The 72,089-nt window shown below is 38.8% G+C and overlaps 2 protein-coding genes and 1 long non-coding RNA gene across 7 annotated transcripts; 1 reads left to right on the forward strand and 2 right to left on the reverse strand.

Moving 5' to 3' along the window:
* Positions 1–10,472: 10,472 nt before the first annotated feature.
* LOC132603499 (uncharacterized) lies at positions 10,473–20,003 on the reverse strand. 2 transcript variants are annotated; one of them, XM_060316600.1, is made up of 6 exons: positions 19,272–20,003; positions 15,167–15,281; positions 13,571–14,374; positions 13,339–13,485; positions 11,694–12,674; positions 10,473–11,326 (listed from the first exon to the last, which is right to left on the reverse strand). In XM_060316600.1, the coding sequence occupies exons 3-5, from the start codon at positions 13,571–13,573 to the stop codon at positions 12,285–12,287; spliced, it is 540 nt and encodes a 179-aa protein (XP_060172583.1). In that variant the 5' UTR covers positions 13,574–14,374; positions 15,167–15,281; positions 19,272–20,003; the 3' UTR covers positions 10,473–11,326; positions 11,694–12,284. The 2 variants fall into 2 exon arrangements, with proteins under 2 accessions (XP_060172583.1, XP_060172582.1); XM_060316599.1 differs by lacking the exons at positions 13,339–13,485; positions 13,571–14,374; positions 15,167–15,281; positions 19,272–20,003 and having other exon boundaries at positions 11,694–12,264.
* Positions 15,382–36,343, forward strand: LOC132603500 (uncharacterized). Of its 4 annotated transcripts, XR_009568351.1 has the most exons (9): positions 15,382–15,900; positions 16,334–16,426; positions 16,663–16,693; positions 17,808–18,010; positions 18,164–18,308; positions 28,146–28,216; positions 34,988–35,045; positions 35,408–35,609; positions 35,774–36,343. It is a non-coding gene; the product is annotated as an uncharacterized LOC132603500 (long non-coding RNA). The 4 variants fall into 4 exon arrangements; XR_009568353.1 differs by lacking the exon at positions 35,408–35,609 and having other exon boundaries at positions 15,401–15,900; positions 35,774–36,334; XR_009568352.1 differs by lacking the exons at positions 28,146–28,216; positions 34,988–35,045; positions 35,408–35,609; positions 35,774–36,343 and adding an exon at positions 18,905–19,087 and having other exon boundaries at positions 15,389–15,900; positions 18,117–18,308.
* Positions 36,344–51,132: 14,789 nt separating this feature from the next.
* On the reverse strand, positions 51,133–51,932 carry LOC132601555 (uncharacterized). Its single transcript, XM_060314634.1, has 2 exons — positions 51,915–51,932; positions 51,133–51,630 (listed from the first exon to the last, which is right to left on the reverse strand). The coding sequence occupies exons 1-2, from the start codon at positions 51,930–51,932 to the stop codon at positions 51,133–51,135; spliced, it is 516 nt and encodes a 171-aa protein (XP_060170617.1).
* Between the last annotated feature and the right edge of the window lie 20,157 nt (positions 51,933–72,089).

Genomic DNA, 72,089 nt, shown 5'->3' on the forward strand with positions numbered 1-72,089 from the left:
TTATACGCGCACACATATATATAGATGTATGACCTTCATTGATAGGCATAAGCATTCATATTATGCGCCCACAGTGGCATTGTCAGTTATACAAATTTATGCAGATACATGCAGATACTAGTTCATAAAAGTACATGCAGATAGTCATTTCAGCTTATGAGTTTAGATCTTATTCATGATTCTTATATATATATGTTGTTCTCATGCCTTACATACTCAGTACATTAACCGTACTGACTCCCCGTTGCTCGGGGGGCTGCGTTCATGCCTGCAGGTACAGGTAGACAGGCAGGTGGTCCAGCTTAGTAGGACTTTTATCCAACAGTGATCAGTGCACTCCATTTGATCCGGAGTTGCAGTCTATTTTGGCATGCCATTCTTTTGAGATGTATATAAATGGGTATGATGGGCCCTGTCCCGTCCTTCTACAACTTTTATTCCAGTAGAGGTCTGTAGACAATTGTATGTATTAGTCAGATGATGTAGCCTTGTCAGCTTCTATTCTGTTGTGTACAGTATATGTAGCAGCCTAGCTGGCTTGCACTGTTCTTCAGCATGTTTATGTGTGTGTGTGTATATATATATATATATATATATATATATATATATATATATATATATATATATATATATATGTGCAGATTGTTTATAGTTCATGATGTCGCCTAATTGTGAGATCAGTTTAAGTCATTTTATGGGCCGTTGATGTTCAGTAAGATTCAGATATGAGTATAGAGATGTTTGGTCGCTAAAGGTCAGACACTCATCACGACTCATCGGTTTGGGTCATGACATTGACAGGGGGACACATGAGCATGGGTATCCAGTGCTTGATGCGTACCGTTCTATGCTTCGTTCTGCAAATCTAGGAAGTAAGACAGCATTGAAGGTTGATGAAAATGGGAAGTTCAAGTACTTTTTTATAGCCTATAAGGCTTGGATGCTTGGTTTTGCGCAAATGAAAAAAGACATATGTAATGACCCGTTTGGTCGTTATAGTCCTTTTGGCACTTTCGCCATTTCTGAGCGTTTATTCATTCATTTTGACCCGAGGTTGAATTTTGGGCAAACGAACCTTTCTGGAGTTTCGTCAACTCCGAGAGGTCTGAATAATTCTTTAGAACTTGTATGTATGATTGGTTCAATTTCCAATGCATTTTGGTGCATTTCGAGACTTTGGATGGGAAATGGGAAGTAAGCATCGGTGGTTCACTCGGTCAACAGGACCTCCGTTGGAAATTTCGAGACCAGGAGTACTTTCTTAGTGTATTTTTGTATGAGTTTAGATGGTCGAGGTACGAGCAGATGACCTCGGGAATAACTAGAAAATTCGATGGAAGACTTAGAAAAATTGGGCACTTCTGGTGTCTAGTGCCCGCAACGGCGGCACCAGAGCCGCCCCAGCGGTTCCGCTATGGCGGTGAAGTGATTGCTGGGGCGGTCACGAGTAATTGGGCCTGCAACGCTGTCCCCGACGCTGTAGCGGCAATACCGTAGCGGCAATACCCTCGCCGTGGCGGTCATTGGCAGTGTTATTTCATTTAATGTGTCTTAAATAAGACTTAGACCCTCATTATTTTATATCTCGGTATTGGAGCATGGAGAAACTGTTCTTGGAGATAATTTGAAGAAACTCTTGGAGGTAAACTTTGCCCAATCCTTTACTCTTCTCTTTTATCATTATCATCTTAGAATCATCCCTTCCCTTTTCCATCCCTTAGAAGTATAATTTGAAGAAGGGTTTTGGGACATTTCTCCCCAGGGTTATAATTGATAAAATTGATGATGCTAATACTAAAATGTGACCAATTTAAGCTTAGTAACCCCATATCTTCTACTTTTAATGTTGAATTTCAGATTTGGGGAATTAGGGTTCATACCCAATTTGGGGGTTTTGCTAGAAATCAGATTTGGGGATAGTTCTTGACCGAAATCAACAATAAATGATTGGGTTATGATTACCTAGAATTCAATTTGGTATTTTATCCATGAATTTCTCGTTTCGCCCTTGTGGGCCCGTTTTCCCAATTCTAGGGTTAAATTGGACCTAATTGATATCATAGTAATATTAGTATCATTATTCATGATTTCTAATTTAGAATTCAATTATGCTTAGACTACTTTGGTTCTGAGCTTTAGAGGAAGGGCAAGGCAATAGAGTGACTTGTTGGTGTTGTAGTTCGGCAGTCTAGGTAGGTTATGGTTTACCTATTGTGAGACTTAGTATAGTGAATCACATACTTAGATTATGATGTCGGAGACAACATGTGAACCTTCGGGTGTGAAGTTGGGATGGATATTGCCTTAGGTTGGGCCCTGATGTGTGCTGGGACTAGCCACCCCGTTATATGTGCTTGATTATTTAATGGTGTTAGCTTGATGCCATGTGTAGTTGGTAGATATCGAATGTCGCTTGTTGTCCTGATTGGGGATAGGATTGGCATACCCTTGTTGGTATTTGTACTATGATATATTATTGGCGTATCCGTTGTTGGTACTTGATTATATATGTTGGCATACCCACTGTTGGTATTATGATGTGATATATTGTTGGTGTACCCCATTGAGGTACTTGTGATATTGAGCTTACTTGTTGATGAATGACATATGCATTGGATGCATTCTCTTATATTATCATGGATGGCCGATATCCGGTGATGACCCGGTATCGTTAATTGAGCGAAATTGATATTTGATAAACTCTTTTACTTAAGTAATTCTGAAAAAGGCCGATGTCCGAAGATCCATTTCGGAATCGTTGTTTATATGAAACTGATATTGCTAAACTCATTTACTTGAGTGATTGTGAGGAGGGCGATGTCCGAAATTCAATTCAGGAATCGTTGATTTGTGAAACTGATATTTGACAACTCTTTTGAGTGATTGTGATGAGGCTGATGTCCGATGGTTATATTCAGGCATCTTTTTACATGGTCATTTCCGATGTTATCTCGGATTCGATTGTAGTGCATGGGCTCCGCGGGTCCTTGTAAAGACCCGTTTAGTCGTTATAGTGTTTTGACCCATTTAAACTTGTTGACCCTTTCCCCATGTCCCGTTAGTATGATCTATGACTTAATGAAGTCATTGGGTTGGTTTCCGCAAGGTTCGAGTGTAATTGAGTCATTGATGGAGAAACTAGTTAAGTTGACAAGTTAGAGTTGACCACGGTCAACACCGGGTTAGGATGACCCCGTGTATTTCCAACATGTTATTATGATGATTTTGAACTTGTCCACAAGTTTTGGTGAGGTTCCAAAGAGTTTCAGATGCGTTTGGATTTTGTCGCGCTCGCATTCGGTGTTTTCGCCGGAGGTCTGTGGATAGAAACGGCTCCATATTGGTCATCCGACCTTTTTTTTTTAGTGAAGTATGAACCATTAGATCCGTATCGAAATTACGAAGCTATAGGAAAAAGAATCGACGCATTTGGCCTCCGGATGAGGGAGTTATGCCCGTTTTCATTCGGGCTGTTCCAGCTGGCCGCTGGCAGCGACCAGAGGACCGCTATAGCGGCCTGGTGAGCGCCGCAGCGGCCCAACTGGGCAGTAGGTCCGTTTTTGATTGTTTTAGTGTTTCCCCTCATAAAACCAAAAACACTTCCTTAGAACGTGAGAGGCTATTTTCCTAGGGTTTGGGTGAAGTTCTTCCTTGAAGGTAAGTGCAAACCCTTATGTGATTGTTTATCATTCCTTCTTCAAATCCCATGACAAGCTTAAGCTCCATTAATGGTGGGTGCAAGATTAGAGCCCAAGGATTGATGAAACCTTCAATAGTTGAAGGGTTGGGAGATAACAATGGAAAATCATTCAAAAGCACTTTGGGGTAAGATTCTAACCTAGTATTCATTACTTATGTGTCGATTATCATCATCTCATTGTCATTCCTATGCATTAATTGTGAAGAACTAATGGGTTAAGAACCCTAGGGCTAAAAATAGAAAAGATGAATTTGAATATCTTGTGATGAATAGATTTTCATGAAATTAAGATTGAAGGTTAACTAGATGATGGGTAACATAATTGTGCACTTAATTTCCCGTTTTACCCTCATGAACCCGGATTCACATTCTAGGGGTATTTTAGACATTTTTCTAAAAGTATAGCAATATGAGTATCGTTGGACTAGTTTAGACTCGTAGAGTACTATTTTGACTATATTGTATCTGAATTTTCAATAAAATTACAGTTTCGCCCTTGTGGCTCGGGTTTGACTCTTTTGGGTCCATTTTTGGTTTTTGGGTAAAAGTATGGAAATATGGGTATCCTTAGATTCGTATTCTGACATAGAGTTCCTATTTGATAGACGTTAAATGTTTTGAGGTTCTCCAAAGAGGAAGACAAGGCTAAGGTTTGGCGATTCGAGCATGTTGCTCGACATTCCAGGTAGGTTACGGCTTACTTTGGTTAGACTTTGATTAGCGAAACGTATGTATTGTGTAGAATTGACGGGAGAAAACATGATTAGTTCTTCGGACATGGTGTATGGCTGGATATTAGCTAGGTTGGTATGACTTTTGATTTTGTGGGCTCGTCGCCATTACTTTATTTACTGATATATAAGGTGTAGTTGTATTCATACTGTAGCGATTCGGGATGGATTTCTATTAGGTTGAATGTTGTTGATGGTGGCTTATTTCCCTGTTATTGTGATTTGACTTAATGCCTAAATTGTCATGTTGTACTCAATTCTCTCTTATTGTGACACATATTATTGGAGGAAGGAAGGATAATGAGTTTAGGCTTGAATTGTGATATAAACTTATGACAATACGTAGATGAAAACTTGATGTCTGAATTACTGTTGATGATAATATATAGAAAAGTGGAGCTTCTTGGTGATAGAAGGCTTAGTGTGAGGCGTACTTGCTATATATTGAAGTAAAGAGGGGCATAGACTATTATGTTGGTTGAGATGATTGTATGAATCATTTCATGGCTAAGTTGATCCAAGTCTTGATATTACTTGTGGCTTTGTGATGTGTGCCTTCACTGTTGCTTTATTGGCTTGTATTGATTTACCATGTTTACACTCATGCATGATCCATAAACATGTGGATCCATGACCGAGGTTCTTTTCGGGGTAGAGGATTTATGGCTTGGGTCAGAGAAGTGTTCCGGAACGAGTGGTACATGGACACCATGGGTCCCCTGCAGGTCATGACTACTGAGCTATGACATCAGTAGCATGTGTGTACAGTGTGTATTTGGCCAGTGCATTGCATTACATTGCATTGCACATCATCATATTTTGCATTGCACATCATCACATTTTATTTTGCATTATTATATGCTCGTTTGTTTCTGATTTTGGTATGGATGTTAGATGCCTAATGTAATATAATGATGACCATTGACTAAGTAAAATTGTGGATTAGTAACCCTACCTAGGGAAGGAACTCGGGCTTGTGATTATCAGGTGAGATTAATGAAACTTTACAGACTTGTGGGTTAGAAGCTTCATCTTAGGTTGTGACTCTATTATGAGATATTTTGTGACTTGGATTTGAGTATTAAGTGCCTGTCTGTCTATCTTGTTGATTTTATACTTATATGCGTGAACTAATCTTAGTCGGCCTATGATGCTTACTGGTACATAGTGTTTGTACTGATACTACCTTGCTGCACCCTTTTTTAGTGCAGATTGTGTTCCAGAGATTTCATCCAGATTACATCTCTAGCTTGAAGCTAGTTTGCTCGATCAGATCCGAGGGTGAGCTTCTATCCATCCATGCCACCTGAAGATCTTTCTTTCCAAATGTCTACTTTCATTCTAGACATTATTTGTTATATTTGAGATATACTTCATTCTTTAGACATTGTTGGTTAGAGTCCTTGTACGTTGACTTTCAGATTTTGGGGGTGTAATAGTTAAGACTGCCGCACTTATATTATCTATTAATTATGAACTGTTTATTTATTTATTCATTCACATGATCATTGATTGTCTTAGTATAAATGATTAAAGAAATTAAAATTGGCTAATGATTAATGGGTTAACGGATAAGGGTTCGCCTACTAGTGATAATAAAGTAGGTGCCCGCACGATCGGTAATTAGGGTCGTGATAGTCCCCCAGAATGGTGCCGGTGAGACTCCCCCTATGACCAATTAGCCAGGGTCCCGTCTGTCTGTTTGGAAAAGATTCGGGACAGGTGGCACTCAGACTTCGCGAGTCACACTGGGTTGTGCTGCCGAGACGTCGATATTTCTGTCCGGAGTACATGTGTACATCTCATTTGCATAGCATGGCATGGCATCACATTCATACCATTATTGCATTGCATTGTATTATAACTTGAGTGAGATGTCGATGACTGTATTGTGGTGGATTGTGTTGTTGATTCTATGGTGTTGATTGTTCCAGGAATTGATATACTTAGACTTATTATATTGGGGTTAGATACTTACATAGGTGTTGATGGATACTCAGTTACGATTACATTGTTTCATGCTTGATTGTTCTACTTGTTTATCTGTGTTATTCTCTGAATTGTGTTAACTATGCTTAGTCGGCCTATGATGCCTATCAGTATTGTTGTTTGTACTGACCTGCACTTGCTTCCTTCTTTTATGAATGCAGAGTATCAGGCCGGATCTACTTCTCTGACTCGTGGCTGATCGACTCCTCAGATTCTACTTGATTTTTCCAGGGTGAGCATGGCGTCCGCTGACCTCGAAGACTCTTCTATTGTTTATGTCTTTCTTTCCTTTCGAGACTTGATTTGAGACACTTTATATATTACTATTCAGACCAGAGTTATTCAGATTTAGATGCTTTTGTATGACCAGACCAGATACTGGGGTGGTTTCATTTACTTCCGCACTTTTCTATATTATACGATCTTGTGAGACCTACGTCATTTACTTCTTCCTCTTTTTATTATATTTACTAATTGTGAATGTTGAGTTAAGGGTTAGCCTACCGAGGGGGGAATGGTAGGTGCCTGCATGACCTAGGCTAAAATGGGTCGTGACATCATATATGTCGATGGGACATTCTTGAGGAGCAAGTACGAAGGAGTGTTGTTGTCAGCAGTCGCACAAGATGCGGAGAAACATATTTTGCCAATGGCATTTTGTGTAGTGGACAAGGAGTGTGATGCTTCGTACAAATATTCTTTTGAACAAATGAGAAGCTATATAGAGGATACCCCTGAGTTGTGCATAATTTTTTATAAACATCCAAGTATCAAAAAGGCAGTTTCAATTGTCTTCCCTGCATGTCATTATGGTTTCTGCATGAGGCACCTAGGGGAAAATCTGAGAACCACCTTTCACAATGGGGCGGTCGTATCTTAATTTTATAAAGCAGCAAAAGCGTACAATATTGTTGTCTTCAATGGCCATTTCAATCAAATCAGAGATTTGGTTCCTGGGGCCGTCGAACATCTTGAATGTGCTGGATTTCACAAATGGAGCAGGGCATTCTGCCCCGAAAATAGGTATTTGCACATTTCTGTTTCCAACAAGTAACATATCTGTTGCAACTAATAGGTAGCTTGTTGTAACAGATATTGTACTTGTTGTGATTTTTCCAATAGCTGAGCCACCTGTTCCAACACTAATATGTTTGTTTTGTCATGTATAATTTTTTGACGACAAACGCTGCTGAGTCGGTGAACACAATGTTCAATGTTGAAAGAGAATTTCCCATTATTGCTCTATTTGATTCCATAAACAGGAGGTTTACTGAGAAATTTCATGAGAGGCGTATGGAGTTCATCGACTCACCAACCATCTTTGTTCCCTTGATGGAAAAAAAATATCAAAATTTGTTAACTTGGGTAATAAGTTATTGGCCCATCAAATTGCCAACTACAAGTTCAGCGTCATCGGCCAAGGTTCAGTTGCAACAGTCGATCTGTAAAGAAGATCTTGTACTTGTAGAGTTTTTGACCTGGATAAAATACCTTGCCCACATGCTATGGCAGCGCTTCAAGTCCAATATGGTGAAGACTTTTGAAGGCAGATTTATGACTACTTATCTCCATATTATAGGGGGGAGAATTACATAATTGTATACTGTGAGGAAATGAATCCCGTACCTTCTGAAGAATCTTGGGAAGTTCCTATGGAGATTTGATAGAGAGAAATACCTCATTCACATGTTGATCCGAGCAAACCAGGAAGAAGACGGACAAAAAGGAGGCGTGGAATCGGAGAATCATTGCAATGAGGAAAAAAAATGCTCTATATGCAAAACAGTTGGCCATAAAAAAACTACATGCCCAAACCGAATTTTTCCATAGTTGTTAATCTTGCAATGTCTTGTAATAATAATTACTATTGTTGGTGTTTGTTAAATTAGATTTTATGACATTTTTATGTTGTTCTTTCTTATAATGGAAAATTCGGTTGTTTCTTTTAGTGAACGTGGTTTAAATGATATGTTGATCTTGCTCAAATCACCAATGTCTGTTCTGTGGTTTTGCAATTTCTGAACAGTTACCACTAAGTAAAATTTTTGTTGCAGCAGCTGTGTAACTTGTTGGGATTTTCCCAACCAGTAATCGGACTTCCAACTTAATTGGTTTTCTAGCTGCAGCAACTAACTTAACTTGGTTTTCCAACAAGTGACATGACTTGTTACAACAAGTTATTTGGTGTTTTGAGTTTTTACAACAAATGGAATGAGTTGTTCCAGAAACTCCTTAACTTGTTGTGTTTTATCCAACAAGTGATATGACTTGTTCAACAGCTATGTTACCTACTACAACAGATTATGCAATTGCTGCAGCAGATTATGCAATTGCTACAACAGGTTATGTAATTGCTGCAACAGATTATGCAATTGGTGCAGCTGATTTTCTAATTGCTGCAACAGATCATGCAATTGCTGCAACAACTAGGATATGAGTCATATATATTTAGTGATCAACAAAGGGAATCAATGATATTTAGTGTTAAACAAAGGGATTCAATGATATTTAGTGATCGTTAGAGTAATTTGATGAGAACTACTTGATTCATCCATATTTTAGATGTAAACAAAGAAAACCAATGATATTTATTGTTTACTATATGTACCTAACCAATTTGATGGTATTCTGAGTCAGGACATATGATCAACTAAGCGTATTCTTCCCAAATCGAGCGATCGTTGGAGTAATTTGATGAGAACTACTTGATTCACCCATATTGAGATGTAAACAAAGAAAACCAATGATATTTATTGTTTACTATATGTACCTAACCAATTTGATGGTATTCTGAGTCAGGACATATGATCAACTAAGCGTATTTTTCCCAAATCGAGCGATCTTTGGAGTAATTTGATGAGAACTACTTGATTCAACCATATTGAGATGTACACAAATAAAACCAATGATATTTATTGTTTACTATATGTACCTAACCAATTTGATGGTATTCTGAGTCAGGACATATGATCAACTAAGCATATTCTTCCCAAATCGAGCGATCGTTGGAGTAATTTGATGAGAACTACTTGATTCACCCATATTGAGGTGTAAACAAAGAAAACCAATGATATTTATTGTTTACTATATGTACCTAACCAATTTGATGGTATTCTGAGTCAGGACATATGATCAACTAAGCGTATTCTTCCCAAATCGAGCGATCGTTGGAGTAATTTGATGAGAACTACTTGATTCACCCATATTGAGATGTAAACAAAGAAAACCAATGATATTTATTGTTTACTATATGTACCTAACCAATTGGATGGTATTTTGAGCCAGGACATATGATCAACTAAGCGTATTCTTTCCAAATCGAGCGATCTTTGGAGTAATTTGATGAGAACTACTTCATTCACCCATATTGTGATGCAAACAAAGAAAACCAATGATATTTATTGTTTACTATATGTAACTTGTTTAGACAGGTTACTCATCTGTTGCAACAGATAAGCCACTTATTGCAACAGATTATCAACTTGTTGCAACAACTAACCCATCTGTTGCAACAGATTATAAACTTGTTACAACAAATGTGTTAGTTGTTGAAACTTCTTCAACAACTGCTAGATTTGTTACAACAACTGACTCATCTGTTGCAACAGATCAAAACCTTGTTGCAACAAATTATCAACTTGTTGCAACTTCTTCAACAGCTGTTAGATTTGTCGCAACAACTGACCCATATGTTGCAACAGATCAGAAACGTGTTGCAATAGATTACCAACTTGTTGCAATTTCTTCAGCAGCTGTTAGATTTGTCGTAACAACTGAACCATATGTTGCAACAGATCAGAAACGTGTTGCAATAGATTACCAACTTGTTGCAATTTCTTCAGCAGCTGTTAGATTTGTCGTAACAACTGAACCATATGTTGCAACAACTGATGCATCTGTTGCACCAGATTATCAACTTATTGCAACAACTGAAGCATATGTTGCAACATATTATAAACTTGTTGCAACATATTATCAACTTGTTGCAACTTCTTCGCTGTTAGATTTTGTGACTTGTTTGAAACTACTGAACATAATGTACTGAACACAACTTAAATACTGAACACCTAATATATACTTAACAAAATGTCTTAGAAAGGTACTGAACACCTAATATATACTTAAATTACATAATGTCATCAAAAAACACCTAATATATACTTAAATTGTTCAACAGGCCACATTTGGGCTCCAAAAAATGCAAAATTAATAAATTGTTTATCAGCCCATCTTAGGGCTCCAACACCTTTTCAATGACACCTAATGCCTATCTCCATTGCATCCTCCACACAGAGTTGTTGCTGATTAGACTTTCGGGTTTTGTCACAGTTGTGCTGGTAAGCAAAGCCTCCATAAAAGCAATTGACCATGAATGACATACCCTACTAGTGACATTGCGGGGGAGATTCTTTAGCCTATTAAATTCCCACAGTTCATTGAGTAACTTTGCAGGCAAGTGTGCGAACATGCCACTCTGTTTCAGTAACTTGAGCCACAATTCCATTACCGGCTGCATGAAACAAAAGAAAGCATCATCTGAGTAGACAGGAACGTTGCAGTCATACACATTTACCACTCCCTCTTCAATATTGAACTCGAGAGTGACAAAATGTGTGACCTCAATATTCATCACTGTAAAAACCCTCTTTGCACCAGCCCACGAGCAGCCACCCGGGTAGGGTCTAACACCTCTACAATAATCTACCACTTCATCATCCCACTTGAATTCAGCAAGTCTAACCTCCATAGGCACGACACTCGGATCTGTAGTCTCATTTGTCAACTCTGTGTACCTCTTGAGAATGTTGTTGTAAAAGTTGAGGTCCAGGATTATGTCAATGGAATCATATTTCTCAGGAAAATTGATTTGCCTCATACGCATTAGAAGCAGGACTTCATCTACATACTAAAGTAAAAGTAGTAAAACAGTTAGTTACTTGTTGTAAAAAAATAAGTAACTTGTTGCAACAAATTCAACAAAATAAAGGACCTGTTGCAACAACTAGTTAACTTGTTGAAACAGATTATGTACTTGTTGCAATAGCTAGTTAACTTGCTGCAACAGATTCAAAAAAATAAAGGACCTGTTGCAACAGCTAGTTAACTTGTTACAACAGATTATCTACTTGTTGCAACAGCTAGTTAACTTGCTGCAATAGATTCAACAAAATAAAGGACCTATTGCAACTGCTAGTTAACTTGTTGCAACACATTATCTGCTTGTTGCAACAACATACTGAATTAGATAGATATATACAAGTGTTGAAACTTACCCAATCCTCCCACCAAATTTCCATGCTTGTCAAAGCCTTAAAGTCTAGGGCTCAAAATTTATGCATTGAGTACATAGTTTTCCCACTCTTTTTGGCTTTGATTGCAGTCTCAACTTTTTTCTTTCTTTGGGCTTGTACAGGCTTGAAAATGTCCACATTCTTTAGCACTTTTGGCCCAACATCAAGAAGAGGAGTCTCGATTGACTTACTGGGAGTAGCAACAGGTTTCCTTGATCTAACTGATGCAAGTGCCTTGGCAATTGCTTTGCTCCTCCTCTAAAATGAACAGGAGTATAAGGTGAGGAAAGGTTCTTTGATGGATTGATACCCCTCTTGGATATCAACCTCTGCATAGAAGTGTTTGTGGCTTCTTAGGCCTGCACAAATTCTTCCACCTTTCTAATCAAATTATCCATTTTATCCTTGCAAGTGGTGCACTCACAAGCACATGAGGCACCTTAGAGGTACCAGCACCAACATCAGCAAATCTTCTACCACTCAATCCACCACCACTAAAATTACCACCAAATCCGAAAAAACCACTCAATCCAGCAACTGGAGTAAATCCACCAATATCAATATCATCATCTCTTAATTTTCCCCAGCAATACTTGCCGGGACATCATTACGATCATCTCTTAATTTTTCCCCAACAATACTTGCTGGGATATCATTACCAACACCACCACCACCACCAACAACAACAACATCAACAGGTTGAACAACACCACCAACAATATCAGCACCACTAATAGCATCAACAACAACATCACCACCAGTATCAACAACAACATCACAACCAGCAACAAGACCACCACCATCAGCAACAACATCATCAACCCTAGCGAGGGCTGTCACTCTAGCCAATTCCCCTTTAAGCCTATCAATCAATCTGTCAGGCATAGATTCTATGGGCAAAAAGGTGACAAGGCATGGCGTCTCCAACTCTCTTATTGTCGGGACAAGCCATGGGTTCACAACCTAGCACAAGAAAGTAGATATATCAAAATGGTGTTAAATCATAAAAAGCAAAACCTATTTAAAACAAGTTATCAGGTTGTTGCAAAAGGTTACACATCTGTTGGACATTTTCCAACAGATAGGTAAGTTGTTGCAGCAGGTTTCTTATCTGTTGGACATTTTCCAACAGATGGGTAACTTGTTGCAGTAGGTTACTCATCTATTAGATATTGTCCAAAAGATTAATAACTTATTGCAACAGATTATTGTACTTGTTGTAAAAACTTAATGTAACAGATTCAGAAGTTATCAGATTAGCAAATAAAGTGATCTGTTGCAACTGCTGTGGTACTTGTTGGACGTTGTCCAACATATTGGCAACTTGTTGCAACATGTTTATCATCTGTTGGACATTTTCCAACAGATGGGTAACTTGTTGTAGCAGGTTACTCCTCTATTGTAAAAAACTAGTTGGATGTTATAACAGATTCATCTATTGGGTAACTTGTTGCAACAAGTTAATCATTTGTTGGGCATTGTCCAACAGATTCATGACTTGTTGCAATAGATGCATGTTTTGTTGTAGCAGATTACAAAAGTTGTTGCAACAACTAGTTATTTGCTGTAAATTATTTAAGCTTACAGAAGTTAAGTTTATTCTATGTGAATGTGTTCTAATGCTTACAGCTTCGTTAGGGGGGTTAAAAAGGTCAACACTCAATTTTGTGTTGTTCCTAGCAGTGAGCCATCTAAGAATTCTTGAATAGGTAACTTCTTTGGAGTATTCCTTGACTTGATGCCTGAGGTGAGGAATGTCATCAAATGCCCAAGCCTAGAAAAAATGATGCCATCAAAAATCAGAATAGTGATTGAAATACAACAACAACAAAAAAGATAAAACATTGAAGAAAGTTTACCATGAAAGCCCAAGGGAAGCCATATAGGTTAAGTATCTTCCCCGTTGGCTTCAATTCCTTAATCAAATATTCAACAGTCAAGCTAAAGCTTTTAAAACCCCAGGAATAGTTGTTGAAGGCATCATAGTCCTCAACAAGTTTAATCAATCCAAGCAGTACATTGGTATTTACGTCTCTTGCCCAAAGAACACTGTGCACAAACCAAACTAAGCACAGTGCCTCCTTGTGCTTTTTTGAGAAAGTTTTAGACTCCAAATCTTCCAACAATTTCTTCTAATTGTAGCTCTTTCGCACTAAGTCTATCAAAGAGACATCATTCTTAACTTTGGAACCCTTTGCTTTCTTGGCTGACTTGGGAGTCCGGGCTGGCTTGATTAATACAACAGTAGAAAGAGGCTCACAAGGATGACATATCAATCCGGTAACTATGGCAAACTCCTTCATGCCAAAACAAACCTGCATGCCACAGTAATTGATCCAAACCTCATCCTTTCTATCACAAATAATCTTTTTCACTTTATTCTGTAGTTTCTTCATCTTTGTCTACTTCATCATCTCTTTCATCTTCTTTATCTTCTTGTTGTTCTTCACTTTGTTCATTTTTATCATTTTCTTCTTCATGCCCAACAGAGGTTTTGTAGGTTTCCTCTCTTTCTGAAGCCCCAGTTTCACTAACTCTTTCCTTTAGATTTGTTGATTGACAAATAGCAGTCACAAGTTCATCTAATTGTGTTTGCACTTTGGCTCTTTTACTTTCTCCCTCAGTTGGTTTCTCTCCTTTTCTTTTAACTGGAGCCATTTTATCTACACACAGGAGATAGAAAAACAGTTTTAATTGATTAGTGTAACATTCAAAGCAAAAAGGGAAAAGGAATATGTTGCAACAAGTAATCAGTTGTTGCAACAGATTAAGAATATGTTGCAAAAAAAATATGAAGTTGTTGCAACAACTTACTACTTGTTGCAGCAGAATCTTAAGCTGTTGGAAATAGAAAAATAGTAGCAACAGCTTAGCAACTGTTTTGATTTTTTACAACAGCTTATTAATATGCTGCAACAACTGCTTCAGTTGCTGCAAAAACCTCAATAATTGTTTTGGTTTTATCAAAACTTTTCCTAAACCATACCATGACAGCAACAACAACAGCAAAAACATCTAAATTTAACTCGAAAACATCTATATTTCACTACAAACACACAACCATCACAAATCTCACTCACAACTTAAACAAAATACACCAAATAGGGGTTTTTATCCATGCAACCTAAGTAGATGTTTGAAACTGTCAAACAAGTGTTGAATTTGCTGCAACAGGTAACCTCAGTTGTTGGGAAACACCAATAAAATTGCAAGCCTCTTTTTTTGAAACAACAAGCAGAAGAACAAAAACAGCACCAAAAATCATAATTTCACAACCACAATCACTATTTACAAACTCACAAACCCTAACAAGTGTAACAAATACCCCAAACTACAACAAAACAAACAACATTCAAGACAAACCCATGTTCTTCATCTTCTCTAACCAAAATCGTCATTTTCACACTCTGATTTCAAAATTCTAACTTTTGAACCAAGTGAAAGAAAAACTTTACCTGAGAATGAATAGAGAAGCAGCAGCAGCGACGAGGAAGAACTGTGATTTTGAAGAGGAAACGAGCAGCAACAACAATGGTGGGGGTGGTCACCGGGTTTTTCTTGCTTTTCCGCCTGAGGAACTATCTTTTTTTTAAAAATAAAATAAAATGAAGTGAAGTTGGGGTCGTGGGGTGGGTTGGAAGAAGATTTTGTATAATTTGTGTGGGCTTTTGTGTATTTTGTAAAAAATTATAAGTTTAAAAAAATATAATTATGTCCCCATTTAACTTAATCACATTGTTAAGACAAGTTTGACCTTGACTGGTCAAACTTGTCATCATTTGTCATTAGTAGACTTTTTTTGTCACCGTCAGTTTATTCTTCCCACTTTCTTCCTAATCTAATCTATTCTAGAACAGTGAAATCACAATGGCGGTAATTCCTGCCAACATATCGACATAGTTGACACAGTACTGCATTTTCCCCTCTCTCTCAAAATCCTCATCTCGCCCAATTCTCCGGTTATGTTGTCTTCGTTCTTATAATTTTTTCTTGAGATCTTGATTTCATTAATTACTATCTCTGTGCCATCTAAGATCTCTGTTCCATTAGTTTAGCAGTTTCGATGATTCCAATCACTCCATATACTCTCAAGAGATTGGGAGGTCGACCACATAAGAGATTGAAATGGACGATTTTATGTTGAAGTGTCTTGCTTTATTTCTAGAAAGTTGTTTGACATCTATGAATGGTAAAAATAGCATGTCGACCATTTAGTTTATTCAATTTTTATATTGTTGTTTCGACAATTCGTCATGTGCATGTTGTATTCTATTTGTTGTTCAAACAGTTGCATTCTTGTTTGGATTGTTGAAGCCTAACTTTCAATCCATATTTTCTGCAGGAATTTTTTCTTTTTAAAATAAAAAATCCCCAATTTCATAACTCAAAAATTGGTTAAATCTCCTTAAATATATACAAAACTCTGTATTTAATCCAGTTTAATTTCACAAATTTAAGGCGAAGCTCTATTTTTGAATTTTTTTGCGCCATGCGATATCTTTGCATTATAACGTTCTCGTTAATGAATTTTTTTCACATTACATGGATCTCTATTTGATACTAATAATAGTGCATATTTGTTTGTTTCAAACTACTAAGCTGTTCTTCCTGCGTTCGAGCAGGTACATGTGCTTGGAGATTCATGTCATTTCCCTGCTTCTTATCGATGTGTCCTACTTATTATCTTCTTTTCTTCTTTCTGACCATGCTTTCAGGTACTATTTTCTCTTCCCTTCCTCCTTCATATAGATTTGTCACTTATCGTTATATATATTTGTGTGCAAGCTTTCGCTGAATCCTAAGTTGGCATTTCGAGTCCGTAACAATAGTTTTTTAACTGGGGGTTGTTTTTTTTGGGAGATTGGTGCTCATCCTTTTAAGTTTTTTACTTGAGTGAACTTGATAATTGTTTTCCGCTCGCGGTCAGAATGATGGTTTTTTTTTTCTGCAGAATAGCCTGAGAAAAAAGAAAGACTTTGGAGGTATGTTCTCTTTTATATAATGTTTTTGACTATTAATCTTCATGAGCCTCTTTGCAGTTTGGACTTATCCTCTCTTAGCATATGTACTTTTATCATTTGATATGCTTTCAACATAATCTTGATAGTTGCTTTTTCCTGTATAAGAACTAAGAAAGAATAAACAAATTAAGGGGAACAATGAACAGGACAATTTCATTCAAAGAGAATTAAAAGTATTTTCTATAGGTGAGGACAACATAATATTAACCTTTCCTTCGGTAGTAATATTGAGCATTGGAACTCCAAAGCTCTAATTCTAGTTATTGGTATTCCATGCGTCCATATTAAAGGGTTAGTATATTGGGTCTGCAAGTAGCGGAGCAATTTTTATTCTGCATGAACAGATTACGAATTTTATAATTGCGATTTGAAAGGAATAAATTATTCTGGCTGAATGAAAATTGATACAAAAGCGCTAGTAGAACCTTTGTGAAATGAACAAACTACAACATACTCAATAAGAAATCATGTGTGGTTTACATTGGGATTGAACTGTAGGATTATATATTAGACTTTGTTCCTCGGAGCTAAGCAACATTTCCTGTTATGTATATAATAGACAACTGTTAATTTTTGCTGCATAGTGTAACACCTAAAGTAGATATGTGGTTATTATTTTGTGGTGATGCAGTGACTATATTTTCTAAATACCAAAAATTATTTATAATAATACCATTTTCAGTTCACAATTGTTAGTCTGATTAACACATTCTCTTTTTGGCTCTTCATTTGGTTCCGTGTATTGGAGAACACTATAGCATGGATCCATTTTTGCTGAAGAAAATTTTTTCTGTTAAAAGGATTGCAGCTCCATTGTATCCATTCAGTAACCAATGTGGAAAACTGGTTGTTGTTTGCACTAATGGATAAAATCCTCCCAAGTTATTTTTTGAATGAAGTTTACCTATATGTGAGTTAAAATGTTCTATACTTGCTACTCTGGACAACCATAGTTTCATTGGAAATAATGTGATCGATGGTATATTCTTGATTCTTATCTTGATTCTACTGGTTTGGAATAGTTTCAGAGAATTTGGATGCCTTTATAGCAAAACTTTTATTACTTTTCTCGCAGAAAACTCGAAACTATTGCTTATGCAGCTATGAGGAATATTCCCACCATGAAGGCAGTTTTTGAAGAAGGCTAAATCTCAAGATAATTTCTTTTTGGAAAGCTGCACTGCCTTTTCTGAAAGCTGGATTGAAGTATATGTGAGTGGAAAAGTTCTATACTAGCGGTTGCTATTCTGGACAACCATAGCTTTGATTGGCAATAAGGTGATCGATGATATATTCTTGATTCTTATCTTGATTCTACTGATTTGGAATAGTTTCAAAGAAATTGGATGCCTTTATAGCAAAACTTTTGTTACTTCTCTCGCAGAAAACTCGAAACAATTACTTAGAACTCGAAACTATTGCTTTATGCAGCTATGAGGAATATTCCCTCCACGCAGATAGTTTTTGAAGCAGGCTAAAGCTCAAGATATTATCTTTCGAGAAACCTGCACTGCCCTTTCCGAAAGCTAAATTGAAGAAACAAAAAGGATATATGTGACGCACGTGCTTTAAAAAGGTACGTCAAACAATTAATCCAACTCTACTACTACTACTCATTCTACTATCTCCATTTACACACTTCTATTTTAACAAAGAGCTTTGTGCGGGGTGACTTTTATTCCATCTAAATTTCAACATCCTGTCCTATGGATAGGAGTTTATACAACTGTTGACAAGTGTTTTAGGCACCATGTTGGTTATATTGTCCTTTAAATAACTTGTGTCTCCACCCTTTTGCATGGTAGATACCTTTCTATTTTTTTTAGTTGCTCATATACTTGGGTTCTACTATATAGTTCTCGCTAATTCTACTCCTATTAGTGTTGATGGCTTCTTAGATACTCGGACAAACCAGTGGTATATCCTTGAAGAAAAAATGCACTTTCTTCAAATGAATCTCATTTTTTAGGACATCAAATGTGGATGGTAAAAAATTAGAGATATATTTGGATGGAAAAACATTTTATTCTTCCAGGTGTATCTCTAATGGGATTTCCTTTTCTGAATCAGGCTTTCAACTACGTTTTGTTTTACTCTGAGCTTTTGCATTTAATACTGTTTTCCTTAAACATCTTATATGTATTAGTAATATATGAAGTTCAATCTCTACAGATATTTTGTCAACTACGGCAACAACAGAACTACAACTAACTACAATGAGAACTGCTAAGAACAAGATGATTGTCAATGCCAATATAAGCTTTGTCTATGTAAACAGTACAATGATGAATGTATATAAATGTACGATGTGAACAATATGCTTCAGCAATGCAGTATTTTCTTCACTTTATATTATATTGCGCTGTGATAAGCTTAGACCTACTTCCGTTCACAATTTCAAATCAACACTTGAGTAATCATAACTTTTAAAACTTCATTCAAAATGAAAATCAACTTCACACTGATACATATAGGTAAATATTGGGCTCGTGCGTGTATGGGCTATTATCATCTAGTAACTAAAAGAGAGAAGATTTACCTCTTGTTTGCGTAGCCTTGATCGAGAATGAACTTGGAATCTTCACTCCTCCACTCCATCAACCCATCCACACACCCAAAAAACAAAACAAACCTTTTAAAACTTAAACTAACTCGAAAAATTAAAGGTTTCAAGCAAAAGTCACTAAAACCTTAGGTATTTCAAGTTTTTGTGAATATTCAAGTAATATTCTCTGTCCCCCAAGGTCTTTTAACAATGTGAATTGGGGGTTCTTTATATAAAGAACCCCTATTTTGAGACAAACCCTTACTTCAACCGATGTGGGACTTTGGCAAATCTGTGATTTGCTCTTTCAAGACCACGCTCAACGGCTAAGATTCAATCCCACAAACGTATGAAGGGTTGGATTTGACCCAAACGAGGTCAATCCATATGTTTCTTCATGAACCAATAGCATATGTAGGTTCAAAATCGCAATACAACAAAACCCATTAAATAAAAAATAGTCAAGGACCATTGATTTACAGAAAAAGTAGAAGAGAGAGGATGATTATACTGTGTTTGATTGTAGTTTTGGTGAAAGGGGACGGAGCATTAAATATCTTGCTCGATCCGGATATGCAGAAGCTGAAAAAGGTGTCGTACACTGCTACTTTGCCAAAAATGGCGTAGATGATGCAGGAGAGAGACGACCATCTCTTGGCGGCGCTAGGGTTTCACATGAACCCTTCGTCGAACCGAGAAATGGCCAAAGGGGTCGTTTGGCTTATAAGCCCGGCCTTATATCTTTTTCATGTTGGGCTAGGTCTGGTCTCTATTTTGGGCTGAACTCGGCCAAAATAAGAGAAATAGAGATGGGCTTGATATGTGTATACTTATATACATGAGTATACATGTGTATATATATATATAACATGCTAATTTTAAAAAATAATCAAAAATTGAAAGTGTTTATTAATTAAACATTTCAATTATGGCCAGATTAAACTAGTTAACTTAATTAATCAGACTAATAGACACAACTAATTATGTAAGACTTACATTGCAATTGTGACCTTAATTGACTTAACCCATGAAAGTGGTTATTACAAATATGACCATCTTTAGCCTAATCAAACAATTAAACCAGTTTTGCAATGATGACCTTAATTGGCTTAAATCATGAAATTGACTATTCCAATTAAGGCCAGAATTAAACTAAACAGAACAATTAGAGGCTAATTTTGCAATAATGACCTTAATTAATCTTAGCCATGGGAATTGGCTATTTCAATTGTGGCCCCAATTAACCATATAGTAGACAATTTATGGAATTAACCGTAATTCAACACTTGATTAACTATGACTAACTCTAATAAATTGTATAAATGCACATTGAATATGTAAAAATTAAGAATTGAGGGGTAAAATGAATAATTCATTTATTTAATCAGATTTCTTGAATTAATTGGAGTAAAATGCTTACTAATTGATCTTCAATAATTCCAATTATTAACTGAATAATTGTTTTAAATTATCTTATTGATTGAATTTGGTAAATGCTCCATATTAATTATAAAAAATGTGTAAATGATTTATAATACTATTGAAGGTATTTTGCCAAATGAAATGGCAAAATATTATCGAAATAATTTTATAAAATCATTTTGACTTGTAAAAATGCACATTTCACTCCGTTTGATATCCAAGGATTTTGGATAATTAAAATAAATTATGGGAGGTCAAAAATTAGGTGTCAACACTCAGTATAAGCACAAATTATTTTTCTGGTCAAATGGAGTCATGACTTGGACTTGGGGGTGTGACTACATGATTTCTACGGGTTCCTAGGACTAGGAATGACTTTGGAAGGTGAGGTAGGAAGATAAGTGAGACTGAGGTACCTTGCGGGTGCAGTTTGACAATGGGTTATGACTTCAGATAGAGGATTGTGGCTACCACAATGATAATTGTGGAATTAACATATTGCGTTCAGGGTTTTGGTTATAATCAAATCGGGTATCTCGAGTGGAACTGGTCAAATGTAAAAGGATTAGACTTTTGAGCTAACTTAGGAAGGTTTGACAGATTAAGTGAGCAAGAGAATTGCTTGGACTTTGTGGTAAGATTTTCATGGTTATTGGGACAATTTTGATGCCACCTGGGTTATGGTGGACCCTTAGAATAAGTTGGCTCATCTCAAATCGATTTAGACTACTTGCAATTCAGAGAAATTGGCTAGAATTTACATCCTAGAGTTGGTTTGTTTGCTTGGGGTGCACATTTCTATTACTTCAGACTTAGTCCTCATTTTTGGTGTCCTATGCGGAAGGAGTTGGGTTCTTAGGTGGAGCTTAGTATAGCATTCCACCCTCAATTTGATTATCCGTCCGAGCTGACTATTCGGGCCCTTGAGTATATGTTTCATACATGCGTGATAGATTTTGGTGGTGATTGGGATTAATTTTGCCTTTTGCGGGGTTTGCTTACAATGATTATCATCATCCGAGGCTCCGTAGGGTAGGGCTGTGCATGTTAACGGTTAAACCAATAACCCGAACCGATTATTGGGTTATTGGGTTAATGGTTCGGGTTAATGGATTACCGGTTCGGGTACCGGGTGGTGTTTTTGGGTTATTGGCTTATTGGGTCGGGTCGCGGGTTGACCATTTTTGTTAACAGGTTACCCGATAACCCGATAACAATTTAATTAATTACACTTCTACCCTTTCATATATATTAAGTCACTTACACTACAATTAGGGTTACTTCATTTCATTTCATAAAACAGCCTCTCTGCCTCTCTTTAAGTCTCAAGCCTCTCTTACGTCTTACCCATTCAATTACAACAGGAACCATTAGAGTACTCTAACAAGAGGAAGCAAACCCCTAATCTGAATGAAATATGCACTTCAATTTACAAAGATATAATTGACACATCACCTAACAGTTTGGGTCATTATGCAAATTTAATTATGCAAGCTCCATTGATGGTTTTGCCTTTGTCGCTGCTGCCTAGTGCCCACACGATGCAGCAATGTTTTGAGTATGATAGAGCAGTAACAAATCATTAAATTTCTTGTAGTAGTAAATGCAATTTAAGATTATTCTGAGATCTTGGTACAAGAAGTAGTTCTCTGTGCATGATTTTGCTTGTACAAAGTGGTCAAGCCATTTTTTTGTTGTGTGAAATCTTAACGGTTAAACCGATAACCGAACCGATAACATACAACAACCGATTAACCGATAACCCATTAACCGATATTTTAACGGTTCTTTAACGGTTTAACATGTCTACAAACCGATAACCGATAAGTTAAACCGATAATTTTGAAACCCGAACCGAACCGACCGATATGCAGCCCTACCGTAGGGTAGGAGATGTCAATCTCCGATTGGTTGGCTCGATGCGTTTGAGGTTATGCCTTGTGGTGCAGACTTGTTACGAGATTTTCTTTGGATAGAGTTGAGACATTTCAACGGAGATTTCTCACAGCCCAGATGTAGACAAAATAGTTATGCAAATTGGAAGCTTCGTGCTTTAGAGGTTATGGATATTGAGCCGGTTTTGTTGAAGGGTTCACTTTTGAAAGGGGTGATGAGGTTTGGGAAGAAGGGCAGATTGAGTCCTAAATGCTTTGGTCTTTTTAAGACTCGTCAGTGTATTGGTAAGGTAGCCTACAAGTTTGGCTTTGCCTCCAAGTTGTCGGGTGTTCACCTTGTGTTTCACTTTCCCTATTCTAGAAGTACTATTCAGATGCTTCTCGTATGATTCAGTGGGTTTCAGTGTTACTTGATTAGAATATGATTTTTGAGGAAGGGCGGTTGCTATTTTGGGTAGACGGATTTGTGGATTAGATATCCCTACCTTTTTGGTAACTCTAGTATATTTCTTTTCTTTCATGTTCGAGGATGAACATGTGTTTAAGTGGTGGATGATGTAACGACCCGTTAGGTCATTTTAGCACTTTTGACCATTTTACCCCTTTCGACCTTCCCCGTAGCTTTGTTAGAGTGTATTTGATTTGTGGGGAAGGGTGGCGCAACTCCTGAGGAAATCGTATGTGGTTTGAGTCAGAAAATGAGAGTTTTGGCATTTCATAAGTGTTGGGTTGACCAAAGTCAACATAAGTGGAAATTGTGTCATTTTGGGAATTTCGTCGGTTCCATTAGCTCCAGAACATCGAATATATGCTGGTTGTACATTTGGTTAAGTTCTCGAGGGTCTTGGGGGCATTTTGGTCTTTTGATTGGAAAGTTGGTTTTTGGGCTTTAGGGGTTGACCAAGTCAAAAAGATCTCTTTTTGAAATTCCGAGTGCACGGGTGAGCTCGTAGCATGTTTTATGTACAGTAGCATATATGGTTTGTATCTGAGAGGTTCCGGTTGAGTCTTGGGATTTCGGAGTAGTTGAGTCAAAAATCAGATTTTTGTGCTGGTTCTGGTGATCATGATTTAGGAAGGGGAATTATGGGTTTTGGAACCCTAACTTAAAAGACTAAGATTCTTTCAATTGAGCATGAAAATGATGATAGTTTTGGCTGACTTTTGAGTTATGGACTCTATAAATCTTGGATAAACTGATTTTGGGACGAATTTCTTATTTTGCCCTTCATGGCTCAGAATCTAATTTTGGGTGACGTTTTGGGTTTGGATTTAAAGAATGCTATTGCGCCAAATTCAAGGTGAGGTGCCATGGTCTATGTTATTCGCGGATGACATAGTCTTGATTGACGAGACTCGCAGCGGAGTTAATGTTAAGCTGGAGCTTTGGAGACAAACCTTAGAGTCTAAAGGGTTCAAGTTGAATAGGACCAAGATGGAGTACTTGGAGTGCAAGTTTAGTGATGTAGTGCATGAGGCAGACGTGGAAGTGAAGCTTGGCACCCAGGTCATACAGAAGATAGATAGTTTCAAGTATCTTGGGTCTATTATACAAGGAAATGGGGAGATTGATGATGACGTCACACATCGTATTGGTGCAGGGTGGATGAAATGGAGGCTTGCCTCTGGAGTGTTGTGCGACAAGAAGGTGCCACCAAAACTTTAAGGCAAGTACTACAAAGTGGTGGTTAGACCGACTATGTTGTATGGGATGGAGTGTTGGCCAGTCAAGAAGTCTCAAGTTCAGAAGATGAAAGTGGTGGAAATGAGAATGCTGCGATGGATGTGTGGGAACACTAGGAGCGATAGGATTAGGAATGAAGTTATCCGAGACAAAGTAGGAGTAGCCTCGATAGAGGAAAAGATGCCGGAAGTGAGGCTGAGATGGTTTGGGCATGTGATGCGAAGAGACGCAAATGCCCTAGTGCGGAGGTGCGAGAGGCTGGCTATGGACGGTTTTAGAAAAGGTAGAGGTAGGCCGAAGAAGTATTGGGGAGAGGTGATTAGAAAGGGCATGGCGCATCTCCAGCTTACCGAGCACATGACCTTAGATAGGAGGGTATGAAGGACTTAGATCAAGGTAGAGAGCTAGTAGGTAGTCGCCTTTATCCTTTCTTCTAAGTAGCTGCATTGACTTTTAGTTTCTTGTCCCTTAATTTTTGCGAGTATCTGTTTGCACAGAATGGTTTATCATGGCTTATTCACTTTCGTTATTTTAATTTTCATAATTGCTTTGAATTGTTTGCCCATATCTAACCTTTCCTATGCCTTTTCTTGAGTCGGGGGTCTTCCGGAAACAGCCTCCCTACCTAAGGTACAGGTAAGGTCTGCGTACACTATACCCTCCCTAGACCCCACATTGTGGGATTCATTGGGTATGTTATTGTTGTTGTTGTTGTTGTTATTTAAAGAATTCTATTATGGGTATCAACGGATTCGTATGACTTCCCAGAATACTAATTAGACCATATTGAAACCGTTTTCCAATAAAATTGTGAAATTGACCTTTGGGGTTTGGAACAGGGTCTAAGGGCTGACTTTTTGGACCCAAATCTTCTATAAGGTAATATGGGCATTGTTTGTTTCATATTCTTACGCTTAATCTATATTTGAGCAGATTGGATTGTTCAGTAGCTCTATGAAAGGGCAAGGCTCTATTGTGATTTGGCTGGACTTCTTACCAGGCATGTTGAGCCTGTAAACTCTAACTTAAACTCTAACTTAAGCATTATGGTTGATAAATTGAACTAAATAAGAGGATGTAACGAGGATAATAAGGGGGTCCTGATACTCGTGAGGTGACGAGCACTTGTATCGGTACCGGTGACATGTTATGGGAACTTGTGCAATTTAAATTGTATAGTCAGTCTGAATGCCTTGTTTTGGGCACTAGCTGGTAGATAGTATGATCCTATGGATCTATGAGTGGGGTATAAAGTCTGTATTTTCTGTCTCTTTGATTGTGAGTCTGTCTTTTTTTGTACGTTTGGTACTCATCACTCCTAAATGCTAGTCGAAAAGTGGAAAAGAAGCTAAGATAATGACTTTAATGCGTAATTGTAACGACTGAACCGGTCGTTATAGCCTTTTTGGCATTTCGCCCATTCCCGAGCATTGATTAGCTCACTTTTGACCCGAGGGGACCATTGGCACGCTTCCTGAGGTGTCTAGATCGAATTCAAACAACTTTTACGAGATATAGGCTTAAAGTGAATAAATAGTTGACCCAAGGTTGACTTTTGCGTAAACGAACCTTTTTTGAAATTCCGTCGATTCGGAGAGGTCCGGATGGTCGTTTAGAACTTCAGTGGACATTTGGTTCGGTTCCCAAAGCACTTGGATGCGTTTTGGAACTTGGGTTGGAAATTAGAACTAAGGCGTCTGGGGTTGACTCGGTCAATGAGGCCTCTGTTGGTAATTTCAAGGCCACGAGCGCGTTCGTAGCGTATTTTTGTGTGGGTCTGTATGTATGGTTTGTGAGCAGATGGCCTCGGGAAGGGCCCGGGATTTCGACTGAAGACTTAAAAAAATTGGGAGATTCTGGTACCTGGTGCCCGCTATGGCGGCACCGCTTTTGCGGTGTGTTGGCCGCAGGGGCGGCCACGTATATTGCTGGCGTTACACCTCTCGTTTTCATGGTAGGAAAAAAACTTACAGTTTCCTAGTTGAGTATGCCTTGAAATGGAGATTTGTACCCGAGTATTGAGATGCTAAGTATTTTACATCGTGTATGGAGGTACTAGCAGGTATTCCAGGTATATTATACGATTAAAAATTGAACGGATTGAACCGACGTAGGCTGACCAGATTCAGGGAAGTCTGTAGACATCAGACATTATCGACAGACCGTCAACATGCACCGTCACAATGTTCTGAAAATTCTGCTCTGCAGAAGTAGATCGACGAGATACGTCAACGGACCGTCGACACGTCGGCGAGCCGTCGATCTCCGCCGTCAATATGACTCTGCAACTTCTTATCTGCAGAAGCAGGTCGACGGACAGTCAACACGTCGACGTGACCGTCGAACCGCCAATCTGGAATCTTCCAGCCCCAGCTATAAATACACGACCCTAGTCCATAATTTTCAGATTTCACTTTTCTCTCAGTCCTGAAAACTATAGAATACACTCCATGTCATATTATCACAAATCCAAGAGGGATTAAAGAATAACCATCATAAATTAGTAGAATCAAGGGTGTGGATGCCCACTAGGGTTTGTGGAAGCCAAAATTTCCTTTGAAATTGAAGTTGGAGTTTCTTCAAGTGAAGAATCTTCATCCAAAGTTTATTCCTACATCATCAAAGGTAAGTTTTATGTTCAATTCATGTTATTAAGAGTATTGAGAGGTTAAAAGACTTAGATTATGGAAGGGAGGAGGATATGGAGTGCAAATATGGAAATAGTAATATTCTTGAGTTATGACTTGACTTGAATTATAGTTCTTGACATGTTGTGAGTATGATCTTGTTATAAATGATATAAACGATGTTAAGAAGCATTATATGAGGATGAATGTGGTGTTGTATTGTAGCTATGGTTATGGATGACTTTGAAATAGAATTGTGAGAATTGAATGATGTATAGCTCCGTGAAGATCATTAATTTCAATATTGTGGATGTTGCTATTGCTATTTGGGAATTGTTACAGTTGGAGAAAGTTGCTGAAATGAAGGGGATATTGCCCAATTTTCGTTAGCTCTTAGTTGCTTTAGCTTAAGCTTAAGTATGTCTTCAATTACCTAATCTTAGTACGAATTCTCTTGAAGGTAGAATCGCAAGCTTGAGAGGCACACAATTAGACGATAGAGTTGAAGAGATACAAAGGTATGTAAGGCTAGCCCTTCTTCAATGGCATGATTCTTATATATATTGTAACTCCTTTCCGGTAATTCCCATGACCTTCTTACATTTCAAAAGATGAAAGCTAAAGAGTATTAAAAGTTTCCTACGAGATATAGATGAAATATGTTCCACGATAATGGGATGATGCTATTAGGATGTTAATGATCTTTACACGATTCCTTGATACTATTCATTATTGATAGCCTCACCTTCGCTAGTTCTTTCAAGATTAGACATGACGATCATGATGTTCCATAATGTAATCGGAGGTTACCGACCTTACGTGACTCCGATAGAGTTACAGTGGTTACTTGATCTCTTATGCATGCTTCATGATAGGTATATATGTATGATAACACCGCGCCTGGATGGCCGGGCATGACACCGCTAAGGCGGGCGGCTTATGATAACACCGTGCCTATTTTGCCGGACATGACCCCAGCGGTGGGCGGCGTGACATGATTACCCCAGACGCGGGCTAATGATGTTATTAATTCGGACAACTTATGTATGTGTGTGCGATATATTATAAAGGTAAAAAGTAAGCATGCATGATTCCGCCTCAAAAGGCAGGTAGTTACAGTTATCTTTTCTTCCTATATATTCTATATTTCCTTATTATGTTACCATGTATGCCTTGCATACTCAGTACATTGTTCGTATTGATGTCCTTTTCTTTTTAGATGTTGTGTTCATGCCCACAGGTAGACAGGTGGAGGGTCCAGATCCTTACGAGCTAGATCAGCTTGCACGGGAGCATTTCCCTACTCCGGAGGTGCCAGTCATTGATGCATTCTTTTGTGTATATATTTGGGCATGGCGGGGTCGTGTCCCGTCCATATGTCTCAGTATTTTAGTAGAGGCTCGTAGATACATATGTGTGTGTAGTAGATGTCTTATGATCACCCCAAGGTATATTGTTATATATACACCATTTTGCCGCCGTGAGAGCTTATATATATATATATATATATATATATATATATATATATATATATATATATATATATATATATATATATATATTCGTGTGTGTGTATATGTATTGCCTTAGAGATTATGTGTGTTCTAGTTGGGTATGATAACTGGCATAATGGGTGCTGCTCGGTAGTCAGCTCTGGGTACCCGTCATGGCCCCTAGTCGGGTCGTGACGAAAATAGTATCAGAGCAGTTCTGTCTTAGGGTGTGTCTACGAGCCGTGTCCAATAAACCCTTTTTATGGGTTTGAAGCGCGCCACACTTATAAATGAGAGGCTGTGGGGCATTTAGGAAAAATGACCATTTTTCTTCTTATTAGATTGTGCGATAGAGCTATGTTATAAGATTTCATCTTTTCTAATTGTGCGCTATGATTTCAGCGATGCCGGTAAAAAGAAAAGCAATAGCCGCCCAAAAGGGCAAGACTGCGGCTGGAAGACGGGTTGAACAAGAGTCGTCGGTACATGTAGAGGAGGGTGAGTCCCATAATGAGGCTCCATCTCACACCTCTCACACTCTGCCCGTTTCGGAGGAGCACGAGGGGGCTCCAGCTCGAGCTCCAGTACCTCCACCACCGGGTGCTTCGGGTTAACATATGACCGAGGCTATTCAGTTGTTGACATAGCTGATTGCCACCCAGTCTCAGCGGCAGAGTGCAGGTCCGGATGACAGGGCTACTAGTGCTAGAGCCTGTGATTTCATGAGTTTAAATCCTCCAGAATATTTCGGGTCGAATCCGGATGAAGACCCGTAAGGTTTTATAGATGAAATGTTGAGGACGTTGAAAATCATCCATCCCTCCGATACCGAATCTATGAAGTTGGCATCTTATAGGCTCCGTGATGTGGAAGTTCTATGGTATAATAATAGGGTAGCTTCAAGGAAGGAAAGTGCATCTCTCCCGGTTTGGCAGGAATTTGTAGTTTCTTTCCTTCGTCACTATTTGCTGCCCGAGGTTCGAAGGGCCCGACCTGACAGGTTTCTAAACCTAAAGCAAGGAAGAATAAGTGCTCGTGAGTATAACCTTTGTTTTAATTCATTGGCCCAGGATGCTCCCACTATGGTAGCCGATATAGGAGATAGAACACATAGATTTATGAGTCGCTTAGGGCCACATTTACTCAAAGATTGCTTGACAGCTTCATTACAGGAGGGGATGGACATTTCCCGTGTTCAGGCCCAAGCTCAAAATCTAGAAGAACAGCAACAGCCGCAGAGGGGTGAGCGTGATGCTGACAGAGGGCAGAGTAAGAGGGACAGATTTACTAGTAGTGAGCATAGAGGGGGTCAGCAACAGTATTCCAGGTATTCGGGTCAGTCCGCGACTAGTGCACCTCCTTGATTTGCGGGTAGGATATTTGACCGCCCCATTTATTCAGGTCAGGGACAGAGCTCGAGAGTTTCGGGTTCCCAGTTTGGAAGTGATTATAGTCGGAAGAGGCCACCAGTTCCACGATGCTGCCAGTGTAGGAAGTAACATCCGGGTCTGTGTCATTAGGGCTCAGAAGCTTGCTATGCCTGTGGTCAGGTTGGGCACATGATGCGTGATTGCCGTCGATGGGAGGTAGAGTTGGGATTCAGCCTATGGGATCAATAGCTGGTTCTTCCTCGTCTGTGTGCCCAGTAGAGTAGACTCCCCAGACCCCAGCAGGCCATGGTAGAGGCAGAGGGGGAGCATCCAGTTCAGGTGGCACCCAGCCCCGTATTTATGCTTTAGCCGGACGTTAGGATCTTGAGTCCTCCCCGGATGTGGTTACATGTATACTATCCATATTCTCTTATGACATTTATGCATTGATTGATTCGGGTTGTACACTGTCTTATATTACTCCATATATTGCTGGCCGTATTGGTGTGAAACCCGAGCCAATTAAACCTTTCGAGGTATCTACTCGGATTAGTAATCCAGTAATAACTAGACAAGTGTATAAAAATTATGTGATTGTGGTATGTGATCGTCAAACTAGAGTTAATTTGGTTGAACTGGAAATGTTAGATTTCGATGCTATTATGGGCATGGATTGCTTAGCCTTCTGTTATGCCAATGTGGATTGTAGAACCAAAATAGTTCAGTTCTAATTTTGCAGGCGAACCAATGCTTGAATGAAAGGGTAACACATCATCTCCAAGAGGTAGGTTTATTTCCTGTCTCAAAGCGAGGAAGATGATCGCAAAAGGCTACATCTATCATTTAGTCCGAGTACATGACACCGAAGCAAAGCCGCCGACTCTTCAATCCGTCCCGGTAGTAAATGAATTTCTGGACCTATTTCCGGATGAACTTCCAAGCCTTCCACCGGAACGAGAGATTGATTTCACTATCGATGTGTTGTCGGATACCAAACCCATATATATTCCTCTCTACAGAATGGCTCCTGCAGAATTGAAAGAGCTAAAGGCGCAATTGAAAGATTTGCTTGAGAAGGGATTCATTAGACCCAGTTCATCGCTATGGGGAGCACCTATCTTATTTGTGAGAAAGAAAGATAGTTCTTTACGAATGTGCATCGATTATAGGTAGTTGAACAGGGTGACGATAAAGAATAAATATCCACTTCCGAGAATCGACGATTTATTTGATCGATTACAAGGTGCCAAGTGGTTTTCCAAAATAGATCTGAGATCGGGTTATCATCAAGTGAGAGTTAGAGAAGAAGATATTCCGAAGACAGCTTTCACAACCAGATATGGTCATTATGAATTCCGAGTAATGTCATTCGGGTTGACAAATGCCCCAGCGGTGTTCATGAATTTGATGAATAATGTATTCAGGACTTGTCTAGATCTATTTTTAATCGTGTTTATAGATGATATTCTAGAATATTCTTGGTCGGAAGCAGAGCATACGAATCATCTACGTACTGTCCTTGGAATTCTTCGGACTCGTGAACTATATGCCAAATTTTAAAAATGTGAGTTCTGGCTGAATTCTATGACTTTTCTGGGCCATATTATCTCAGCTGATGGTATTCGTGTAGATACTCAAAAGATTGAGGCTGTGAAGATTTGGCCGAGGCCTACAACGCCTATAGAGGTTCGAAGCTTTTTAGGGTTCGCAGGTTATTATAGGAGATTTGTGGAAGCGTTTTCTTCTATTTCTGCACCATTGACGAAGCTAACTCAGAAATCAGTAAAATTTCAGTGGACCGATGCTTGCGAGCGCGGTTTCCAGGAATTGAAAGATAGGTTGACTTCGGCCCCAGTCTTGACACTTCCAGAAGGGTCAGAAGGCTATGTTGTTTATTGTGATGCCTCCGGTGTTGGATTGGGCTGTGTATTGATGTAGCACGGTAAGTTCATCGGCTATGCTTCCAGGCAGTTGAGGATACATGAGAAGAACTACCTGACTCATGATCTGGAATTAGCAGTGGTTATTCATGCTATAAAAATATGGAGACACTATTTTTATGGCGTTCAAATTGATATTTATACAGATCATAAGAGCCTTCAGTACATTTTCAAGCAAAAGGAGTTGAATTTACGATAGAGGCGGTGGTTAGAGCTATTGAAGGACTATGATGTGAGTATACTATATCTTTCGGGAAAGGCAAATGTGGTGGCCGATGCTCTTAGCCGCAAATTGATGGGCAGTTTACGTGACATTCAACCTGAGAAGAAAGAATTAATCCATGAACATCACCAGTTAGCTAGCCTCGGAGTTCGTCTAATTGATTCAGGCGATGCAGGAGTTGGTATTCACAACCCAGCTGTCTCATCCTTAGACATGGAGGTGCGAGAGCGCCAATATGAAGATCCCCAGTTGAGTCACTATAGGGATACATTTCCGGAGAAAGAGAAGTCACCATTTGAAGTTTCTGCAGATGGAGTTCTCAAGTATCGAGGCAGACTGCATGTGCCAGATGTGGCAGGACTACGTCATCAGATTCTAGAAGAAGCTCATTATTCTCGGTATTCCATTCAACCAGGATCGACAAAGATGTATCATGATCTTAAGCTAATATATTGGTGGGATGGAATGAAGAAGGACATAGCCGAATTTATAGCTCAATGTCCAAATTTCCAACAAGTGAAAATTGAGCATCAGAAGCTAGGAGGATTGTTACAAGCCCTTGAAATGGGAACTGATCAACATGGATTTCATTGTAGGTTTTCCTCATTCCCGGCGCAAGTATGACTCCTTATGGGTAATTATTGACAGACTCACGAAATCGGCTCATTTTCTTCCGGTCAGAACCACATATTCAGCAGAAGATTATGCAAGGTTATATCTTAAGGAGATAGTGCGAATTCTTGGTGTCCCAGTATCTATTATCACAGATAAAGGAGCACAATTTACTGCCAAATTCTGGAAGTCTTTTCAAGAAGGATTGGGAACTCAAGTGAGACTCAGCATAGCGTTTCATCCACAAATCGATGGGCAAGCCGAACGCACTATTCAGACCTTGAAAGATATGTTATAGGCGTGTGCTAGATTTCAGTGGTAGATGGGATGACCACTTAACTCTCATTGAATTTGCATACAACAGCAACTATCATTCCAGTATCCAGATGGCCCCGTATGAAGCCCTGTATAAAAGGAAGTGTAGGTCTCCAATTGGATGGTTTGAAGTAGGAGGGGTACAACTAATAGGTCCGGAGTTGATCCAACAAGCAGTGGAAAAGACACGGTTATCCGAGATCGATTGTTGACAGCCCAAAGTCGCCAGAAATCTTATGCAGACAACCGTCGGCGAGACATAGAATTCCAAGTAGATGATTGGGTATTCCTGAAGGTATCACCGATGAAAGGCTTGATGAGATTTGTCAAGAAGGGAAAATTGAGTCCTCGATATATTGGACCCTATAAGGTAGTCCGCAGGATCGGCCAAGTAGCTTATGAACTGGACTTACCTTCAGAACTTGAATCAGTCCACCCAGTCTTTCATATGTCAATGCTTTGCAAATGTGTTGGAGATCCAGCTAGAATCGTGCCAGTGAATGATATTCAAGTTACAGAGAAGTTGGCTTATGAAGAGGTGCCTATAGCCATATTAGATAGGCAGGTGCGGAAGCTTAAGAACAAAGAGGTAGCTTCAATCAAGGTCTTATAGAGAAACAACAACCGGGAGGAATTGACTTGGGAAGCGGAAGAAAACATGAAGTCGAAGTAACCGCAATTGTTCCCACCCGCAGAAGAGGTTCAAGATGAGATGCCATTAGCATAAGGTATGAAATGCTTTCTTTTAAATACTTTTGGTCATGTGTGGCCATATTTTCTTGCCATTGTATTGTAGCCCTGTGAGGCGATGTTATTGTGGACTGTTGTGAACAAATGGTAGTGCCATATTACAGGGGAAACTCTGGCGAAAATTCTGTAGAATTCCTGAGAACTTAACATTCGGGGACGAATGTTCTTAAGGGGGGAGAATGTTACACCTCTCGTTTTCATGGTAGGAAAAAACTTACGGCTTCCTAGTTGAGTATGCCTTGAAATGGAGATTTGTACCCGAGTATTGAGATGTTAAGTATTTTACCACATGTATGGAGGTACTAGCAGGTATTCCAGGTATATTACAGGATTAGAAGTTGAACGGATTGAACCGACGCAGGATGAATAGATTCGGGGAAGTCTGCAGACATCAGACATTATCGACGGACCGTCGATCATGTCGACGGACCGTCAACATGCACCATCGCAATGTTCTGAAAATTCTGCTCTGCAGAAGCAGATCAACGAGATACGTCGACGGATCATCAACACGTCGACGAGCCGTCGATCTCTGCCGTCAATATGACTCTGCAACTTCTGATCTGCAGAAGCAGGTCGACGGAACAAGTCGACGGACAGTCGATACGTCGACATGACCATCAAGCTGACCGTCGAACCACCAATCTGGAATCTTCCAGCTCAGCTATAAATACACGACCCTAGTCCACAATTTTCAGATTTCACTTTTCTCACAGTCTTGAAAACTCTAGAATACTCTCCATGTCATATTATCACAAATCTAAGAGGTATTAAAGAATAATCATCATAAATTAGTAGAATCAAGGGTGTGGATGCCCACTAAGGTTTGTGGAAGCCAAGATTTCCTTTGAAATTGAAGTTGGAGTTTCTTCAAGTGAAGAATCTTCATCCAAAGTTTATTCCTACATCATCAAAGGTAAGTTTTATGTTCAATTCATGTTATTAAGAGTATTGAGAGGTTAAAAGACGTAGATTATGGAAGGGAGGAGGATATGGAGTGAAAATAAGGAAATAGTAATATTCTTAAGTTATGACATGACTTGAATTATAGTTCTTGACATGTTGTGAGTATGATCTTGTTATAAATGATATAAACGATGTTAAATAAGCATTACATGAGGATGAATGTGGTGTTGTATTGTAGCTATGGTTATAGATGACTTTGAAATAGAATTGTGAGAATTGAATGATGTATAGCTCGGTGAAGATCATTGATTTAGATATTGTGGATGTTGCTATTGCTATTTGGGAATTGTTACAGTTGTATAAATTTGTTGAAACGAAGGGGATATTGCCCAATTTTCGTTAGCTCTTAGTCGCTTTAGCTTAAGCTTAAGTATGTCTTCAATTACCTAATTTTAGTACGAATTCTCTTGAAGGTAGAATCGCAAGCTTGAGAGGCACACAATTCGATGATAGAGTTGAAGAGATATAAAGGTATGTAAGGCTATCCCTTCCTTCAAAGGCATGATTCTTATATATATTGTAACTCCTTTCCGGTAATTCCCATGACATTCTTACATTTCAAAAGATGAAAGCTAAAGAGTATTAAAAGTTTCCTTCTAGATATAGATGAAATATGTTCCACGATAATGAGTTGATGCTATTATGATGTTAATGATCTTTACACGATTCCTTGATACTATTCATTGTTGATAGCCTGACCTCACAGTGCTAGTTTCTTCAAGGTGAGACATGACGATCATGATGTTCCATAATGTAGTCGGAGGTTACAGACCTTACGTCACTCCGATAAAGTTACAGTGGTTACTTGAGCTCTTATGCATGCTTCATGATAGGTATATATGTATGATAACACCACGCCTAGCTGGCTGGGCATGACACCGCTAAGGCGGGCGACTTATGATAACACCGTGCCTATTTGGCCGGACATGACACCACTGGTGGGCGGCGTGACATGATTACTTCAGACGCGGGCTAATGATGTTATTGTTTCGGACAACTTATTTATGTGTGTGCGATATGTTATAAAGGTAAAAGGTAAGCATGCATGATTCCGCCTCAAGAGGCAGGCAGTTACAGTTATCTTTTCTTCCCATGCATTCTCTATTTCCTTATTATGTTACCATGTATGCCTTGCATACTCAGTACATTGTTCATACTAACGTCCTTTTCTTTTTGGACGTTTGTGTTCATGCCCACAGGTAGACAGGGGGACTGTCCAGATCCTTAGGAGCCAGATCAGCTTGCACAGGAGCACTTCCCTACTCCGGAGGTGCCAGTCATTGATGCATTCTTTTGTGTATATATTTGGGCATGGCAGGGTCCTGTCCCGTCCTTATGTCTCAGTATTGTAGTAGAGGCTCGTAGATATATATGTGTGGGTAGTAGATGTCTTATGATCACCCCAATGTATATTGTTATATATACACTATTTTTCCTCCGTGAGAGCTTATATATATGTGTATATGTATTGCATTGGAGATTATGTATGTTTAGGTTGGGTATGATAACTGGCATAATGGGTGGTGCTCGGTAGTCAGCTCCGGGTACCCGTCATGGCCCCTAGTTAGGTCGTGACAGCTTGTCAGATCGCTATGGCAGCCTTAAGGGCGTTGTAGCGGCCCCGCTACCGTCGTGGCGGTGACGGGTCAGGTAATTTCATTAAGTGTGATTTAAATAAGCCTTAGACCCTCATTATTTCTCATTTCGAAATTAGAGCTTTGGGGAACATTTCTTGGAGATATTTATGAGACATTCTTGGAGGTAAATCTTGCCTATTCCTTTACTCTTCTTTAATCACAATCATCCTAGATTTCCCCCCTTCCCTTTAATAACCCCTTAGTGATGGAAGTTGAAGGAGGGTTTGGATGAACTTTTCCTTAGGCCCATGTATGAGGAAATTGATCATGTTTATGTTAGATTTTGACTAATCTAAGCTTATTAATCATATACCTTCCACTTCTAGCTTTGAATTTCGAAATCAACGACTTAGGGTTTATACCAAAATTGGGAGTTTTGCTTGAAATCATAAATTAGGCTAATCTTTGAGTTAAATCATTAGTGGTTGGGTTATGATCACCTAGTGCTTAATTTGATATTTTGCTTCAGAATTTCCCGTTTTGCCTTTGTGGGCCCGTTTCCCTAATTTCCAGGGTTGGAATTGACCTAAAATGAATAGTAACAATATTAGTATCATTCTTCGTGATTTCTAATCTAGATTTCGATTATGCTTAGACTACTTTGGTCCTGAGGTTCAGCGGAAGGGCAAGGCAAAGGAGTGAGTTGTTGGTGTTGCAGTTCGGCCATCCAAGTAGGTTATGGCTTACCCTTGGTGAGACTTCGTGTAGCAAAGCACATATTTAGATTATATTGTCAGAGACAGCATGTGAACTTTCGGGTATGAAGTTGGGTTGGATATTACCTTAGGTTGGGCCCTGTTGTGTGGTGGAACTAGCCACCCCGTTATGTGTGATTGATTGTTCTATTATGCCGGCTTGGTGCCATGAGTATTTGGTAGATATTGGATTATGTTTCATCATCTCGATTGTGATATAATTAACATACCCATTGTTGATATTTGTACTTGGATATGTTGTTGGCGTACCCACTGTTGGTTCTTGTGATTCGGTTATATTATTTGCATACCCATTGTTGGTACTGGTGATTCGGTTATATTATTGGCACACCCACTATTGGTATTTTTGATTCAGATATATTGTTGGCGTACCCATCATTGGTACTTATGATATTGAGCATGATTATTGATGTGATTCATGCATTGCACGCACTCTCATTTTTCATGATATAATATTGAGATATTGATAATATTTGATGAAACACTTGATGAGCTGGGCTCAGTTTTACTTATGTGACGTGAGATAGCCGATATCCGATGTTTATCTCGAAATCATTGATTGAGTGAAATTGATAAAACTCTTTTACTTGAGTGACGTGAGATGGCCGATGTCCGATGATCAATTTCGAAATCATTGTTACATGGCCGATATCCGATGTTAGTTTCGAAATCATTGTTAGTGAATGTACTCCGCGGGTCCCCCCAACGTGGTGCCGGTGAGAACCCCCCGTGGGCAAAGATCCGGGGTTCGGTCTGTCTTTTGGACAAAGATCCGGGACGAGTGGCACTTAGACTTCGTGAGTCATGCTAGGTTGTGCTACCGAGACGTCGATATTTCTGTCCGGAGTACATGTGTATACCGCATTTGCATGGCATTGCATTGCATTCATACCATCATTGCATTGCATTGCATTATGACTTGATTGAGATGCTTGGTGATTGTATCGTGATGTTGGATTGGATTGGATATATTCATACTTGGCATATTTGGGATTAGATGCTTTACATAGGCGATGATGGATACTTGGCATTGATTATATTGTCTTATACTTGTTGGTTTATTTGCTTATCTTCTTTGTTATCTGAGTTGTGTTACCAATGCTTAGTATTGTTGTCTTGTACTGACCCGCACTTGCTGAATGCAGAGTATCAGGTCGGATCCACTTTCGTGATGCGTGGCTGATAGTCCCTTCAGCTCTATTCTCGAGTTTCCAGGGTGAGCAGCTGTCCGCAGCCTTGAAGACTTCCCAGCTTATGTCCTATTTTATCCAGAGACATAGACACTGATGTATTAGTATTCCGGATTGTATTATTTCTCTTTTTTTTTAGATGCTCTTGTGTTATTCAAACCAGACCCTGGGGGTGTTGTTATTATTCCGCACTATTCTACTACTTATATATATGTGTCTATATATATATATATATATATATATATATATATATATATATATATATATATATATATATAGTGAGTTATTCATTATTGGGTTGAGGGTTCGCATAACGAGGTAGGAAGGTAAGTGCCCGCATGACCTAGGCAAGATAGGTCGTGACCGTAATCGGCTAAAGATAGGCTTTTACAACTTATAATGAATAAAGATGAGATCTTTTACTGTATTTATGGGCTTCTTATTACTGTGCATGTCATAATCATGCTTCATCTGGTATCTCATTCATTATATATATATTTGAGGATACATATATGGAGACTGTGATCCGAGGATTTTTTAGAGTGGTGGTATATGGACCTCGCGAGTCCCCTATGGGTCACGATTCCCTCAAGTTCGAACGTGTGTATACCAGGTGATGGAAAGGCCTTGCATTGCATGGCATTACATGTATTTTCACTTTATATCATATCATTCTTCCTATCTCCTTTGTTGTACAGTGGTTTGAACAAGTTAATTGTCTATTATGCGTTGATTGTGGTTTAGATTGACTTTTTCGGATTTGGATGATTGACAGATTAAGGACTTACTGTCACGACCCAGCTAGGGGCCGCGACGGGTACCCGAGGCTAACCACCGAGCACCGCTCGTTCTATTTCTCATCATGCTCATTTAGCTCTTTTATCACATTTATACTCAAATTGTAGGAAAATCATATTTCGTATGGAAACATACATACTTTTATATACATATGCCTCTTGGTCATCAAAATAATATATATACATAATAATATATCGTGAGACCATCTAACCCACACTGCGTATCTACGAGCCTCTACTGGAGTGCAAAACATAAGGATGGGACAAGACCCCGTCATGCCCAAAATACATATACAAATGTACACAAAAGAATAATCAAGCACCTCCGGAACAAAGAAGTGCTTTCAATCAGCTAGCAGCTACTACGGGTCAGGATCGAGCTCACCTCCCTGTCTACCTGTGGGCATGAACACAGCGTCCAAAGAAAACGGACGTCAGTACGAACATTGTACTGAGTATGAGAGGCACAAACAATGAAATAAGACAATGATATAAAAGAAATATCAATATGGAACATCTGTATCTGACTGTCAAGTACAAAGGAAATAATGTATGCTGGCTTACTCATAATCATCATCGGGTCATGAATGCATAAATGTATAAGCTGCCTGTCCATATAGGTACGGTGTGATAATCATAACATTAGCCTGAGTCCAAGCCTCCCGCGTCCGGGGTATCATCGCATGCCGCCCACTAGTGGTGTCTGCCCATGCCATCTGGCCATGGTGTATACGCTGCCTGCCTTAGCGGTGACTGCCCGGCCATATAGGCGTGGTGTTATATCACAATATGCTCACCATAATATACTCATCATAATATGTTTATCATAGTACATGCATAAGGCTCAAGGACAAATATACTTTATCGGGGTGACGTAAGGTCATGATCCCCCGATTGCATTATGGAGCATTCTTTGACATTCTGCCTCATCTTAAAGGAACTAACATATAAAGTGAGTGTGAGCAACAAATAACATCATTATCATTTTAGGATCATCATAACATACATTTTAGAATCTTTATACTTTAACTCATCACCATCATTATAGGGCTCATAACATGTCTCTTATCTTATATAGCTATTCATAGACATAGGCTTTTAGCTTTCTGGGATATAGGAACTCATGAAGAGGGAAGAGAGTCATGCTATAGGATTCGTGCCATTAGAAAGAAAGGACTAGCCTCACATACCTTTGTCGTTTACTAATCTATCGCATGCTTGTTCTCCTTTAGTGCGTACGTTCTACCTTCAAGAGAATTTTTATCGACATTAGCTAGCGATTATAAAACAGCTTACTAACGCTAGAGAAAATTGGACAACATTTCCTTTCGTTTATGCAACTCTTCCCATATTCTATATCAACTCTCAAACGTTCATAACAACATTCTCAATATGATAGACAACACTCATCATTCATTTACAATATCCGTATTTCACAATTTGTCTTCAATTTCTCCATAATCATGGTCATGGTTCATCGTTGCATTTTTCTCACATCGGATACTTATTCCATGTTCTAAATGTCACTCATAACATTTTTATAATCACAAACTTTCAATGATCATGGCTCAATTCAAACCTTTACTCAACAATGCTTCTATTCACACTTTCATGACCCATTTCTTACATCCTTCTATAATCCAAGTATTTCAACTCTTCCATACCCTAAATAACATTTAAATGCTATAAAAATTACCTTAGATGTTGTAGGAACAAGCCTTGAGTGGTATTACTCTTCTTGCACCAAAACCCTAGTTTACTTCTCTTGAAATTTCTTAACTTGGATGAAATTTGATGAGTTTCATACACTTGATTCACTTGGATTCTTGATATTGATCTTTGATTTCCCTTTTTTTCTTGTAAATGAAGAGTGGAGAGTATTCTAAAGGTTTCTAGAGAGAAGTATAGTGGGAATGAAATGAATTAATGAGCTTGGGTCTCCTTTTTAATGACTTAAAATCTGATTTGGAATGAACAGTAGTTGAAGTGCACAGTGGTCGTAAACCCAGTTTACGGTCCGTATTCAAGTTTACGGCCCGTATTCTGTGGACGTATTAAAGCATAACAGAACCATAAAGTCAGGCTGAGGACATGGTGGTTTACGACTCAGTTTACGGGCCGTATTTCAGTTTGCGGTCCGTATTTCAAGTCGTTTTTAACCATTCAAGTCTTTGGCAGAAAGTTGAAGTTTTGTAAGTTGAAATACGACATGGTATTTTACGGGCCGTATACCACTTTACGGTCCGTATTTTATTTTACGATCGACTGGGCCAAAGTGCAAATCTGCAACTTTCACGTCTTCAACACCTATAATTAGTCATTGTGGAGCATAACCTATCTCTTATTCCCATTGCCTTTGAAATCTTACTTAGGGTCATCAAACGTCATTCCCTTCTGATTAAAACATCGTATACTCATATTCTTCGTTAGTCTATTCATTGTACGTTCACGGGGGAAATTTCCGAGGTGTAACATTCTCCCCCCCTGTTGGAACATTCGTCCTCGAATGGTAAGTCATCGGGGATTCGAGAAAAATTTCGCCAGAGTTTCCCCTATAATATGGCACTACCATCTTGTCATATCAACCCATAATATCATTGCCTCACAAGGAAACATCACCATATCAACATATCTTTGGCCACACACGACCAAAAGCATGAAAAGTAAGCATATATACCTTATATCGTTGACGTTTCATCTTGAATCTCACCTGGGGGTTGAAATAAATGCGGGTACTTGGACTTCATACTCTCTTCCGCTTCCCAAGTCATTTATTCTCGGTTGTTGTTTCGCCACAAGACTTTGACTGAAGCTACTCCTTTATTTCGAAGTCTCCGCACTTGCCTATCTAGAATAGCAATAGGCACTTCTTCATAGGTTAGCTTTTCTGTCACTTGCACATCATCTACCGGGACAATCTTTGAGGGATCTCCAACACACTTACGGAGCATCGAAACATGGAAGACTGGATGGACTGACTCAAGCTCCGAGGGTAAGTCCAATTCATAGGCTACATGACCCACATTGCGGGTGATTTATAGGGTCCGATGTATCTAGGACTTATCTTCCCTCTCTTGCCAAATCTCATCACCCCTTTCATTGGCTATACTTTCAAAAATACCCAATCACCAACTTGAAATTCCAAGTCTCGTCGGCGATTGTCTGCATAAGACTTTTGGCGACTTTGGGCTGTCAACAATCGATCTCGGATCACCTTAACTTTTTTCCACCGCTTGCTGAATCAATTCGGGGCCTACTAGCTGTACTTCTCCTATTTCGAACCATCCGATTGGGGATCTACATTTTCTTACATATAAAGCTTCATATGGAGCCATTTGAATACTGGAATGATAGCTATTGTTGTATGCGAATTCGATTAACGGCAAATGGTCATCCCAACTACCACCGAAATCCAGCACACATGCTCGTAGCATATCTTCCATGGTCTGAATAGTACGCTCGGCTTGTCCATCGGTCTGCGGATGAAATGTCGTTTTATGCTTCACTTGAGTGCCTAGACCTTCTTGGAAGGACTTCCAGAACTTGGCTGTAAACTGTGCTCCTCTATCTGTGATAATGGATAATAGTATACCATAGAGGCGCACAATTTCCTTCAGGTACAACCTCGCATAATCTTCTGCTGAGTAGGTAGTTCTAATCGGAAGAAAATGGGCTGCTTTCGTCAACCTATCCACGATCACCCATATGGAATCATACTTTCCACGGGAACGAGGTAACCCCACAATAAAATCCATGTTGACTACTTCCCATTTCCAAGTAGGGATCTCCATTGCTTGCAATAAGCCTCCTGGTTTTTGATGTTCAGTCTTTACTTGTTGGCAATTTGGACACTGCGCTACAAATTTCGCTATGTCTCTCTTCATGCCATCCCACCAATATATTAACTTGAGATCATGATACATTTTGGTGGTACTTGGGTGAATAGAATACCGAGAACAATGTGCTTCTTCTAGAATTCGTTGGCGCAATTTCGCCACATTCGGCACACATAACCTACCTCGGTATCTAAGAATTTCATCCATAGAAACTTCAAATGAAGACTTCTCTTTTCCATGAGATGTGTCTCTGTAATGACACAATTGAGGATCTTCATATTGCCATTCTTTCACTTCTATATTCAAAGATTAAATTGCGGAATCATTGATACTAATCCCTACATTACCCGAATCGATTACACGCACTCCAAGTTTAGCTAGTTGACGGAGCTCGACCATCTCTTTCTTTTCCGGAGGGACTTCGCATAAACTACCCATTGATCGGCGGCTAAGCGCATCGGCTACTACATTCGCTTTTCTGGGGTGGTACAAAATATTCACATCATAATCTTTCAACAATTCTAACCACCGCCTCTGCCGCAGGTTCAACTCCTTCTGCTTGAAAATGTACTTAAAACTTTTGTGATCTGTGTAAATGTCAACGTGCACACCATACAAGTAATGTCTCCACATTTTTAAGGCATGAATAACCGCAGCCAATTCGAGATCATGCGTTGGGTAGTTCTTTTCATGTTTCCTCAATTGTCTTGAAGCATACGCAATAACTCTACCGTGCTGCATTAAGACACACCCTAATCCAACACCGGAAGCGTCACAATACACAACATAGTCGTCTGAACCTTCTGGAAGTGTTAAGACCGGAGCTGAGGTCAATCTGTCTTTCAACTCTTGGAACCTGCGCTCACAAGCATCATTCCATTGGAATTTAACCGACTTCTGGGTTAGCTTCGTCAATGGGGATGAAATAGATGAAAAGCCCTCTACGAATCTTCTATAATAACTTGCCAACCCCAGAAAACTACGAACTTCTGTAGGTGTCGTAGGCCTTGGCTAGGTCTTCACAGCTTCAATTTTCTCAGTGTCGACTCGAATGCCATCATCTGAAATAAGATGGCCTAGAAATGTTACAGAATTTAGCCAAAACTCGCACTTTGAAAATTTTGCATACAATTCTCGGGCTCGAAGAATGCCAAGAACAATTTGCAAATGATCTGCATGTTCTGATTCCGTGTGAGAATACACCAGAATATCATCAATAAATACTATCACAAATAAGTCCAAGAGAGGCCTGAATACATTGTTCATCAAATTCATAAACACTACCGGAGCATTAGTCAACCCAAACGACATCACTCGAAATTCATAGTGGCCATATCTCGTTCTGAAGGCCGTTTTGGGAATATCCGCTTCTCTAACTCTCACTTGATGGTAACCCAACCTCAAATCTATTTTAGAAAACCACTTGACACCTTGCAATTGATCGAACAAGTCATCAATCCTTGGGAGAGGATATTTGTTCTTTATCGTCACTTTGTTCAATTGCCTGTAATCGATACACATTCGTAGAGAACCGTCTTTCTTTCTCACGAACAAGACCGGTGCTCCCCACGGTGATGAACTGGGTCTAATAAACCCCTTTCCGAGCAAATCTTTCAGCTGTGCCTTTAGCTCTTTCAATTCTGCCGGACCCATTCGATACGGAGAAATAGAAATAGGCTTGGTGTCCGGCAACACATAAATAGCAAAATCAATCTCTCTTTCTGGAGGAAGTCCTGGAAATTCATCTGGGAACATATCCGGAAATTCATTCACTACCGGAACTGATCGGAAAGTTGGCGACTTTGCCTCGGTGTCATGAACCCGAACTAAGTGATAAATATAGCCCTTGGCTATCATCTTCCTTACCTTAAGGTAGGAAATAAATCGACCTCTTGGAGATGCGGCATTACCCTTCCATTCAAGCACGGGCTCTCCCGGAAATTGGAATCGAACCACTTTCGTTCGGCAATCGACATTAGCATAACATGATGCCAACCAATTCATACCCATAATTACATCGAAATCTAACATTTCCAATTCAATCAAATCAGCTTTGGTTTGGCGATCACATATCACAATTACACAATTTTTATACACTTGTCTTGCTATCACGGGATCACCAACCGGAGTAGATACCTCAAAAGGTTTGATTGGCTTAGGTTTTACCCCAATACAACCAGCAACATATGGAGTAATATAAGAGAATGTAGAACCCGGATCTATCAATGCATTCACATCACGGGAAAATATAGACAATGTACCTGTAACCACATTCGGGGAGGACTCAAAATCTTGCCGTCCGACTAGAGCATATACACGGGGCTGAGTGGCACCTGAAGTAGATGCTGCCCCTCTGCCTCTACCTCGGCCTGCTGACATCTGAGGAGCCTGCCCTACCGGGCGCACTGAGGAAGAACCAGCTGCTGAACCTGTGGGCTAAATACCAACTCTACCACCCAATGACGGGCAATCTCTCATCATGTGCCCAACTTGGCCACAAGTATAACAAGCATCCGAACCCTGGAGACACTGTCCGGAATGTAATCTACCGCAGTGGCTGCATCGCGGTACGGGGGGTCTCCTCTGACTATAATCTTCCCTGAACTGGGAATCTGGGGCCCTCGAACTCTGGCCCTGTCCTAAACGGAAGGAGCGATCAAATCTCCTACCTGCGAATCGAGGAGGTGCACTAGTCACCGACTGGCCTGAGTGCCTAGAATATGTCTGCCTTGATCCCCCTCTATAATCACTGCCTGCTCCCATCGATCTGGCCATCTTACTTTGTCTTCTATCACTATCACGATCACTTCTTTGTGGTTGTTGTCGCCCCTCTAAATTCTGAGCATGAGCCTGTATCCGGGATATATCCATCCCATCTTGTAGCGAAGCTGTCAAGCAATCTTTGAATAAATGTGGCCCTAAGCCACTCACGAATCTATGTACCCGGTCTCCCATGTCAGCCACCATAGTCGGGGCATACCTAGCCAATGAATTAAATTGAAGGCTATATTCCTGGGCACTCATATTCCCTTGCCTCAAATTTAGGAACCTATCCGCCCTAGCTCGGCGGACCTCGGGTGGAAAATAGTGACGAATAAAAGCATCCACGAATTCTTGCCAAACCGGAGGAGGCACATTTTCTCCTCTCGATAATACCCAGTTATTATACCATAAGACTGCCACGTCCCGGAGTATATAGGAGGCCAACATCACGGATTTAGCCTTAGAGGCATGAATAATCTTTAGGGTCCTCAACATCTCATCAATAAAGCCTTGCGGATCATCATCCGGCTTCGACCCGAAGAACTCTGGAGGATTTAAAGTCATGAAATCACGGGCTCTAGTACTGGCTGACCGATCACTTGGGCTCGCATTTTGCCGCTGTGCCTTGGCGACAACCAACTGTGTCAATAGAAGTATGGCCTCGGTTATTTTTTGACCCGAAGCAACCGGTGGAGGGATTGGAGCTGGATCTCCTCCTTGCTCTTCCACATTAGGCGGGGTGGAGGCAGCATTAGATGGGGCCTCATTTTGTGACTCGCCCTCTTCTATATTCATCGGAGGCTCTCTTTCAACCCGCCTCTTTGTCGTAGTCTTGCCCTTCTGGGCGGCTGTAGCTTTCCCCTTTGGCGCCATTTCTAGAATCACAACACACTATTAGGGAGGATAAAACCTTATGCATGGCTCTATCGCACGATCTCATAAGAAGAAAGATGGTCATTTTTCCTAAATGCCCTGTAGGCTCTTGTTTATAGATGTGGCGTGCAACACACCATAAACAAGACTCTACTAGACACGGCTCGTAGACACTTCCTAGGACTCAACTGCTCTGATACCACTTTTGTCACGACCCAGCTAGGGGCCGCGACGGGTATCCGGGGCTAACCACCGAGCACCGCTCGTTCTATTTCTCATCATGCTCATTTAGCTCTTTTATCACATTTATACTCAAATTGTAGGAAAATCATATTTCGTATGGAAACATACATACTTTTATATACATATGCCTCTCGGTCATCAAAATAATATATATACATAATAATCTATCGTGAGACCATCTAACCCACACTGCGTATCTACGAGCCTCTACTGGAGTGCAAAACATAAGGACGGGACAAGACCCCGTCATGCCCAAAATACATATAAAAATGTACACAAAAGAATAATCAAGCACCTCCGGAACAAAGGAGTGCTTTCAATCAGCTAGCAGCTACTACGGGTCAGGATCGAGCTCACCTCCCTGTCTACCTGTGGGCATGAACACAGCGTCCAAAGAAAACGGACGTCAGTACGAACATTGTACTGAGTATGAGAGGCACAAACAATGAAATAAGACAATGATATAAAAGAAATATCAATATGGAACATCTGTATCTGACTGTCAAGTACAAAGGAAATAATGCATGCTGGCTTACTCATAATCATCATCGGGTCATGAATGCATAAATGTATAAGCTGCCTGTCCATATAGGTACGGTGTGATAATCATAACATTAGCCTGAGTCCAAGCCTCCCGCGTCCGGGGTATCATCGCATGCCGCCCACTAGTGGTGTCTGCCCATGCCATCTGGCCATGGTGTATACGCTGCCTGCCTTAGCGGTGACTGCCCGGCCATATAGGCGTGGTGTTATATCACAATATGCTCACCATAATATACTCATCATAATATGTTTATCATAGTACATGCATAAGGCTCAAGGACAACTATACTTTATCGGGATGACGTAAGGTCATGATCCCCCGATTGCATTATGGAGCATTCTTTGACATTCTGCCTCACCTTAAAGGAGCTAACATATAAGGTGAGTGTGAGCAATAAATAACATCATTATCATTTTAGGACCATCATATCATATATTTTAGAATCTTTATACTTTAACTCATCACCATCATTATAGGGCTCATAGCATGTGTCTTATCTTATATAGCTATTCAGAGACATAGGCTGTTAGCTTTCTGGGATATAGGAACTCATGAAGATGGAAGAGAGTCATGCTATAGGATTCCTGCCATTAGAAAGAAAGGACTAGCCTCACATACCTTTGTCGTTTACTAATCTATCGCTTTCTTGTTCTCCTTTAGTGCGTACGTTCTACCTTCAAGAGAATTTGTATCGACATTAGCTAGCGATTATAAAAACAGCTTACTAACGCTAGATAAAATTGGACAACATTTCCTTTCGTTTATGCAACTCTTCCCACTTTCTATATCAACTCTCAAACGTTCATAACAACATTCTCGATATGATAGACAACACTCATCATTCATTTACAATATCTGTATTTCACAATTTGTCTTCAATTTCTCCATAATCATGGTCATGGTTCATCGTTGCATTTTTCTCATATAGGATACTTATTCCATGTTCTAAATGTCACTTATAACATTTTTATAATCACAAATTTTCAATGATCATGGCTCAATTCAAACCTTTACTGAACAATGCAACTATTCACACTTTCATGACCCATTTCTTACGTCCTTCTATAATCCAAGTGTTTCAACTCTTCCATACCCTAAATAACATGTAAATGCCATAAAACTTACCTTAGATGTTGTAGGAGCAAGCCTTGAGTGGTATTACTCTTCTTGCACCAAAACCCTAGTTTATTCTCTTGAAATTTCTTAACTTGGATGAACTTTGATGAGTTTCATATACTTGATTCACTTGGATTCTGGATATTGATCTTTGATTTCCCTTGTTTTCTTGTAGATGAAGAGTGGAGAGTATTCTAGAGGTTTCTAGAGAGAAGTATAGTGGGAATGAAATGAATTAATGAGCTTGGGTCTCCTTTTTAATGACTTAAAATCTTATTTGGAATGAACAGTAGTTGAAGTGCACAGTGGTCGTAAACCCAGTTTATGGTTCGTATTCCAGTTTACGGCCCGTATTTTGTGGACGTATTAAAGCATAACAGAACCAGAAAGTCAGGCTGAGGACATGGTGGTTTACGACTCAGTTTACGGGCTGTATTTCAGTTTACGGTCCATATTTCAAGTCGTTTTTAACCATTCAAGTCTTTGGCAGAAAGTTGAAGTTTTGTAAGTTGAAATACGACATGGTAGTTTACGGGCCGTATACCACTTTACGGTCCGTATTTCATTTTACGATCGACTGGGCCAAAGTGCAAATTTGCAACTTTTACGTCTTTAAAACCTATAATTAGTCATTGTGGAGCATAACCTATCTCTTATTCCCATTGCCTTTGAAATCTTACTTAGGGTCGTCAAACGTCATTCCTTTCTGATTAAAACATCGTATACTCGTATTCTTCGTTAGTCTATTCATTGTACGTTCACGGGGGAAATTTTCGAGGTGTAACACTTACGTGCTTATTTTATTTATTGATAAACCAAGGACTTAGTTGCTTATTTGGTTACCTGATGTACTTATGGATTAGAAGCTTCACATATGCTTGAACTGAGATTCTCATAGTCTGACATATTATTATTAATGTGAACTAATGGCAGTTAAGTGTGGAAGTAGTAATCGTAGGCCATCCCTTGACTCCATTTGTTTTAGGGTCAGTCGACGATGCTGCTGAGTACACGTTGTTCCCCGTAATCACGCTACACTTGTTGCACTTTTTTCGTGTGCAGATTCTATTCCCGGTACGATTGAAGTTCGAGACGCTACCGACCGTTGTGATGGTCATCTGGACAATTTGGGGTGAGCCATCAGTTGATCCATGGCACCAGATCTTATTCAGTTATCTTTATTGTTGTCTTTCATTTTGACAACTTATGTACTTTCCGGATGTATGCCTAGACTTATACTTCATTTAGTCGTTCTTGTACTAGTGACACCAGATTTGGGGATGGTTGTACCTCTATTTTTCGTGCTTTATGAAGATAAAGATTACTAATACTTGAATGATTTCTTTTCAGCTTTAATTCCTTTATTAAATTTTTCTAGCGGGTTGTGGATGGCTTACTAACTTGGTGGGAGTTACTGCCTTCACGAATTATGAAATTGGGTCATGACATTTATGAACATTAATATCTTTATGATAGGCCTCATAAGGGACTTAGGAACATAGTTAGACATTCTTTGAATTACGTTTAATAGGAATGAATAACATAGGCATCCTTAACTACTAAGAGTAAAACCAGTTATGAAATAACATTATGTTTCGTTACTTGGATCGTGCCAAAAGAAGGAAGGATTAGCCTTAACATATCTTATATTGACACGTATTCGCCCGAGCTTAGCCTCCTTTACTTTGAATCTACAGTCAACAATAAGGACACCAACATTACCATAATGAACTTGACAACGTTTATCGAGTGGCAAACTAGTTCTATAAGAAATCGGATGGCATCTCCTTACTTTCTTTACTTCCTCACACTTTCATCCATACCAACAACACAAGAACAACTTCCACAACATCATAGTAAAGTTAATCTGTCCATTTTCAGCCACAACATATCATTAATTGATTTCAAAATAGTCCAATACAACAACAATAATACTCGTGATAAGCTTCTCAAACAGTTCAACAAACACAACGAGCGGCAAGCTTGATTTACGATTAAATTTTTTTTTTTAATTAAAGCCACCATAAAAGGTTGAAATTTATTAAAATAATTCAAACTGTACAAGCAAAAAATAAGAAAAGAGAAAAAAATCTAAGAAAAGGGAAATGGTAAAAACTATTCTAATCCTAATAACATCTCAAGAAGAAAGCCAATTAGTTCCAAGGCCTTGTCTTGTATCCATTTTTCACATCTACAAGTCTCACAGATGGAATGGATCAAGAACTCATGAAGTAGAACCTTAGGCTTTTGGTTGTAATAAGCTTCTTCCAGTAGAGTTTTTATAGGAGTTGTACAGCTTCACCATATGACCAAGTTCACAGATCAGCACAAGTCTGCATAGACTGCTGAATCCTCCTGCATACTGATCCATCAAAATGATTGCTCCTTGTGTTGTGATGCACCTTCTGGGTAGCACTTCTTGTAGCCATTGTAGTAGTACTGATCCAGCCTTCAAACTCCCAGTCAATCCAATATCAGTCTAATAAACAACCAACTAGATATAGTACATCCTTCAGTAGATTGAACATAACATTAATACCACACACTGAAGACTGCACTATATTCAGTTTATTCCCTCCCTTTATTCAAAACTGCTCCTTTGTTCTTATTCTAATGTTTGGAGTTTGGGTTTTTTCCATGTTGATTATCTTTCTACCTGTTGATGGGACTTCCTGAAAATTATGAAACTGCATGGTACCTGCAAAATAAAAAACAAGGTTAGTGAAAACATCCGCCAGGCTGTTTCCTTCCCTTAGCACATGAGCCACACCAATCTGTTTTCCTTTTCTAAGCCTTTGAATTCTTTTAACTACCAATGATATCCTCCATGGCACTTCCCATATTCAATCTAATATCTTCTGCATAGTTAAAGAGTCAGTTTCTACTATCAAAGGTAATAGCTGATGATCTACACAATATTGTATGCCATATTCAATTGCAACTGCTTCAGCTATTACATTAGTAGTATCCTCCAATATTTTCCCTGCTACATACACTAAATCTCCATTATGATCTCTAATACAGAAAGCTGCTGAACTTGGACCTGGATTACCCCTTGAGGCACCATCTGTATTGCACTTGTATTTCCCCTTTTCTGGTGGTAACCATGTTACTTCCTTGTGAACAACTGTCTTTCTCTGGTTTTCTAAATATTGCACAAAGAAAGGCCGCCTTTTTGGAAACTGCTTCATGCCAAGAAATAGGCTTTGTGCCAATAACAATATACCTCTATTGATCTCATATATAACCTTGTTCACAGTGATAGAACCTCCATGCCTCCTTGTATTTCTACCCTTCCACAGATGCCACAAAATGAAGGCTGGAACTGCTTCATATAAGGTCTTCAGAATGGATTTAACAGGAAATTTACGATTAACAAACTATAGTTTAAAGTTTAAACCCATTCTCTTTCTTCATAAACATGCTAATAGAAATAACAACAATATACCCATGCTACTCCCTCAATTTCCAGCCCAAAGTATCACAAGAAAAACTTCCAAAACAGTTCAATAGGCACGAGCACCTAAACAACAACTTCCAACCATTATTTTGCATGTTTCTTCACCATACAAGCTATTGAGGGCTTAAATTCGTCCAATACTAAGTAAAAGAGGATAAAACTTACCTTACAACACAATACCATCCTTAAACTTGAGCTTACTTCACATGAAGAAACCTTTAAATCATCAACAATAAGGAAGGACTTAGTTCCACTAGTTCCGCAATATTTACGATGCTTGTTTTGTGTTGTTTCACTATGATTTTGCCCTAGAACAATGTGAGAGCTATAATATTACCTTAAACAACAATAACCACTCCAAATCTGAATTTACTTCACTTGGAAGAATCCTCCAAAACAGCCACAAGATGAAGAACTACGATCTAGCAAGCACCACGGGATTTCTACCATTGGATTCATGTTTTTATCTTTGATTTTGGTCTAGGGTTGTGGGAGAACTCTTAGGAGAGATATTAGGGGTGTTTAGGGTCTAGAAATGATGAAAATAAGGCCTACAACCTCATCCACCGATTTATACACTTAAAAGAAAATAGCACCGCCTTAGTGGGTCCCAAAGGGAGCTGCTTGCGCAATCTCGCAAAAACGCGAATATCTCTCTACTCGGACGTTGTATCAACAAAAGGTTTAATGTTTTGGAAGATAGACTGATAGACCTTAAATTCAGTGGGTGGATCACCCTGTAACTCCAAGTATATTGGGAGAAAATATCAGTGACATCTGACCCAAATTTCAGCAAACTTATGAACGTAACTTATGAATACTTTTGTCGACTTTTCTTTTACAACTTGCTTGACTTAAAAAGTTAACACACGACAATCATAACACTAAAATAATTCATAAAATTACCTTTTTAGGATGTTAAGAACCCCTAGTATTACCCCAAAAGTACGGGTTATAACATTACCAATCTTGCCGACTTTCGGCGAAACTTATTTTCTTCGATTCATTTAACTTCTAAGCCTTCAACCCTCTTGGTACTTGCTGATCATGATCTTAAATCTTTGTAACCTTCAAGGTATCATGATTTCCTCCTTTGTATAATTTCAAGGATGATCTCATTTTCGAGCTTACGTCAATTGACTTACAACGTACTTGACGTATGAAAATGCAGGATTTAACAGGGTGGGTCAGTGGATGGTAAATGATTTGTTTGTGGAGGAGCTGTAAGGATATAGTAGAGAGTAAGTTTGTATGATTAGTATGCTCATATGAAGGGATAGATGATGCAACTGGAGCATTTGATAATGGCCTTGACACGATAGGGTGTGCGAGAGAATATGACCGCACCAGATGTTGAGAAGCTTGATCAAGTAAAGAAAAAGATGAGTTCTAGAATTTGACAGGGAAGAGGAGGATTTTGTGATCGACAACATAGCGGAATAAGGGAAAATGTTTTGATCAAACACAACATGGCGAGTAATATAAATCCGAGAAGAAGCGATATGGTAACAGAGGTAACCTATGTGATGATTGTAGGGTCGGAGAAAAGGATAACAAAGTAACCAAATGCTTTGAGAAAACCTACCAACTCTTATAAAGTAATTCATATGGTGACTTAAAGGATAAAGAAGAAGATATGATTATATTGGATAAGTATGTAGCAGTGCTAAATGAATGCTCCCAATATTGATAAGGAAGAGAAGTGTAAGAAAGGAGAGTGAGTCCTTTTTCAATTATAATTCGATTTCGGTGTTCCGATGCACCATTTTTTTGAGGTGTATAAGGGCAAGAGATACGATGATGAATACCTTGATTTTTTTAAAAAGATGATATATTTCGGTACTCACCTCCCCAATCAGTTTGGACCAATTTTATTTTAGTTTCAAACTGAGTCTCAACAAAAAATTTAAATTGAGTGAAAAGTTGAAAGACTTGCAATTTATGTGACATAAAATATATCCAAATATATTTGGTGCAATCATCAATGAATAAAACAAAGTAGCAAGATCCAGTAATAGAAGGAATGTGGGAAGGTCCCCAAGCATTGGAATAAATTAATTGAAAAGGAGTACTGCTAGAAACATGGGAATGGGAAAAGGGTAAGCGTCGACTTTTTCCTAGTTGACAAGGTTCACAAATATTAGGAAAATCAGAATTAGAAATAGGTTGCCTAAAGTTAGACACAAGATGCTGAAGAAGAGCTTTATTTTGAAGAGCCAGTCGACGGTGCCAACCAACAAGAGATGTGTCATATGCGCTCACCAAGAAAGGCAGAAGGTGGGCAAAATGGAGAATGAGGTGATGAAAGTTGAAGACGATAAAGGCCATCATCAAGTGTTCCTCGAAGTAGATTTGTTCCCTGTAAATCCTTCACATAACAATCATAAGGATGAAATTCCATATAGAAATTATTATCAGGAGTTATTTTGGCAATACTAAGTAAATTCTTGGAAATTTGTGGGACATGGAGAATATTGTTAAGATGAATGGGACAAGTGTGTGTAGCCAAAATTGGTGAGCCAATGTGCGAAATTGGAATTTTCATATCATTACCAACGGCCAAACCATCATTGCCGATGTAGTCGGCTTATAAGAAGAGGTTAGCCATGTCGGAGGTCACGTAATGTGTAGCACCCGAATCAAAGTGCAAAGCAGGATCAACAATTGCTTAAGGAGAAGCAAGATGTGCTTGTTTAGGAGTTGACTTGGATTGTGGCTGCCTTGTTGGTGGAAAATCATTTTCGTTGGAACGATTATAGGAGTTACAGGCGTCATGATTATTTTTGCCACATATTTGACATTGCACACAACACTTGGACTGACTATTATTGGAATTAGAGAATGAGGAATGTGAATATTGTTGAGGTATTGTAGATTGAGCATAATTATGAGGATTATGGGCAAGGTGATTAAAGAATAGGGGCGGGCCAAGAATAGATGCTGATTGGTGTTAAGGGGTGGAGCAGGTTGAAGATAAAATGAATTGTGTGTCAAGAGGGCTTGAGAAGAAGAAGAGCTAAAGTGAGTGTTAACGGTGGCAGAGCGAAGTTCTTCGGCTAAACTTTCCTCTTCTCGGAGGATTCTAAACATGTCACATCCCAAAACCCACCCTAGACGTGACCGACATTTGAAGTCATGAACAATATCGGAAGAACCTTATAAATCAATAACGTCAAGACCTTTTTTGATGATCCTTCATTATTTAGTTAAACAAGTGATAAATAACTAAATAAAATTTAGGATCACAATTATGAAATAAAATCAGCGGAAGTCTAATCTAAATGAATAGTTATGAATGTGGCAAACACCTGAAAAAGTCGTAGGAGACTTCAACATCTACCCACAATATGACACTTGTATATGGAGCTTCTAAGAAAAATAAACTAACTCAGGACACAGCCTGAAACTACTAAGGAGTAATAATTGACTCAATGAAAACCCACAAACAAATGTGTGGCCTCACCAACAATCTGGAAAGCAGCAAGTACTCCTAACCCGCGAGGTTTGACTATACTTACTCTTCTTCGTTACTTAACATACCATAAAAAATAACAATGGTATGTCTGAGTACTGAGTCCTTAGTAAGTGCGTTGGGGACAATAAGTAATATAACAAAATATGTATTTATATAAGATCAGTGATACAATTTCAATGACAAATAGCTGGAAATCCAGAGATAAGAATAAACCAACAACTTTACAACCATCAATAGAGAGACCATAAATCGGTATATAATTCAGTTCCAACTCATTATGTCGTTAAATACAATTCCAGTCTTTCCATTTCTTAGTGAAAACTGTTCCAATAGAATAGTTTGAAACCAAAGACAAGATCAATCGTACAACTCTTCATTATCAATAGAAATCCATCAAAACACGTATATATATCTTTTTCGATTTAGTATACCATTTATTACCATTTGAGTCTTTTCAATTTGAGGCCAATATCATCAACAAGTCACTCACAGGCAACAAGTTTATTATTATCAATAAGCCACTCACAGTAAAACAAGTTCATTGTTCTCAATAAGCCACTCACAGGCAAACAAGTTCATTATTACCAATAAGCCACTCACAGGCAACAAGATACGAAATAATCCACTCACTGGCTAATCAAAGTATGAAACAAGCCACTCACAGGTAAATCAATCAATCGATACTCTAGGCTAGGAAACAACGGAGGCAAATCATCCTATAGATTAGTACAACAATAGATACTCCGGGCTAAGAAGTAATGGAGGCTAATCATCCTTTGGACTAGCACAACAATAGATGCACCGGGCTATACACCTCGGAGGTCAATCGTCCTATGGACTGACTGTAACATCCCGTAAATTCGGGCTAGGTGTGAATCTGAAATAATTAGGGTTTAGATGTAATCTTAGCTATATGGATCCCTCCGGGATGGGTACAAGTGTTAAATGATCTTTTCGGGGTCAAACGAGGTAAGGAAGTTTGTTAGAAATCTTGCAACTTGCGTTGGGAATTTGGGAAAACTCAAAACATGAAAATTGTAGGTATCTAGAATACCTTTCCAACCATATAAAGTAAGGCTCAAACCGAGATACATAGAGGGATTTATGATTATTTTACTAGGCAAGTATCGATTATCAGAAACGTGTGTTAAGTGTGTGTCGCGAGCCCATCGTGCAGAATCCAATTGTAGACAAAAATATGTTTAGCATTGGAGTCGTGTCATGTGGCCAACACAGATCCCATGATCAGGCGTTGCACCCATGATGCGGGCTTAACACGGATCGGGCTATTTTCTCGTTTTGAATTTTCTTAAGTCCTACCTCGTTATGTTATTTCCCATTTCGTTCCAAATCAATATTTCCGAGTAAAGAACCTTAGAAAAGTCTCTCTAACCCTAATGTGAGTTCCCACTCAATATTGATCATTCCCATACCATATTTATCCCCTCTTGATAGTAAATCATCTCTGTAAAACCCTAAGTTCTTGAAATCTCAAGAAGAAGAAGATAGGGGCGTGTGGATTTCTTCTAAGAGGTAAAGTTTCTAAATTTTCCTTGTATTAATAAATTTTGGGTTAGAGTAGAAATTTCTACAAGGTTGGAATCCATTAGTGATTCATGAAAGGGTTCAAGAACCCGTTTATAATCTTAGAAAAGCCCTAGTTTTCGAATAAGGGTAGAAATCCCTAGAATTCATTAAAGTTATAAACTTTGTCATTTAAAAATCATTGTAGTGGGATTGTTGGACTTGGAATAATCCGGTTGCTAGAATAACGGGATTTTAGGTATATCTCTTTTCGAACATACTCTTTCAAACGGTTTTATGAACTCTTTAGTTGTGGTTTGTATGCGTGAGGGACAAGCCCACATTAAAACTTTTTTGTACTATATTATATGTACGTATTCATGATTGTTTTCCTCTCTAAGGGATGATTGGAAAAACTGAGATATAAAGTTGTGGTATTCGAACTTGAATTACCTCATAAGGATGTTAAACTTGATAATTTAAAAGCTTGACAATCTCATGTGAATGCTCTATAATGGATTGTGTTGAACTTGAAACTTTCTTAAAGAAATGAACCTGGTTTTCTAAAACTGAAATGATTCGATATACCCCTATAATGGGATGATGAGCATAATCCTTAATGAATAGTGTGACTATCATCGTATGACTTGTGATTCGGTTTCCATGCCATGAATTGAATGATTTGGCTTCTATGCTAGGATTGTGATTTAGCTCTGTTGCCATGATTTACATTGTTTGTGTTTGGCCTAGCTACTTGATAGGAAGGGTAGTCACTATGGATCCTAGTGGGGTTAGCCTAGCCATTAGGGAGGAAGAGCGGTAATTGAGGGTTACATAACCTGATGTGGTATTTTCCTAACTATTCAGAAGAAAGGATAGTCATCGTGGGTCAAATGGCCCCGATGTGGTGCTTCTGTGCTGTTTCGGGAACCTTACTTGGTCATTCCTTCATTTTATTGACTTGCGCCTGTATTGGCATGTGTTATACCTTGGTTTGTTATAAGTAGCTTGTTTCGTATCTTTGTTGCTTGTGAGTGGCTTGTTGACGATAATGAACTTGTTTGCTTGTGAGTGGCTTGTTGATGATATTGAACTCCAAATAGAAGGACTCAAATTGTAATTTACGGTATAATGGATAGGAATATATATATATATATATATATATATATATATATATATATATATATATATATATATATATATATATATATATATAATCTTAGTGGTTCCTTTGATGGTTACAATGTTGATGGTTTATCTTGTCTCTGGATTTCAAACTGTTTTTATTGAAATGGTTTCACTGATCTTTATTACATTATTTTGCTATTAATTATTGTCCCGGAGACACTCACTGAGTACCTATTACTCAGGCATACCGTTGTTTTTTATGGTATGTTAGGTAACATTGAAGAACGGGTTCGTGATGTGCTGACGACTTAGGGAAACTTGCTACTTCTCTGTCACGACCCAACCCCGTGGGCCCGACTGGTATCCTAACTGGATACCCGTACGTACTTACCTAACAGATGTGGCATACCAAACAGCTAATTCATTTTAGATGTACACGGATTCAAACCAACATAATTACAGCGCGCGGAATTACATAATCACATGAACATACTTATACTTACACATAAGCCGTGGAGGCTATCATGGCAGACAGAGTCACAAACTCGTACGTACCTACCTGGACAGTGACAACCCATAACCCACATACATGTCTGCAGGCCTCTAACGGACATAACAGAATCAGATGACGGGACAGGGCCCCGCCGTACCCCAAGTTACCATATATACAGAATAAGTAAATAATAGAAGATATATACCAAAATTACACTCTCCGGGTCAAAGGAGCACTCCAAACAGCAGAATAGAAGTCCTAAACTGGTGGCGTATCGCGCGGTGCGTCTGTACCTGCGGGCATGTAGCGCAGCCCCCGAAGAACAGGGGGTCAGTACGAAAAATGTACCGAGTATGTAAAGCGGAAATGTAACAAATATAGTCATAGTCCGAACCAGAAGTACAGAAATATAGCGGACAGGATCGAACCCGAAGCTGAAACAGAAATACAGAGTACACGGACAGAACCACAATATGTATCATAAGTACGGGGTGTAGCTGACAGAGTCATGATATGAATTGGAGGTACAGAAGTGTAACAGACTGAATCATAGTCCGAGTCAGACATACAGAAGTGAAGCCGACAGAATCATTATCCGAATCAGATTTCCAGAAGTGTAACAGACAGAGCCATAATCCAATTCAGACTTACAGAAGTGTAACAGACAGAGTCATGCATGCAGAATCATAAGCATATACAAATACAGATAGCACACATATCAGATCCCGGCCCTCTAGTGAGGGATGCGGTAACATATCCCGGCCCCCTTAGTACGGGACGCGGTGGACAGACAGATCAGATCATATGCCATCCTGGCCGCCACCCCCATACCATCACATCATCAGATCACATGCAGATGTAAATAGATCCCGGCCCGCACACCGAGGGACGCGGTGAACAATGCAGTGGAATGTGCACAAATAACAGAACCTGGCCCGGGCGCAGTGAAGGAAGCATTGAGGCGTCCACGAACAGACTAATGAGAAACCATATGCATACAGATCATTATACAGACTTAACGAAACTGAAGTAGGCCAAACGGTGGGTCAAATCAGAGTAATCGGACAATGTTCATAAAATACGCATATATGTCATTTGGGATGGCACGACAGATTGCATTGGAATAAAATGTCCAGAACCCAGACGTCAAAATATATTATAAGACTCATAACTATAGTCATAACACTTGTCATATAGCGGACAGAATAATACCCAACAGTTACATGTGAGCTTCGGACAGAAATGAGTCAATTAGAGCCATACAGAAAGTATCAGGATTTGTGGGCCCACCTTGGGCCGAACCGAGGTGGCGTACGTAACTTATGGACCATAGGTCTTATGGAGTCACCCATGAGAGTTTTAGAGCATTCCGACTTCATTTGTGAGAGTTGCATACATATAGGTCATTTTGTCGACGAAATATTAAGAAACCAATTCAATCTCATTAAATGAAATGGAGCCAATTTCAATCTCGGATTTCTAGGAACAGGGTCGTATCTAAGGCTCGCGTCCGAGCCTATTATGTTTAGAACATGCCAAAGAATGAAGGGAAAGACTTTACATACCTTGGTTGCGCCTTACGCTCGTCCAAGTTCAATTCCCGTTTCGCCCAAAATCTACAAATGGTCATGTTTACCAATTAGAAATTTCAGGCCTTTAAAACTCGAATCTTAACTTATACTTTTCTACAAAAATTTGGGCAGCATTTCCCCTATACATACATCATCCCCGAGATTTAACTCGGCTCCAAACATCAACAACCAAACCAACAACAATACCAACAATAACAACAATCACCACAAAACACAACATAGACCAACTAGTCCTCTTTCCAACATAGTGCAATAACTCTCATTTCCAACTTCACATTTCCAAACCAATCTCACCGTTTTCACATTCATTACTAATCAAGATCATTACAATACACTTTGGAAGCATTTCATATCATTTCTACAAACTATTCACAAGATATACAAAATATACAAACTTTCCACCAAAACCATAATCCACCTAGACTTCCAATCTTCAACATAAACATCCACAACATATTCTTATCTTCCAATTTCATTTATAACAATCATAATTTGCACCTTACCATTTTCATTTTCACATTTACATAAACTACAATAAAGTTGCATATTTTCCTACAACAACTTAACAATGGATTTTCCATAACAACAAGAACCATTTACCTTCTATTTACATCACAAGGCCATAACATCACAATTAACATACTAAATAAATCTAATCCATCTCCCTCCATACATGGCACCACACGGCCACACATACACACACATATACACACGGCTCACACACACCACATCACAATCCCATGATTTTCATTCAATTCTACTCACTCTAACATCTATAAATCTTTCATAACATAAAAGAAACAAGAAATCCTTACCTTTTTCCAACAAGTTCTCCTTGCCTTGAAAATTATACCACTTTGAAGAGAATCTTGAACTTAGTAGGAACACAAGGAAATTGTAATTCTTGAATCAAGTTGATGGATTGGAAATTTTTTTTTTCCTTTTTCTCCTTTGGCCGATTGCTCCTCTCTTTTTTTTTTTTGCTCTTGTTTTTACTTTGCTTTCTTGAAACTTCTTGAAGACTCATCCCTCTTATATAATTAATCACATGATTAATTAAATGGGTTTGGGCCAAGGCACTTGGCCGGCCACCCCTTTGAAATTGGGCCTTAATTTCCTTTTTTTTTTTGAGCCCAATTGGCTACAATTCTTGTTTTTGTAATTCCCGAAACTAATTCCCAAAATTCCAATTTTGCCCTTGGCCTCCTCCCGTATTTCCACACCAATGTTGTCATAGCCGACACATTCATACTAAGTAAGGTTCACATATGGCCTCATTCGGTACAAGTCAAAATTATTTCGAATTTTTCCGAATGCGCAAAAACGCGGGATATAACATTCTCGAGATCTTTCGATGGGCTCAAATGTTTGTTCGTAGGGCACCTCTCTAAATTATATTTCATTTACTTAGATTGTTTGGCTGCGTCCCAAGACTTTAGATACTCTTCATTTCATAGAAGCTCCTTAGATGGTTGTTGAACTATAGGTAGTGTTATGGATGTTTTTGCATGATTGTTGGGGCATGTTGCCACATATTATTTAAGTATGGATTAAGACTTCCGCTGTTTTGTTTTAATGAGCATGACTTTATCTTGGATATTTGCTAAGGCTGTGTCTTTTACTTATTAGAAAATGGTTAATTTGAAAGTATCAAACATTTTCCACATATTGTAAGGTTCTTCTGATGTTGTTCATGACGTCGGATGTCAGTCACGTCTAGGGGAGGTTTTAGGGTGTGACATTGACACAACAACACTTGTATCGATACGTTAGGATCTATAACGGCTAATCATCCTCTAGACTAGCACAACTTGCCCTTATAGGCTCAAACACAAACTATTACAATCATAGCATCAAAGCCGAACCTCAATCATGGCGTAGAAGTCGAATCCCCAAGTCATATCATGATAGCCATATTATTCCTCATGGATTATGTTCATCATCCCATAATAGGGGTACATCGAGCCATTTCAGTTGTGGAAAACCGAATACACTTCTTTAAACAAGTTTCAAGTTCAACATAGCCATTACAGAACCTTCACATGAGATAGTCAAACCTTTCAATTTTCAAGTTACACATCCCTTATGGGTTAATTCGAGTTCAAACACCAAAGCTTTATATTTAACTTTCCAATCATCCTTTAAAGGGAAACAATCATGAATACGTATACATATATAATATGGTACAAACAAGGTTTAATGTGTCCTTGTACCTCACGCACACAAACCACAACCTAAGAGTTCATAAAACCGTTCAAAAGAGTATGTTAAAAAAGAGACATACCTCAAATCTCGCTAAAAGTGTAATGACCCGCCTGGTCATTATCTAATAATTTTCCAACCCATGCCCAATCTAGGTCTACGATCTTAATAGTAAGCCCCATAGGGTGCTTGAATGATTAATAGTGGGAAAATCAGTTTCGAAAAGATTTAAAAATTGTGGGCTCGAGGCAGGAGGTGGTCCGCAATAGCGGCCAAGGGACTGCCGCAGCGGTCCAGCTATAGTGGAGCGACGTCCGCCACAGCGGACTTCATAGGCCAGTAGACGCGTTTTTCTATACTCAATTTTATATTTCACCCTTCTTTTTAATAAAAGACCCTCCAAGGTTGCTATTAGATTTTCAGGAGAAGAAAAACCCTTGACACCAAGAAAAAAGGCTTCTCCAACATTCTCCACATCCTTCCCTACAACTATCATCTCTCATGGATTTGGATAAGGGGTAGGAGGGTGAGTATTTCATGGAAATTCAAATAGTTGTTCGTCATCGAGGTAGGTTACGGTTTGCTTGAGTTAGCCTTTGATTAGTGAATCGTATACACATTTAGAGTTGATCGGAGATTGCATGATTAGGTCTTCGGACACGGATTTTGGATGGATATATTCATAATTTCACAAAAGTTAGGTGCAAATAGTAACTAGGGTAACAACGAGTATTTATTTTAGTACTGGGTGCTACTATTGTTGATGTCTATGCGTTACGGGACAGGAAGTGACTATTTACGGTGGGTAAAAAGCGGTATTTCGTTGTTTGGAGTAATTATCCCTAGGTATATTTGATTTCCGTATTTATTTTCATTTACATTGAAATATTCATATGATTGTTGTTCTTGGTAATAAAGAGGACTGCATTGGGTGGATTGAAGGAAGGCATAATAGTGCTACGCCCCTCAAGGGCATAACTCATGACTTGTTTTCATTCATTGGAATCATTGCATATAATGCTTGTGGTTATGAGGTAATACATAGGGTAGAAACTGATGAGTAAGTGCCAGTTGTGTTATCCGGGTTGTATGGACGAGTTGGGTTGAATACGAGGTACGATTCGACAGCCAATCACTGGCAGCATTGTAAGGTAAATATATTTACATGTATGAAAAGGTATATTTGACCGAGGGTGAGGATGTGGCCTTGATTGTGACTCGGGTTCGAGAAGCGAATTCGGAATGAGTGGTACATGGACGTCATGGCTCCCCTGCAGGTCATGACTACTGAGCAATGACATTAGTTAGCATGCATGTACAATTTGATTTGAGCCCTTGCATCGTATCTGCATTGCATTACATTTCATACTTCTATGTCCTTATGTTTGTGTGTTGTCAGTATGTTATATGGAATTATACATCTCTTATGATTGTGTTGTATTGTGTGAGGTAGTGAATAGATATGAAGGTAAGTGTAAGAATGAATTACTAAGCGGCAGACTTCTGCATTGAGTCTAGTGGACTTAGGGAGTCCCATGATTGGTAGATGTGTGGTAAGGTTGTTCCATGGATGCATCATATCTTAGTAAGTGAACTGGATAGAAAAGCTCTAAGGCCAAAAGTTAGGAATTAGATGGTAGTGTGAATGAGGAGATAGGAGATATGACTTAATTAATTGACTTAAGGGAATATGGAATAGGACTTCAATGACTAGTTAGATAACCGGTATTACTATGGGGATAAGAAAAGCGAATAACTGGAGTAGAAAGGTAAGTTCGTATCGATGTAATAATCTATCTGACGAGTCTTGAGGGTCGTTGACTTATCTGCTTATCTTATTGACTTTATATTGTATTGTGTGAGCTAATCTTAGTCGACCTATGATGCTTACCAGTGCGTGTGGTGTACTGATAGTACTCTTGCTACATCCTTGTCGGTGTAGGTATGTTGTAGGTTTAAGTCGAAGTTTCTTTGTGTGGATTACCAGGCATCTTCCTACAGTATTGCTCATCTCATTCCAGGCAGAGGCTATGTCATTTATTTTGTTTATCCTTGTGTAATAGGAGCTCTTGTACCTGTCTAGATTAGATCCCGAGGAGATTTCAGTTCTCGTGTATCATTAACAGAGTCTATATAAGCCTTTACTTTTAAATTTGTGATACTAAGAATTTGTTATTTATAAAATTGGCTGAATATTGGGTTGGTTGGTAAGGGTTCGCCTACTAGTTAGTAATATGGTAGGTGCCCGCACGGCCCGTAAGTTGGGGTTGTGACAAAAAGCTAGCCAAAAAGGAATTCCCAAGGTTCAACAATCAATCTACAATGAATTTAGATGAGAAAGATTAGCGCTTTATTCGTTTCTACGAATTTTCATTGCGTTTCGAAAACTAGGACTTTTTCTAAGCCTATAAATGTGTTCTTGAACCCTTCCATTAAGTACTATTGGATTCTAATCTTGCAGAATATGCTATTCTAACCCAAACTTAACAATAAACTCAGGAAACTTAGAATTCTTGCCTTTTTTATGAATTCCACATGTCTCTCTTCTTCCACTTCTTGAATTTTCAAGAACCTAGAGCTTGGAGAGATGATTTAATGTCAAGAAGAGATGATCTGGATGTAGAATTGATGGGAATTGATCATGAACTCACCTTAGATGCCTTGGGGAACTTTTAGGGTTGTTTCCCCTCAAAAAGTTGGCCAAAACGAAGTGGGAAACTTATAAAGTTCGAAACCAGAAAAATAATAGGTCGCAGCACCCTTGCGTCATGGACCCATCGCGAATCAGACCACCTACTACACCCCTGCCACACAATGGTGCCGGACAAGGCAATATATTTGTCAGAACCATGTTTTGATCGCGACACCCACACGACTGCCGACCTTTGCTCAGTAAAACAGTCATAATGTTTTGTACATAGCTCCTCTGGAGCTGGGCGACCTATCAGTAGAAGGTATTTCAAAGACTTACAACTTTCATGTTTTGGGTTTTCTCAAATTCCTAACGGAAATACCCGAAAACTAGCCATAAGTGCAGACTGTCTCAAATTTGGACGAATTTAGAAGCCCTTAAGAACTCCACTTTTTGGTTTGACTTCAAAATGATAGTTTATCTCCTGAATTCATCCTGAATGAATTCATATAGCTAAAATATCATCTTAATACTAGTTTTTACACATTCACACCTAACTCAAATTTACGGAGTGTTATAAAACAGTTCTTCCGGAGTGATTGGACCGGAACGTATATTAAATGCATCCTTGAAAATTCCAAATGAAGAATCAAGGCCATCAAGAACAAATGAGATGAAGTCATCATCTTGTACAAAGTACAAGCTTTCTGCTAGAGATTCAGCAATTGCGTGCTTCTTCTCAAAGTACTATGTGATGAAAAGATTGCCTCTAGGAAGGTTTTGAAGTTGGGATTTTAATTGATGAGTCAGGCGCGTGTCTATGACTGAAACATGCGCTCGATTTTGGTCCAAGCATCATAGTAAGAGGTGGCTCGAGTTAGGTGACCAAGAAGAGGATCATAAATTATTTGATGAAGCCAAACGAGATTAAGAAGATCGCTACGTCATCGTTCCTCATAGGAAGGGTTAGAAGTAACTATCGATTATGCTTGGGCCGCAGAGGAATCTGTATTAGGGGGTGGATTTTGTAGTGGTAGTGATTGAAGTATGGGTGAAAGTAATGGTTTTTGGAGGAGGATTATAATCAAGAACAAGGGAATCAAGATAAAAGGCTTTGAGTATGTCCAAGGTATATTCTTTCCAAAGAAAATAATTGTTTCGGTCAAATTTGAGAGAAAGGTTTGGTAGTTGAATAGTGGTGGAAGAACTGGACTTTTTTGCGAGTGACGGCAGGTTGCTGGAATTTTGAGAAGTCGCCATAGGATCGATGGAAAAATCTGCTACCATATAAAGATTAAGAATGGGAAAGATTTTGGGAAAATAAGAGCAGATGGTTCCTCTGCTATTCTTAATCTTGTTTATGTAGATTATGTACTTATTGAAGATAAATGTAAGATTTTAAAATCCTTATCTAATACCTATTCTAAAGGAAAAGTAATCCTTTTGTTACAATGAATAAGCTACAACAATTGAATTCAAGATAGGCTACAATTTGAATTCAAAATAGATTATACACTTCATTAAATATTTAGGGTCTGTATGGAAAGCCAAATGGTAATTGGAATTGGTGTAATTACTAGGGTAGTAATTACTGTCACGACCTGACTAGGGGCCATGATGGGTACCCGGGGCTAACCACCGAGCATCAGTCATTCTGTTACTCATCATACTCGTTAAGCGTTCATTCATCGAATTCATACTCAAATCATAGAAAAATCATTTTTCATTTGGAAAATGTTACACCTCGGAAATTTCCCCGCGAACGCACAACGAATAGACTAATGAAGAATACGAGTATATGGTGTTTTAGTAAGAAAGGAACGACGTTTGACGACCCTGAGTGAGATTTCAAAGGTAATCGCAATAAGAGATAGGTTATGCTCCACAATGACTAATTATAGGTGTTGAAAATGTGTAAAGTTGCAGATTTGCATTTTGGCCCAGTCAGTCGTAAAATGAAACACGGACCGTAAAGTGGTATATGGCCCGTAAACCACTATGTCGTATTTCAACTTACCAAACTTCAACTTTCTGCCAAATGGTTAAATACGATTTGGAATACGGACCGTAAATTGAAATACGGCCCGTAAACTGCGATCGTAAATCACCATGACCTCCAGCATACCTTTCTGGTTTTGATATGCTTAAATACGACCACGAAATACGGCCCGTAAACTGGAATACGGACCGTAAACTGGGTTTACGACCACTGTACACTTCAGCTACTGTTCATTCCGGATCAGATTTTAAGTCATTAAAAGGAGACCCAAGCTCATTAAATTCATTTCATCTCCACGACATTACTCTCTAGAAACCTCTAGAGTACTCTCTACTCTTCATTACAAGAAAATCAAAGGAAATCCATGATCAATAACACCAAATCCATGAGACAAAGTGTGTGAAACCTAGCTAAAGTTCATCTCTCTCAAGAAAACCCAAAGGAATTGAAGTAGGGTTTTGGTGCTAAAGGAGTAATTCCATTCAAAGGTTGTTCAACCATCATCTAAGGTAAGTTTCATGACTAAACCATGTTGTTTAAGGTGTTGGAAGGTTAAGATACTTGAAATGTAAAAAGACATAGGAAATGGGTCATTCATGAGTAAATAATGTCATGGTTGGATGGTAGTTGGGTTGAATCGTGAATGTTGGAGTGTTATGATTATGAATACGTTATAAATGAAATTTGGGCCATGAAATAAGTATTATATATGATGAAACACGATAGTAAGCTATAACCACAAATGTGGAGAAATTGAAGAGAAATGGTGGATTATGGTCAATGTATATAAATGATGATTGTTGATTGCAATATTGTAAATGTTGTTGTGAGCGTTTGGGAGTTGATATTGAATATGGGAAAAAGTAGTATAAACAAAGGAAGTGTTGCCAATTTTCCTTAGAAATAGTCACGTGTTCTTATAGTTGAATTAACTAACGATGGTGCGAATTCTCTCTTGAAGGTAGAAACGCGATATTTCTTACTATCCCAAAACCTGCACTCAGCAAATACCAGCAATGCCTCACAGGGCCAATATATACATATACGACATATCTCAGCCACACAGGGCTCCCACTTTCAAGTAAAAGTACAAAGATGTCGAAACTTACCTCATATATCACACTTCGAGATGTACCTGATCCTTTAGCGATCTGCCCTGTTATCACTTCCTATTTACCTGCCCTTTCATCCTTCAGCTTTACATTTTAATCATATCTCAATATTCCTACTTTATTCGACATACATCTTTCGTACCGTCGCTTACCTTTGTTCTGATTTATTCAATTTGCTTAGTTCTCAACTTATAACTGAACTTATCATCAAGAGATACATTTAATCAATTTCTCTGTTGTACTTACATCGATTTACCTCTATGAAAAACAATTCATTAACATATGAATACGTACCCTGATAACGTAGTCTCGGTGAAGTGACTTACCTCTGTAACTTCAACATCATAAATCACTCTTCGGTCAATACCGTTCTCCTGCTGCAATCAAGAGTTAGTATAAGGAATCTCATTTCCTATGACTTAGCTCTATCGCACGATCTTAGAGATGAAAGAAGAGTAACCATCCTAAATGCCCTGTAGCCTACTGTTTATAGATGTGGCGCGCAACACACCATAAACAAGACTCTACTAGACACGGCTCGTAGATACTTCCTAGGACTGAACTGCTCTGATACCACTTTTGTCACGACCCGACTAGGGGCCATGACGGGTACCCGGGGCTAACCACCGAGCACCACTCATTCTGTCACTCATCATACTCGTTAAGCGTTCATTCATCGAATTCATACTCAAATCATAAAAAAAATTATTTTTCATTTGGAAACATAATTACCTTTACGTACATAAGCCCTTCAGCTGTCAAAATAATATACATACAATAATAACATCATGCTACCCACACATACGTATCTATGAGCCTCTACTAGAGTACTAGACATATGGACGGGATAGGACCCCGTCATGCCCAAAACATATATATACACATAATAGCAAATCAGTGGCTCCTCCGGAATAATGGAGTGCTCTCAAAAGTCTGCTTATCAGCCACTATAAATCTGGGTTGCCTCCCTGTCTACCTGTGGGCATGAACACAACGTCCAAAGAAAACGGACGTCAGTACGAATATTGTATTGAGTATGTAAGGCATGAATGAAAGGAACATAATAGAGAAGTCATAAGACATAAGATGTAGAGATAACCTGCGTAACTTTTAGGGGAGGATACCTTTCATGCCTATATCATATATAATCACGGTACATGTATCATCATAGCGCATACCTCATCATATCATATATATATCATAATACCGTATATGCTCATACACATTAAACGTTATCCGTATTCGGCCACGTAGTGGCTCGACACTATCACATACATATCTTCCGTACATATATCATATATATAATCATAGTAGTATCGTACCCGACTATATAGGTTCAGTGTCTTACGTACCCAGCTACAGTAAAGCTTGGTGTTATGCGTACCTGGCCCTACCAAGGCTCAGTATTGTCCGTACGTGGCCCTACCAAGGCTCAATAATTTCCGTACCCAACTGCAGTGGTGCACGCATTATATATATATACATATATTGTACCCGACCATATAAGCTCAGGGTTTCATAATAGCCATACGTAGGCACATATACATAAAAGCATATAAACATCTTTAGCGTCATCACTATTATCATCGTCATCATTATCATTACCACTATTAACGTCGGCATCATTATCGTTATCACTATTAGCAGCGTCGTCGGTATCGTGTATGCATATATGTATAAACTGCCCGACCATAAAGGTACGGTGTGATAATCATTAGCCTGCGTCCAGGCCTCCCGCGTCCGGGGTACCATCTCATGCCGCCCACTACCGATGTCTTCCCATGCCATCCGATCATAGTGTATACACTGCCCGCCTTAGCGGTGTCTCCCCGGCCATATAGGCTCGGTGCGATATCATCTCATGCCGCCCACTAGTGGTGATCATGCTCGGCCCTCTAGGCTCGGTGTAATCGTATCGTCATAAAATCAATCATAAACTTATCATTATTACACATCTCATAGGCATATCATAACCTTATCATAACTTAGCATCTTATACATTCATCATTTATCCTACATTAGAACTTGGAGGTAACCATGGCTATGTCGAGGTGACATAAGGTCGTGAACCCCCGACTACGTTATGGAGCATGCATAAGTAATCTGCCTCACCTTGAAGGAATTAGCATATAAGGTGAGTGTATACAATGAACAACATCAATGGATCGTAATAAGAATCATTAGCTTGTAGAACATAATATCATGGCCTTAGACTCTTTAGACTTAGACTCATCATCATCACTATCATGCTCATAATGTATCTCTTATCTTTACCTCATATGGCTATTCAAGAACATAGACTCTCAATTTCCGGAATATAAGAAAGTCATGGAGAAGTAGGGAAAATGCTATTATAGGAACTACATAAGGATCATTAGCTTCGTAGGAATGTCATATCCTGAGCTTTAGGACTTCTAGACTTATATTCATCATCAGTATTTCCATGCTCGTAACATATCTCTTTTCTTTATCTTGTATGAAGCTCTTTATAATCGTAGACTCATAGTTTTCGATATGTAGGAAAAATCATGAAGAAGGAGGAAATATCATATCATAAGATTCATGCCTTAGAAAGAAGGGACAAGCCTTACATACCTCTTTCGTTTAACAATTTCCATCGCTTGATTGTTCTCCTGTAATGCTCACGTTTCTACCTTCAAGAGAATTCGCATTCACATTAGCTAATCGATTATATGAACGTGCTTACTAAAGCTAGAGAAAGTTGGGCAGCATTTCCTTTGTTTATACAACCTTCCCCATATTGCATATCAACTCCCAAACATTTATAATAACGTTCACAATATCATAACCAACAATCTTCATTCATCTACATTACCCTCATTTCACAATTCCACTTCAATTCATCCATAATCATGGTCATAGTATACTAGTACGTTTTCTCACATATAATGCTTATCCCATGTCCTTAATATCATTTATAACATAACCATATCACAACACATCAAGAATCATGACTCAATTCAAGCTATGACTCAAAATGACACTATTCCCACATTCATGACCCATTTTTCTATATTCTTCTACAATCCAAGTGTTTCAACTTTCGAATACCTTAAACAATATGAAAATACCATAAAGCATACCGTAGATAGTGTAGAAGCAAGTTTTGGATGATAATCCTTCACTTGAAGAAAAACCCTAGCTTCAATCCAATGGGGTTTCTTGCCTTGGATGAACTCCAATGAGTTTCTTACACTTGATTTCCTTGGTTTGATGAAGTTGATCACTAATATTTCTTGAATTCTTGTGGGAGAAGTGTTCTAGAGAGAATGAGAGTGAAGGGGAAAATGAAATGGAATGAACTTGGCCCCTTATTAAATACCCAAAATCTGTCCCGACACATTTATACGGACACACATACGGTCCGTATAATTTATGCGGTTTGTATGTGTGACCATATAATGGTTCCAGCGTAGGCTCTTCTCTGGACATGTTATACGGCCAGATTTATGGCCCGTATGGCCCGTATCTTTTGTACGGTCCGTATAGTGGACCGTACAATCCACAGTTTTTCGAAAGTCTAGTAATTACGAGGACCTATTTGTTTGTCATAATGTAATTACAGTGTAATTACGAGTATACTGTTTGGTTGCACATGTGTAATTACACAGTAACATTAATTTAAAAATAAAAATTAATACTTGACAAATATGTTCCTTTATAAATAATATATTAAATTAGGTATTTAAGATACATATTGTTTCTTGAAAATATATATTAATTAATAATCACATATTTGTAAAAAAAAATGCATATATTTTTCAAGTTAATAATGTTATAGTTTAATTAATTATAAATATTAAAAGCACACATTTTGTAAGAGCACATGGGCTGGATGTTTGACAAAAAGATTAATGTTTATACATATAATGTCATAAGCATTATTCAAATGTTTGACAAAAAATTAATTTATCAATTGTAAGTAGAAAATGAACAACATGCAATGTAAACAATAAGTGAATAGTACTCAAGCAAATAATTAATTGAAATCGAAAATATAACATAAATTTAAAATCCAAATAAAAGTTTAACATGATACTTTTATGTCAAATCCCAATATAGCATAAAATAAGTTGCAACATCACTTAAGTAAATATAATTCAAAATAAAGTGAAAACATATATAAGTTTATAAGCTCATTCAACAATGGAATTCTACTTTA

This window comes from Lycium barbarum, chromosome 7 (assembly GCF_019175385.1).
Source record: "Lycium barbarum isolate Lr01 chromosome 7, ASM1917538v2, whole genome shotgun sequence".
Classification (NCBI taxonomy): Eukaryota; Viridiplantae; Streptophyta; class Magnoliopsida; order Solanales; family Solanaceae; genus Lycium; species Lycium barbarum.

Excerpts from the sequence above, each read along its gene's own strand:
- LOC132603499 (XM_060316599.1), bottom strand. The coding sequence starts at position 11,717 with ATGGAAATTTGGTGGGAGGATTGG. Across the intron at positions 11,327-11,693 it reads AAATTTGGTGGGAGGATTGG|TATGTAGATGAAGTCCTGCT; the intron begins GTAAGTTTCAAC and ends CTTTTACTTTAG.